Source organism: Saccostrea cucullata, unplaced genomic scaffold (assembly GCF_032062105.1).
Source record: "Saccostrea cucullata isolate Sc308-1 unplaced genomic scaffold, CSIRO_AGI_Scuc_v1 ctg1042, whole genome shotgun sequence".
NCBI lineage: Eukaryota > Metazoa > Mollusca > Bivalvia > Ostreida > Ostreidae > Saccostrea > Saccostrea cuccullata.
Genome location: NW_026938310.1, coordinates 15,917 through 88,005, shown reverse-complemented (window position 1 = coordinate 88,005; position 72,089 = coordinate 15,917). Strand labels below are relative to the sequence as shown.

General features: G+C 32.0%; 1 protein-coding gene and 1 long non-coding RNA gene across 2 annotated transcripts in view; one reads left to right on the top strand and one right to left on the bottom strand.

Moving 5' to 3' along the window:
• Positions 1 to 30,579: 30,579 nt before the first annotated feature.
• LOC134249956 (uncharacterized) lies at positions 30,580 to 43,697 on the top strand. The gene is made up of 8 exons (XM_062732306.1): positions 30,580 to 30,699; positions 33,049 to 33,132; positions 33,223 to 33,303; positions 33,397 to 33,477; positions 33,576 to 33,665; positions 38,008 to 38,135; positions 38,357 to 42,601; positions 42,905 to 43,697. Exons 1-8 carry the CDS (start codon positions 30,644 to 30,646, stop codon positions 43,594 to 43,596), a joined length of 5,457 nt encoding a protein of 1,818 aa, XP_062588290.1. The 5' UTR covers positions 30,580 to 30,643; the 3' UTR covers positions 43,597 to 43,697.
• A 27,816-nt stretch (positions 43,698 to 71,513) lies between these two features.
• The window catches only part of LOC134249953 (uncharacterized), a 1,981-nt gene continuing 1,405 nt past the window's right edge, over positions 71,514 to 72,089 (bottom strand). The window contains exon 2 of the long non-coding RNA XR_009988400.1: positions 71,514 to 72,089. This exon is cut by the window's right edge and continues 398 nt beyond it. This is a non-coding gene — a long non-coding RNA (uncharacterized LOC134249953).

Sequence of the window (72,089 nt, the reverse complement as noted above, 5' to 3'; positions counted from 1 at the left end):
TTATTCCAAAAACGAATGGAAAAAAGGAAGATTTATTATATGTTCGGCGACATCTGCGTTTTAACTAGATCGTTACAAATGCTCTCAGGTGAATTGTTCTATGAATCAATGATGACGAACTGTTATCATACAAATACATCTGTAACCCCTCGTAAAAAATTAAGGGTACGTTTATAGGGGTTCTGCCCATACCTAACGGCATATAACAGACATCAAGGAAAATTTCATATAATTCAAAGATAACTATTTCAACAAACAATTTGTAAATACTTTTAACTGGAAGAGAGATAGTTTTTAAAATAATGTATAAAATTTCCCACAATATCAAGAGTACATCACGACAGGGCGGGTACACTATTGAACGCAAAAATCTTGCTGAGCTGGGGATGTCGGAGAGGATAAAGACAACAATCAAGATGACAATATACATTTTGCTTCTTTCGGCGTAGTTAGGCTCGTCTGATGGATTCTCTGTTAAAAACAAAATCTTCAAAATGTTCAAAAATCTTTAGAAAAGTAATATTACCATTAATGATTTGAGTTTTCAGATTGCTTTTGAAAAATGCATGCATCAAAATTTACTTTCTCTCAAAACTAAGATTTATATCCCTTCAACTTCAATATATCCCTTCAACTTCAATATTTTACAAAAAGATTTTTTTGTTAAGAATATCGATACATGTAGTATTTAATTTTTACAAGGTTGTAACTGATTTATATCGTTGTGGTCCAACAGACAAACCGATCAAGGAAATTGTTACATGAAGGTCATTTATTTTATAGAATCATTGTAGTTCCCTTTCGTCCAGAGAATTTATTTGTCTATTACAATAAAATTTGTCGCTTACTACATGTATAACAAGACAATGGTATGGTGTATCATTCGAACAACACATAAAATACATTGTAAGTATAGTATATGTGCATGTTGCATGTACCAAAGAGGTTTAGCTATAGAAAATGACCCAAGTGTATAGAAATATGTATACGAGGGGCATTTCAAAAGTCCTGAGAACTGTTTAATACAAAATTAAATGTTTTACAGATATTATTTAGTTTGATATACGAAAGCCCAAAAGGCTCATTCGATATTCAAGTTTCGAAATACGAGATTCAAAATTCGAGATTCGAAATTCGAGTTTCGAGATTCAAGATCCAGATTAACCAATCAAAAGGCTCATTCGAGATTCGAGGTTCGAAATACGAGATTCGAAATTCGAGTTTCGAGATTCAAAATCCAGATTAGCCAATTAAATGCTGGTTCAACATTTGATTACTCCCCTTTATTATGTTTTATTTATCAAAAAATCGTTTAATATATTTATAACAAATGAGTCATTTGATTAAATTTCAATGCAAGAAAGAGTGTTTTATATATATTAGAAGGAAAGTTAAATATTCATTGGATTTTTGATCAGCAAGATATACTTTAATTTATATTATGACTTCTTTAATATTAAATAGAATACATATATCAGGAATATATATGTTTTTGCATTGTCTAATTTAAATAAAGGGTTGTTGACATAATAATAAAGCTATAAATAGTGAATAAAGTTTAACAAAATCCCCACCCCTACCCGCAACACCTGCCAATTTTTCCCGACACTGAAAATGTTACTTTTAAATTAGAAACTTGAAAGGCAATGTAGCTAGGTCAGAGACTAAAATATAAAACCATAACGCTATAGGTCTGCAGCTAATTTAGACTAATCTACTGTTGGATATCAGATAAAATGAAAACTGCATTTATTCTAATTCATATTTGCAATTTGTATTGTATAATTATATAATTGTTAATTAATTCAAGAAATCAAAGCCTTAGATGAAGATAAGTACTTTAAAACGCTATTTTTATGTATTCCCTCTATTAGGAAAACGAACGCGGTTTTTATTTATCAAGGCTACATTGTCTTTCAAGTTTTGGGAAAAATTGGCAGGTGTTGCGGGTAAGAATGGGGATTTTGTTAATCTTTAGACACTATTTAAACTTTATTATTCTGTCAACAATCCTTATAGAGTAGACAATGCAAAAATATATATTTTCCTGCTATATGTATTCTATTTAATATTTAAGAAGTCATAATATAAATTAAAATATATCTTGCTGATCAAAAATCCAATGATTATTTAACTTTTCTTCTAATCTATATAACACTCTTTCTTGCATTGTAATTTAATCAAATGACTCATTTGTTATCTCGAATTTCGAATCTCGTATTTCGAACCTAGAATCTCGAATGAGCCTTTTGATTGGTTAATCTGGATCTTGAATCTCGAAACTCGAATTTCGAATCTCGAATTTTGAATCTCGTATTTCGAAACTTGAATCTCAAATGAGCCTTTTGGGCTTTCGTATTGATATCATTTAAAATATCAGAAAAATATACACATATTGTGACGTCACTTTATAATTTTCATGACGTAATATCTCCTAAAATGACGTCACAATATAGAATGTTTAGCATACTGAAAATTCGCGTTTTTCTCCACATGGCACGATTTAAAAAGTGCTGCCAAAGGCTTATTTAAAAAAAAAATATTTCAAAGAAAATTTTTATTTGCAAAGAAATAGAGTAGGATTATGTTACTGCTTATCAACAATTCTATATTTCATTGTTTGGTTTGTTTACTAGCATGGATTATGTCCGGTTATGCTATCATGGACATTCATTCAAGATTTTAAGTTACATGATACGAAAGGATTTTCGGTCTTTTATATAGTTCTCCATTGTATGAAATAAAACATTTTCAGTATAAAACTGAACTATATTAATGCAGTTTTCAACAAATATATTTTGAGTAACAGTACTCTTACCGTTTACAAATAAAATGTACAAAAGTCTTGCCCCTGACTTGTTTCTGTGCGTATTTTTTCTTATAAGTTCAACTTCAGCGCCCCAAAACGCGCTAGACGTTGCGCACGGTGTTGGTACACATTGACGTTACGTCAAAATTACGTTAAAAAGTCATAACGTTGTTATTACGTTTTAAAATAAACATGCATATTTTAGATCTTTAAATGAATTTTATTTTTCAAAAGTATTAAAAAACTGAAATAAAAAGGCACATAATGTTCAATGTTTGAACCTTCTTTTTTAGAATATTTATATGTTTATTAATAAATCTTAATAATAAATTTTAATTACTGAAATGCCAAAGGCACTCAGTGAATATTCCTCTTTCTATTTTTCTCACTTTTCTGTCTTACAAGGAGAAAATATATAAGTAGTTTTCCCTTTCAACCTCCTTCAATATTTTTTTTCAGTTAGGTCATTACAAGTCTTTTATTTCTATATAGCGTCCGCATGCGGTTTGGGTGTATAGAGAAAAAAATGAGAGTTAATTTTTTTTATACTTCCTACGTTTCAATGGAACTGGTGTCATTTTGAATTAAAAAAGATTAGTTTCAATTTAGTATATTGAGGGGATGAAAAAAGGAGGAATGGAGACGTTTCACCATTATTGAAAATCTGGTTTATCACGAAAATTCTAAAATCTTTTTACCATTTTTGGTGAAAGAAAGGGGGGGGGGGGGGGTCCTTCGTTTAGTAGGGTATTTTTTGTGGAACGATATCATTTTGGGGTTTTCATAATTTTTTTTCCTTTGGTACATGTACACATGATGATTATTTGTAATAAATATAATTTGTGAAAAAAAAAACTCCAACAAGCTCCGGGGTTGAATATCGGGTTTGGGGTGGGGTGGGGGGGGGGGGGGTGGTGGTTCCTGCATGTTCAAAAGAACCTGTGAGCTGGTACTACGGATCTGCATGAAAAAGCCACGGCGATAATAATTTGACGCTCCCGACGTCATATGTATGCATTGCGTAAAATGACGTTTTTCGTACCTGTGACAAAATGGCTACACTTTTATTGATGCTTGCATTTATTTCATGTAGACCATTACTGTAAAGATTGTGTAATTAGTAAATGCAGCATTAAATGTTCTTTCAAGCTACATACATGATTGCTTTATATCTTACATTAATTTATATATTTTTGATATGTTACTGAGACATATTTAGTAACAATACAGTGACTCGTGCGTGCATAACAAAATGGCTACACTTAAGAAAGCCTCCCTAATATTTACGTTGGAAAAGTAATATAAAATGTATCAACTCAATTAATCTAAGAAATATATGTACTAAAAGACTATTCACCAAAATTAATATTTGTCTGGGATTTATGTCTGGCACACATCTCCATTTCGGCTAATGTCAGTGAAAGGAAACGATTTCTTACTGTTAGACATTTTACTTCCGCACTGTAGATCCAGTCTAAATTCATGAAATTGATAAAATGATGTTAAAAACTCAACAATATCTTAAAGAATGCATATATTTTATTGTACCCCCTAAATTTCATTTAATTCAGAGAATTGTAAGTGTATTTTTTCATACCTTTTAGTTCCTCTGACAATAATTGATGTAACGTCGGACATGGGAATTTCGCCGGAAATGACCAATACTGAGTAACGCCTCATCATAGAAAATTTTAAAAATTATTCATTACTTAAGATAACATAAATGATTTTATTTTTAATTTAAAGTAAATATGACATCGCGAAACCACCAATTTCTTTGCGACTTCAAGAGTTAGATATTATAGTATCAACACCGTGCGCAACGTCGCTACTGCTTTTAACTTTTGACTCACAAAACTTTTTATTAAGTTAATCAGACATGTAGAATCTTATTTAATTTCCATGAATTAATTTTTGCGAATATGTAGAGGTACGGTGGGGTTAGAACTGCGACCGTGCCATTTTGGATTTTACGAGAAAATATGGGGCACAGTTACCTTATGAAAAAAGTTGAAAATTGAAAGAGACTTTATATCAATGTAAGCTTTTAAAATTTAAAAGCAAATTCTTGTATTCATATAGCTGAATAGAAGCATCTTGTAGATTATTGAAAGTTATTTGTATGTGATCATCATGCTTTGAAAGAGATGAAAAAAACATTACATTACATACAGGTAAGTTATAATTACATGTACATAGGAAGTGGTGTATAAACTTACTTGTATTTAATTGTAGCTATGGAACCATCACACAGAGAGACCATCTATGAAACTGTTCAAGTTTACCCCTTTGCATTGAATATGCTTTAAAATATGGCTGGATTACTACACTATTGAAACATCATCTACATTATATATCAATGCATTCTCACCTGAATTCGATTAAGGTTAATAGCAGATGTATAGTTAGATTAGATAAAAAAATAAATGCGGGTATATTTCATTTAAATACACTATATTGATAATTACACTATAATAATTTATGCTAAACTAGAGTTTCAATAATATTCAGCAATGAGAAATCAAATTCTTAAGGCATATATCTCTGTTTTACATGAGGTGCAGGAAAAATTGGATTTAAAAATAAAGTAAAAAAAAAATAGCAAAAGTGTACAAAAAAATTAATCAGGAATTTAAAAACAATCAAATAAAACACAAGTCATGCATTTATTCTCTAAAAATAATCTATGTCTTTGAACGGAAATACATGTCATTGATCAATTTCCCTATTGCAGAGAGCAAATATATCTTTCTTGTACATGCGCATTGATTGTTTATAGATAGAAAAGACAGACATATAAAGTGAAAAGCAACGACACAAAAATCAGGTTATATCGGGGCCGACTACTGGTCTTCTTCTCCTGATATGTTTAGGCCTACTGACAAGGAAGTTGGTGATACAAGGAACAGCTCCTATTTTCTTTAAGGTAAACATGTTGTACACGATGTGATCTACTAAATTTCTTCTTTTTTTGCTTATATATGTTCTATTTCGCTAAAGAAGAAAGTCCAGACTATATCATTTAATGAAAAGATGAAAATAATACTAAATGTTCTTAAAAAAAATCGTAAAATTTGGGAAAAGAAATATTTTGTTTTGTTGAAACGTTTCTGAGAATTTTTCTTGTCTCCTTAAATTTTACACCATTAAAAAACTACCTACCAAGCTTGTCGTTGAAAAAATATATCAAAGAATAACAAATGAAACTATGGTACATGTATATCTTTTAACCTCTGTTTTCTAAAAAAAAAAAGCCCACGTGGTCTGACAATTTATATATATTTTTAATGTACAATTAGAAGTAAATTGATTTCAAGTGTGAGTGTGCTTTTTCCAGTGTTTCTTTCATTCGTTAAAAAAAATCCATTTTAAATGCCATGTACAAAATGGAAGTAGCAATTTTTTTCCATGTATATCACCTTATCAATAATTTACATTATTATATGATTGAATAATTTCCATCTCTCTGATTGGCTGAGATCCAACTATGATAGAAAAATATTACAATGTATTGACCTGCACGTGACGTTCCAGGTCAATACAAAGATTTATTTCCTCTACATTAATCTAAAAATAGATTGGGGAATTCCAAATTGATACAAATTGTTTTAGAAAGCTATTTAAATGACTATGATTTTTATTTTCATGTGAACAAAACATAAGCGAATATATATCTTAGCGTGAGGGTGGTAAGAGGGGATGCAGGGACCCCCATCCAACACTTTTACTGAACAATATTTTTTTTTCTACTTTTTGGCAGTCAGTTTTCCCTGATAATACTCCTTCCTTTCAGAATCTTTCCTAAAAAAAAGACTGACATTATATATTTCTTTCATGGCAACTAAAATTGATTAAAAAAATATTTCAAATTGATACGACCGGTAAGGTTTATTCACATTTTAATTCTGCTTCTCTCTTGTATTTCGCTAGGACTTAATAAAATGCAAACAAGTAATGAGCTGTATCATTTTATCAGTTAATCATATAATAAAACAATTATTGCTGTTTTTTCGGTCAATACAATGATTTAGCCATCTTCGAAGTACAATATTCACCTCGCCCTTCGGGCTCGGTGAATATTGTACTCCTCAGATGGCTAAATCATTGTATTGACCTCAAAAACTAGCAATAATTGTATACTATCATCATTACTAGCCATTTGGCGCGCGAGTATTACGAGGGAGAAAAAATCTAACATAGTGGATAATTGCCACGTGTTTGAAAAACAAAATGTTAGAAGTAAAGTCCATTCTAATGTTATGCATGCATCAATCTTGTATTATTTACGTACTTTAAGTAATTTTAACTTTAAATATATCAAACAAATACATGCATTCATGTACAACATAAAATAATTTTTCGATTTTACAGGATTTTTAGCAGTCGCATTCATTTCAAAAATACTTTGAAAACCTGTTTACAATTTATATGAATGAGGAATATTTTGATTACTGCGTCAAAACCGTGCATTTAATTACACATAAAAATTTTACAGTTGAAGTTTCTTTTTTAAGCACATACATGTAGTACGTAGTAATTTAAAGTGCATGCATGACGGAGGAAGTGATTGTTATATCACCCCGTAAAAACGTTTTTGTTCATATTAAATGGTGCTCTACTTGTACATGTAAGTATGTAAAAATAGCCATATTTGAAAGTTATTTTTTGCATTATTTCCAGCATTAATATAAAAGACGTATCTCGGACTTTATTTCAGGCATATATAGTAGTATATTAATATATATTATTATAAAAGTAACTTGATACGAAGGGTCATATCACGCCTCGTTGACAGGCGCACCGATATCATCAGATCAAACGAGACGCAAAGTTACTGTAATGATAAATTTATTATATATCCCCATTAAAACTAGCAAATTATAGTTTTAAAAATTTTTGAGATGAATTAATACTCATTATATCAGTTTTTCACTTTACAAAGCAATTTGTAAAGGAACTTTGGTGCGCCAGAAAAAAAAAACCCGTTATGTTTCTGTGTACTACATCATCAAATTCAGACACTACATCATCAATTTCAGAGAGACCGATCATTGTAGCTTTATGGTAGAGCAATCGGGAGGCCGTCTTTTTCCGACGCCAACTTCTTTCAGTATCATTTTTTCTTCATACAAATATTACATTACTCTTATATCATTTTACTTTAGCCAGAGGTTGGGGGACTAGCCTTTCCATGATTATTTTCAATAGTAAAAGTTATGTCTTAAAAAAAGGGGGGACGGAACCTATGTTGCTACGTGGTTGTAGTTTGGTTCGAGTGTCGACAAAACATATTTTGCCCGAAAAACAGTTAATAAATGTTTTGTTATACCTTTTATTTTAATAATTGTTTTGACACGCGCGTATCTTGAACAGTCTTCTGAAATATTAAATATGAGGTCCGTCCCTGTTAACACCTACCAATGCACATGAGATTTGAAAAGCTCCGTCCATTGTGTACCTGACGTAAGCGGTCTAAAATCTCATTTACAGGTCCAACATATCACTCAGCGGTCAAACATTAATTTTTATTCCCGCTCAGTAAAAATTAGAAATATTAGACTTTTTCTGTATAGATTTGTTTAGAAACACTTTTGAGGTATATTAACAATATCTAAGAATTATTTTAAAGAACATTGAATAAATTATGGATATGCAAAATTTTGTTAATATTGGTTGAACATTTACTTAGTGATGAACATTATCTACGTCTTTTTGGGACAATACTCCTATGACCTATGTGGATAAAAAATGTACTTCAGTTCAGTTAAATAAGTTTATATGTGATGTGGTGATATCCACAATAGAGTTATCTTTCTTTGTTTTCATACACTTTGTCATTGAGGGTAATTTCCACATCAGTCTATTTTTAGTAACAGAAATTCATTTTGTAAAGTTTTTAAAATTTTCATTCAAAATAAATTTTGTCAATGCCATTTTTCAAATAATGATGGGAAATACACATAAGTATTTATTTAAATGTATTGTTTAATATTTTGATAATTTTAACATCACTTCCTGTCATTACGTGACTTCATAGTTTATGATTTTGCACGAAATGTTTCGCGCTATGAAGGCTGTGTGTTGAACATTGTTGAGGCTGAATTATTTCTAGCTATGTGTACTGTTCACTGTGGTCGGTGGTGACTTGACCTTAAGCTTGTGCATTGTGGCCCTAGTTGGGCACACTGCCAATACTGCCATTATTATTACCATCATCATTATTTGTGATACCATTGATGGTAAACCTATAAAAAGAACAAATCTGGTTATCACATAGAAGTTCTAGTTCTATGATTTTACTTCAAGCGACAACCATCACACATTCAGTCACCCTCTATTGCTTCAACTCGAAGTTTAATTTTAGAAGCCATTGTGAAGCACATGTACATGCATCGGTACAAGAAGGATATGACTTATAGTCAGGCGGATGTGTATACTTACAACTTTTGAAAAATCCAGGAGTACTTTAAATAGCTACGAACTGTAGAAGAAGGGTTGTACAATTGATCTTTTTTTAAGATCAGATGATACAAACAAACTTTTGTCATAAAAAAATTAAAATAACTTGAGTCATGTTTCAATGAGTAAAATGAAGAAGTTTCACAGCGCAAATTTAAATTTTCATTCAAATTTACACAAAAGGGGAATTGAATAAAAAAAAAAAAAAAAAAAAAACATAGAATGTTGTCGCCAACTAATGGTATCTTTGTTAGTTAGATGTCATTATTTATGGCATATTATGTCAAATCTGAACTTCCATTCATATGCCATTCAGGAGTTATCAGTTTAAAATTGTTCTGATATTCCAAATTGTCTAAATTTAATCATGCTTATAAAGTAGATATTACTGTATTTTCAATGTCCACCAGCTGGTAAGTTATTGAGTCATCTGCTTTGAAACCTGTTTTTTAGACCGGGCTGGAACGTAAAGAATATCAATCATATACTGTAGTAGTGAAGATGTCGTAATATTTGTTCCTAATGATGTCCAGACAACAAATGTTACTGATATCTGTTAATAGTTATTGTCACAATCTGTAGAACTTCTATTCTCATAAACCGATATAATGTGGACCAAAATATCTTAAGAAGTATTCAGCATTTAGCTACATGTAAGTGAATATTTACACTGTAATACTTACATACATAATAATGTAACCCTGAAAATTGTTTATGCAATATTTAAAAAAAAAATCTAGGTGACATCCTGTCAGGATCTCATGACTTAAACACATATGTTAATGATTTGGAATCGAAATGATGATTCATTTTCTGTAATTCTAATTATCCCACTTCAGACAAATTTCTAGATAACTGATTGAATAAAAGCTAATCACATGACGCCCTGAAATTTTCCGAATTATGTCGCCGTCGAGGAGTAATATGAAAATCGGGCACGCGATTCTGTTCAAAGCGTTGTTATTGCAATTGCAACTTCTCGGGCCTTTCCGACTAGCGGAAAACGACCTCGAATGTATATGGTAGCCGCCATAACAACCCTCCTTTTTTAAATGCATGGAGACCTTTTATCTGTGGAATATGATGTTAAGCTTTATTCAATGTAATGACATTACCTAAAATATACCATAGAAGTGACTTCTAACTCCATCTATCCTATATTTGAATAAACAGGAAATGTATGAATTTTTAACATCCGGTGATATTAATACATTCGAGGTTGTTTTTCCGACCTCTGACGGAAAGACCCGAGATGATGCGATTGTTGTTATTGTAAATAAAAATGGCGGCTAAGAAACGTTTTGCGTAAGTAGTTTAGTTAAATTTCTTGTTACGATATTTTATGTTGATTGTTATTTGATTAAAACTTGATATTTTCATAATAATTATGCAAATCGATTTTTTTAATATTTAAAAAGGTCCTCAGCGGGATAAATTCGTAACACAGTCAGTTTGTGACCTAATACGCCCAATACAGATTTCCAATTCACACCCTATATGACTCCGTATTAGGTCACTAGCTGACTGTGTAACTAATAATATTTCCTTGTTGTGTAAAAGGGAACATGAACCCTAGTATGGTTTAAGAATGATAGCAAATAAGAAAATACTTCATTGAGGGTGTTAATCTTGTCCACAGAATAAAATAATATTTGACTATCCACCAAAAGAGGAGGTGTTGGTTTGTGGTTATTATTTATTTTGATAATTTTATTTTACAATTGTTCATGTTTTCCAAGTTGTTTTGTTTTATTAATTCGTGCTATCAATTAAGCGAATTTCTTTTTCTACCTAGAAATTCTCACTGCATTTTCTAGTATGACTTCATTACACAGAAATACTTTACATAATTTTAATCCTCATCTGTATTATAACATAAAAATCTTTATAAATACGAAGTCTTTTAGTCTTACTAGAACAAGCCTTTTAGCTCACCTGAAAGCTTAAGTGAGCTTTTCTGAACACATTTTGCCTGCTGTTTGTCTGTAAAATTCTCTACCTTTACTCAAGATCAACAGGGCCATTTTGACCATACTTGCAGCAAAGCATCCTTAGTTCAGTAGAATGCAAGCTTTTTTTTTTAAAGAAGGTCATGCCATCTTACAAGTGGAGATAATTTTAAAAAATAATAAGTGAAAATTTTGGTGTATTTTTTTTAAAGTCCTGTCAAGACCTATTGGGCTAGAAAATTTAAACCTTTGTCAAAACCATCATTGCATAGAGTTTTTCAATCAAATCTTGTCCCTATAAGTTGCCTGGAGCAACAACCATGGATCAATTTTTACATAAGGATATATTAGAAAAATCTTTAGAAATCTTGACATGTACAATAAAGCAACCAACAGGGAATAGAACAAACTTAAGCTTTCTATTTAAATTTAATACAATTATTTGTTTACTTCTTTATTGATTTATTTATATTTTTAACTGTTCAAAAAAACGTCACACACATTTTATCAACGGCCGGAATATTCGTGATAATTGTATTTGACTAGAGGACTGATAAAAACTCAAAATTATTGAAGTGTCCCAGATAACAAAAGTGCAATTACGCAGGTGAGTAATGGCTAGGTAATGTCATTTCTATAGAAATTACTTTGTTATCCGAGATAATGGAAGGACATATATTTACAAACAGGAAAAAAAAAGAACACTTGAAAAATCAATGCAGGAAATTTTTGTCAAGGAATAAAGAAGACTAGCATTTTAGTCTGAGCAATAACTCTGTAAATACTTTTCTGAATGATAATACATGTAAGTGTGTATCTTTTCAGCTACCTTTGTAAATACTAGTATTTTAAAGTGCGTATCTTTTCAGCTTTTAGAAAACGGAGCAGAACATTGAACATACAGGTATGAATAGTTGAATATTGTACATAAAATTATTTTTTAAGATTCAAGCAAAGAAATATGTATATAAATTATATAAATATGTAGATAAGTTTAGCTATTACCCCCCCCCCTCCTTCTCTCTCCCTCTTTTATTTGTTATTATAGCAATTTTTTTTAAACAATTAACTAATTTCTTTGGTTGTCAGTACGGGGATGAATGTCGCTGCTGTTGCAGTAAAAAATACATACTGTGGTCTCATCAATTTTTGATGGCATCAATTTTCGTGGATTTTGTAAAACAGACCTTTTCGAGGATACGTAATTTCGTGGATAAAGGCATTGCCTATACAAATGAATAAAATATTTCTTAATAGAATGAACATTGAATTTCGTGGATCTGCTCAACGACGAAATCCTCGAAAATTGATGCTCAACGAATATTGATAAAACCACAGTAACCCGTGTAAACAACCAAAGAAAGACATCTTATTGTTTATATTTATATCTGTTTAAATAATTACTTAAAATAGGATTAATAAGATTCATACGTACGTCTTAGTACGTTTCATTGATGGAACAGCCACTGCTCAATATAAATCCGTACAGGTGATATGCGTATTGTGTTCATAACAGGTTACGACAATAAGTTCTCTTAAGAAATAAAGGTGAAATATTCACACATCTACTAAAATGTTCGAAACCTTTTATTTTTCGGTGTTCTGCAAATTAAATAAACCGATGAGTTCTGAGTACCTCTGGTAGTGGTTCTGGCGAGAGTTTGCGTGACTACACCGAGGTAAGGTATACTAAATTATTCATGGAAATGTGGCTAGGAGGTGGGTAGCACGTGGACACATGGTAAACAAAAAAAGATATGTTGCGTTTCAGTTTTCACCACCCTATAAAACCAGTAGAGATGTACTTCAAGGGATCTCTCTTGAATTCATTCAAACTTAAATAAGTATTCTCAATGATAAAATGTCTGCAGTCATGAATTAAAATTTGTTTTGGGCAAAAACTTTTACATTGGAGTCGGAATTGTATCTTTTGGCGTCAGATTAGCAAACAGGGCACCAACTGACAAATCATCTGAATGAGAATTGCATATGGGTTACTACGAATATTACAGGAGTTTTACGCTTGGCAAAAAGGAAAGCTTATGGCGATCGGAAAGGCACAGAGACCATTTTCTCATCAATTTCTTAAATGAAAAGTATTTTTAAATTTCTATTATTTTTTTTTATCCTTTTGTCATTCCCATGTATCAGGCACGTAGCATCGTTTTTGAAAGGGGGGGGGGGGCAGAGATTTTTTTTGTACTTACTTGAAAAAGTTGACAAGCAAAAAAAAAAAAACAACAACAGAAGTTGCCCAAACTCGAAAATGTTATTTCGTGGGGGGGGGGGGGGGGGGGGGGGGGGAGTGGCCAACTTTTTCAAAGCCAACTTACTATCACTTCCTATTTTTTCTCAAAAATCCTTGATATCACTTTACTATGGATATAAAGTGGGGGGGGGGGGGGGCAACCATCCTATCATTGAACATTTACTATAGTAAAGATTATGTTGGGGAAAAAAGTGGGGGGCCAGCACCCCCCCCCCCCCCCCCCCCCGTTGTATGTCCCATGACACAGTTTAAATGCGCCACATATTGTCTCTGATACTTAGCGACAGACATGATCATTAAGCAGGATCACTGATAACACAAGCACAATATATATATATATATATATATATATATATATATATATATATATATATATATATATATATATATATATATATATATATATATATATATATATATAAACGGGTCGGATAATGGCCCGTTGTCTGAAAAACAAATGTTAGAAGTGAAGTTGATAATGTATGCTGTTTACTTAACTTGCTTACGCAGAAAACCTGCATACAAATATGATTTGATGAGGAAATATTTACTTAAGGAAGGCCCACTCTTTTACGGATCCGGTTCTAATTTTACACATCAATATAAAATTCTGATTTTCACTTGTCTATTGATATAAAATATTTTTGGTGATTGAAAATGATTAAGCAAGGATATATTTGTTTATTATAGTGTTATTGTGCATAAAAAAGCATTTAATATACATTATTTATGAAAATTAACACTATGCGCTCTGTCCATAAGATCTATTTGACATTTAGTACATACACAGACACAAAATTCTTAATTGCTTTTATGGACTTAAATCTTTTTTTATTTTCTTTTAAGCAATCTAACCTGAGATCTATTTTCATTGATCTTAAACCTATATCATCCATTTAATTTTGACTTTTTAAAAATTTTGCAATGAATAATTGAAAAAAATGATATTCCAAAAATGGGGGTATACGTCTTCAAAAGACTGTTTTGTTAAAATTCTCTGGTCAACCATAATAAAATATGCGTTTTTGTTAACAATAGATATAATTCTAAATAGTTTTAAAGAAAAAATGGCATGTAAACAGTTTGGATTTTAAAAATTATAAAAAAATAAAGATATTTTGAGATTTTTTTCTGAAATACATGGACAGATTCAACATCAATTTGTTAATGTTTTGCAGTAAAGATTTCAAATATTCTCTTGGCAAATGAATATTTTTGATCTTCATAAGTTTTAACATAAATTTGATGTGATTTGGTGCATAACTAAGAGAAATATTATATCACACTTTTTTTATGTTCAATTTTGGCTGTTGAGTTTTTAGAGGTATGTGCTCTGAGACATGTTGTATGAAAATTAACCTGCAAAGATATGTATTTTATGGGTGTTTTAGTTAGTTTAAGACTTATACAATGTATTCATATTGAAAAATTATCAGTTTGACAGAAAATTCTGAAAGTACGGACCTACCTTAAGTCATTGCATCAAGGACCCTGCGTTAAAATACATTTACGTAACAGTACAATTTAAGTCTTTTTTAAAAACACTTAGTAAGTACATGTAGTACATTAGAGTGCATGTAAGGCGAAGGAAGTGATTATTATTCACCCCCGGAAAACGTTTTTGTTTATGTTTAAATGTAAGTATATAAGTATGTAAACTGACCACATTTGTTACTTATTTTTTTTATATTTTTCAAGCATTAATATAGACTTTTCTCAGTCTTTATTAATGACATAAGTGTATAAAGGTGTTTAATGTTCCTTATGTTAAAGAATATTTCTAGGAAGTGTACAAAAATAACTGTTGATAAAAATGTTTCTGTTGTATGCTTATAAAACATAAAATAGAAATAAAGGGAAACCAAAGCATACATATTGAAATATCTGCTTTGCTTAAGTCCCAAATATTCTCATTATAATTATTTGTATGGAAAATATGAAATACCGGTAATGTATAAGCAAAAAACAAATGAAGTGTCCATATGATGGGGAAATTGCGTGAATCTTTTAATTTTTTGTGATATTAAATTTAAATATCAAGGTGCTTGTTGCATGTACTTTACACGTTAGGTTAATGAGCACCATTTCCATGGGATTGAAATCCCTTTTTCTATATCAAGACAAGATCCAGACTCTCATATTGCACCAAGTTTTTTGTCCAATTGGCTTCCACTTTTCGTGGGAGGAAACATATTTTTCAACTAAAGGAAATCGTTGAATATTATTATGCCCCCCTTCTAAGAGGAGACTGTATATTGCTTTGCTGTTGTCGGAAGGTCTATTGGTCAATAATTGGTTACCGCTCATTTTTTTGCAGAGATTGCACATATTGAAATGAAGGTTGGTATACAAATTTATCCTAAGAATATTGAGGACAAGGTCTGATTTGGGTAAAATCAAGCCATTTTTAAAAGTGTTATGCCCCTTGGACCAATTCAAATTGTTTTTGGGAAGGAACATAAACATTTAAAAAACATCTCTTGTTTCATTATCATTTTCATGATCATTATAATCACATAATAATCATTATGCATGATTTCCTTATGCACAAAACAAGTAAAAATGTTGTATAAAATGTCCTATACTCTAAGGTGTTATAAAATGTCCCATACTCTACTTGTGTTCTAGTATGTGCCTTTTTCTGTCTCCGAAGTGGATAAGCCACGTTTGAAACAATTTTATTTCATTCCAATGCCCAGTTACAATAGGTGTTTTACGATGCCATTTACATCAAACACTATTCCGAGAGCACTCTTACTAATTACGAGAATCAATCTTTTGTCTCTAAAGCAATTTAACTATTGACAATATCTTAATATTTTGCTTCTGGTTTGACTTGTACAAGTCTTTCAAAAGTTACAAACATTCTGCAAACCTCGGCTGATTCCGTCTTGTTAGATGATGCACGAATCGGCCGAGTGTGCCAAGTTTACTTACTGCCTAAGTATTAAGTAATACCGTATTTTTTGTTCGCTAACAGACCATATTGACTTTCTTACACCCAATATTATTATTACTCTAAAAAATACAGTACAAGAAGGACAAGTGCACTTTAGCAATGCTTAATGGGTCCTTTCAATGTGCAATTTTTCTTTAAAATATATCACCAAATCGTTCTCGTTTGATTAGAAACAATTGAATAGTTTTAAATGCCCATGGATATCCTAAATCCGGAAAAGTCGTACCGAAACTTCTTTGACTTTTGGTTATGTAAATGAAGGGGAATATAGATATTTAAATCGACGCTTGAACAATCTGATGGTGGATCATAGTCGGGCGCGTTTTGCGGAATGTTACTTTTTGCGCCATATCTGTTTTAAAAAATTGAATGAAGTTGTGTGATCCTGTAGTCATAATGATCAAACTAAGATATTGGGACTCTTGCATTTGAAAAAAAAAATACAAAAATAGTTTCATTGAATTTGAAATTACAAAGGAGTGTTTAGGTGGCTTTCAATAATACCTGTTTCATTGTCTTGCATGAATATTAAAAATGTTTCACACTTTTATGAATGGCACTAAACTCCCATAACCCTCCGGTATTCTTAAAAAAATACATACAATATTTCTAAGCCGCACGACTTTGACTTAATGATACAAAACCTGCCGATGTTTTACAGTGAGCACCTTTGAGGAGTGTTTACCTGGACTGGGAATAGAACCAGGGGTCCCTGCACTACTAATTAGGTGTTCTAACCACTGAGTTCTCCATGCCTGTGAAATCAATATATCCTAAAATCCTCCACTCAGTTACTACAACTTGAAGTCTAATTTTAGTAACCGTTGCGGTGTACATGAATTGGTATAAGAAGGCCATCACTTACAGTCAGACGGAACCCCTTTCCCTTGAGCCATGAATTTCCTTATTTTGGAAGAGGACTCAATTCTTATTACAATGACGCCAAGAGTTTAACTGCTTGGTGTCCAGGAGTTCAGAAGAAGAATGTTAAAGATTGCATTAATTTTATTGGTTCCCCCCCCCCCCAAACCCCACAGGCCCAAGGGGGCAGGGACCATGAAATTCATAATTGAAGTTTCCCTTTACCCATGGATTCTGTATGCCAAATTGGTTGATTTGTTACAGAGTAGAAGCTGAAAATTTTCAATTGTTGACAATCGACGACGAACGAGAACAAGATAAGAATGTCACCAGCCTTTTCCCAGTTTACCTATTATACAATCAAATTTTTTTTTAATAATTAGTGAGTTATACCGTATATAACAAGGGTTTGTGCGATTTCATCTTTCTTTAAAAAAGGCATTTATTTCTTGTAATTCAATTCTACACCAAGCAGTGTAACTCCCCTCCCCCTATACAAGAAGAAGTAAGAAATTGCGATTTTGTATTAATAATCACCTTTTACATACTTAAACTAATTAACATTTTACGGGCAATTGAAAATTTGACCTGGTGCCTGGTGTACATGTACGTGCTTTAAGGCAGTATTATAGTTTTGTATCTTTTTCATTTATTTAGAAAGATATATATTTTCTTTTAGTCTCCTGAACTTATGAAAGTCGCGTGTATTTCATACACCATTGGGTATTTGTAGGTTAAATAATAGCCATGATTCAAATAACATAACACTAAATCTTTGACTTGTGTTGAAACGGATTAGAGCACACTTGCGTTTACTCTTTAATTTAAGCATGCAAATATTACATAGTACATGTACAAACTTTATACAGTGGACCTTCAGATATCCGGACGCCAGATATCCGGATGCTTCAGTATCCGGACGATTTTTCATCGGAACGAAATTTTTAAATGTTATTATTTCTTGTTTAACTGGTGATTCAGATATCCGGATGCTTCACATATCCGGACAAATTGACTGGGAACCAAAGCGTCCGGATAAATGAGGGTCCACTGTACTTAATATCGGGCAACTATGTGCGAATGATAATCATTTGAAAATAAATATAAAGCTTCTCCTTATACCCACTTTTAGTCGTTAATTCATTGTAAATGAGTCAGATAATCCTGGGTCCACCGTCATAAAACACACTTAAGTCTGAGAATGCTCTCAAGTCTAAGAATTTTCTCAAATCCAAAATTCTCAGACTCAGCGGCTGTCATAAAAAGGTTGAGAAAAATATAAAACTCTTTAACTCTGTTTTATTCTTAAACTCTCAGCTGAGTAATTCTCAAGACTTGAGTTGAGAATTTTTCTTGAGAATTCTCAAAGTTTTATAACGGCGGACCCTGCACTGGTATGTTTAGAATCTTCAGGTGCTGTTTTGATACCTGACAAATAAAATTTGATACCAAGTCCTCCATTTTTTTTTTAACCCTGAGATGGCCTCATTTGGTATCAATGCTGGGACACGAAAATGTTATTTATGTATCATAAAGTTGTTGTTTTGATCCATATTATGTGTACATGTATCTCCAAACCTGTGTGGTAAGGCGATTGTACGTGCTTTTCTCTGATGGAAATATATCAAATACAGCCACGTTGAACGTAATTGAATTCGTGCAATTTTATAGTACATTTTATACTGTAAAAAGCAGTTAAACGAAGACATTTATTTAGTATTATATATATATATAGAAATTTTCTATATTGAAGGAATTATGCGCATCTTTACCCTACAATTTGTCAGACTCTTGTATCTGACCAAGATTTATTCTCTGTTCATATACATCAAAACATTTTTACATGCCTGTGATATCTAAATAAGTTTAAGAAACCCAAATTAAAATCCTTGGAATAAATTTTTAAAATTGCAAGGTAACGAGAAAGTTTGTCCGTAATTTCTTTTTATGTTGAGCTAAATCTGATGAGCGCTTTCAAGACTAAAGAAAAGCTGTGGAAGCGTCACCGATTTCTTTCGATGTTCTGGAAAATCAAGGGACGACAAAGCGTCAAGGATGTGTCAATATCTTTATGTAATACATTGAAACAAATAATGGGAAAAATCAGTTAATCGGTTTAATTAAGTTCTAAAAAAATAATTTGATTTATAAAACCGGACTACAGATAAGCCTACTCAATACTATTCCGTAGTCATAAACAGTTCTATTATGTAGTTTAAATGCTCATTTAACTGTAAGTTGATCGCGTCGGACAGGATTGTTTGCATCTGGTAATAAATGCAAAAATAACCAAAAATAACCACATAATATGCATTGATTTCTTACATAGGGAAAGGGTATCATGCAAAGCGAAATAAACGATCGATTTTTTAAACTTTCAACAAAACTCAATAACTTTGGTCTTAAAGCATTTATCAACAAAGGCAGAGACCCAAATCATTTAATATGTGGGGAGTCGAAAGACTGTCATAAATCTTTGAAGCACATTTATTGAACCACATTTATTGAACTTGTTATTTGCTGAGGACTTCAACAAAAGAAAACACAGGAATTGCTGTCTGATGTCAGTGTAGAGGATTAAAAATTTAAAATGTAATCTGTCCAATACAAGCAAGACACACTGAATATTGATGCAGATATAAATAAGAGACGTTTTATCAAACTATTTTAAAATACTTTTTGGAATTTTTTTTCTTGTGACGATTAAGATTCGGCTAGAAACTTGAATTTATTCATAAAAAAATACATAAATGGACAATTGTGTAGAGTTAAGAACATTCGATTATCAAGTGTTTCATCACTGAAGGGATTTTGTACCCTGATCTGTGATATTTATTTCTAATTGATCTTTGTTTTATCAGTTCGACATCATTCTCCATCAATGGAAAATACTTTCTTAATTACGACGGATTTAAAACAATGAATATTATTTCATGAGCATGAACAAATGAAAAAAAGGTATGTTACTGAATTATATCGTTTAGGAAAATAGTTATAAAATGGGAATGGGAATAAAATATATTTCTCTCTCAATACAAAGTTTTACTTGAAAATATCCCGAAAACAGTTGCAATGTGACAGATATAAGGAGGCAAAATATCATCTCGACGTGTGATTCGGTCGCGCTATGACCTCTAACCCCAAATAAATCAATACAGAATTAAACAAATTTCCCCTTTAATATAGGTTAATATAATAAAAATATTTGCAAATGTAAGTAAAAGTAATACATTTTCCATGTAGATTTTGTGTTAAATGATTTACGCCATCATCCGTACTGGTTAGTTGGCGTTAGTACTAAGAAGCATACAATAAACTGACATGGCGGATAATTTCCCCTTGTTTGAAACACAAAATGTTAGATGTATACTCCTTTTTAAATTTATGCATGCATCAAAGACAATCATGTATTATTTTAGTACTTTAATTTTATGAATAAATCAAGCAGGTACCATTTTTTGCGATTATACCGGGAATTTTTAGCAACAATTGCAAACTGTTTATATAGAAAATCTGAGTACACATATTATTGAATGATGAAAGTTTTATTTCTTTCGATAGAACTGTGCATTAAATTATTATACATGAGAAACAGTACAATCTATGTCTCTTTTTTAAAGCACTTAAATTTGAAAGTACTTTATTTTAAAGAATGTCTCTAAACAATGTCTCTGAACAAAATAACAATCGATAAAAAATATGTAATACAGATTCTGTGAAAGTTTCAATAAATTTTGTTGGTGTGAGAGGAGTTGCGGATAAGAGATTGGTACCCCAAAGCGTAACAGACGGACGGACCTACAGACGGACGGACAGACATACGGACATACCGATTACTATATACCCTCCCACTTTTCAAGCGGGGGTATAATAAGAGAAAAATACGCAAACATATTGAAATTTCTGCTTAGTACCAATATTTTCATTATAATTATTTTTATTGAAAATATGAAATAACCAAGAAACAACTGAAGTGTTCATACTATGGAGAAATTGTGTGAATCTTATAATTAATGATATTAAATTCAGATATCAAGGTGCTTGATGCATGTACTTCACACTTGAAATCAGTTTTAATCAAGTCAAGATTTAAACTCTCATATCACAACGAGACTTTTGTCCAATTGCCTTCATTTTCTTGTGGAAAGAAAACATATTTTCAACTGATAATAATAATTGATTATTATTTTATCCCCCTTCGAAGAGGGGCTTTGCTGCTGTCTGTCTGCCTTGTGGTCTGTCTGTCTTTCAATAATCAGTTTCTGTTCATTTTTCTTTGTAGTGTTTGCACATATTGAAATGGAATATGGTATACAGATTTATCATAATAGTATCTAGGTCAAGTTCTGTTTTGGGTAGAATACGATCGGACCATTTTGAACAGAGCTATGCCCCATAGACTCGGGGGAATTCCAATTTCTTGCAGTTTACGTTTACTTTCTTTACAGAGGTTGCACATATTGAAATGAAATTTAGTTTTTAAGATTTGTCCTAAGATATTGATAAGGTCTGTTATTGGTTCGATCAAGCAATTTTTGGGTTACATGTATGCCTTTTGGACTTAGAAAAATTCAAATTATTTTGGGGAAAGGGCATAAGTGTTTTACAATCATCTATTGTTTGTTAATCATTAACATAATCATTATTCATTATTCATATCAGTTCTGTGCCCTTTTATGTCACCAAAGCGGATAAGCCACGTTTGAAACAATTTTGCTTCATTCCCATTTGCCCCACTATGTAAGGCGTTTTACGATGTCATTTGCATCAAACACTATATTCCGACAACAATTTCGCAGCTAGAGTAAGGGCGCCCATAGGAAATATGCCATAAAATATTTCGGGAAAATCAATATGATTTTGAAATCTTTCTTTATTACATGCGTTTATGTTTAATGGGAATTATACTAATGCATATGTATGTATGGGGTCTCCACCGAGTCGGAAAATGCGACTTTATGTACATCAGCTGTTTGTCACGTGACATGGTTAAAATTAGAAAAAAATATGTACGGATATGAGGACCGTAAAGTTCAAAGATATACGGATAATTTTTTACCAATAAAATGATTGTGTTTTCTTTCAGTCAAATTTCTTAACCCGAAAAGTGCTGGGAGCAACTTTCCCATGCATGGGAATTAAAATTTAGCCGTCTGTTTAAAAACCTCGTGCATTTACACTGAAATAATGTAAAATTACAGCGAAAAATCAACAGCGCACAACTTGCTCCCAGCACTTTTCAAAATAGTAGAGACAATAGCTACATGTGTACAAAATATCATAATTTATAGTTCAGCGGATATTGTTGAACTTTTGAGATTTTCGAGGGGGTGTGCATGTGATTGTAGTACGTTCGTATAAAAGTGCATGACTGCGGCTCTGTAAGAGACCTAATCATTATCAATTGAATATGACTGTGAAATGTTAATTATTGCATTAAAAAATATGACTCAATTTTTGTCAGATCGTTTATTTAGTTTTGAATTTCATATTTACACGTTGCATTTATAGCTTGATGATCAGGCGCCTGTTTTACAAAAGAACTTACGACTAAAAAAAGACAAAAAAAAAAAAAAAGATTATTGTAAAATTCTGCAAAATTAATAGCTCTCTTTGAAATTATCTGGGTAAAAATATCTTACTACATCCTTTTAAAAAATTTTAAAATAATTTTCCATATAATGTTAATTAAAAAGTTGAACAATTAAACTTGGTCTTAAGTCGTAAGTCCTTTTGTAAAATGGGCCCCTGCGTCTCAAGTGCAGAGAAATTGCGTGTCAAACTAGTCATTGTATGTAAAAGTGTATGAAAAAGAAAATTATTATTTATTCGCGCGAGATTTATTTGTGTAGTTTCGATATGACGTCATAATCGATTTTCCGAAGCTCTGCATAGACTGATCTAACTTTTGGCAATCCTTAACCTAGCTGCTTTAGAAATTACGATAATAAATATTTTGTCTCTTAAGAAACTTTATGTAAAAATTTAACATAATTCCGAATTTTTGTTTCTGGTCTCACTTGTAAAATTCTTTCACAATTTACATATATCCTGCTAACCTCGGCTGATTCCGTCTTGTTGGATGAGGCATGAGGTGTTCCAAATGAAGTTACTAACTCGTAATTAGTAATTCCGGATTTTTTTTCGTTCGATAACAGAACATATCGATTTTCTTAATTCTAATATTATTATTACTCTAAAGGATATAAAAATTTACCATTTTAAAGAACAGTGGAAAAAAAATAGATATCCAAATGTTAGACGACTTGTCCATAATTTTACTGCATGGATTATCATTACACATTGAGTCATCCTCGGTTATTAGTATAGTATGGAAAGGAGAAATGAGTAAACATGTATATTGAAAATTCATAACATACATAATAAAACATATGGCTGGACTGAGAATCAAACCCGTAGCATCTGCAGTACTAGTTAGGTGCTCAAACCACTTAGCTATCCAGGCCTATCTATCTCCTCAGTCCAGCCAAAATTTATACAATAACTTCCACTTGAAGTCTAATTTTAGTGTATAACTATTTGTACAAGAAGGGCATGACTTATAGTCAGACGGAAGTGTATAAATGCAATTTTTACATAAGAGGCCCACTGTCTTCCTAGGTCACCTGAACATCATTTAACAACTTTCCTACAATTGAATTTAGTTCGTGTTTTAAACCAGAGGCCATAAAATTCACAATTTTTAAAAAGAGGCACCATCGCTTATCATAATTATGCATTTAGCAACCTTTTTTTTTAGCTACTTATAAATGTAATACCCAGAGGTAGATCAGAGTAACAATGAGTAAATCCATTTCCACTTTATAACCAGTTTTAAACCATGCCCCACAGGAACTTCTGACCCTGGGGCCACATACTTTAAATTTAGGCAATTTTATAATAAATTCTGTTTTATCATAAATGTTTGATTAACACCAAAACGCAGATTACAAAGCATTAATTTATTTTCAGACCAAGCAGGGGTAGAGGAAAAGATTTTAAAAAATAAATGCATTTTCACTAAATAATCAACAGAATCCCACCTTAACACAAGAACCCCGGCCCGGTGACCATTAAATTCATAAGTTTGGAAGAGGCATATTTCCTCATTATAACTATGTACATGTACTTATACCATTAGTTAGATTATTTTAATTAATACCCAGGAGCAGAGAAGAAGACTTTTAAGTATTAATGTATTTTCACTATAAAATCAATAGAGTTCCAACTTTAAACCTGAACCCCTAACCCAGGGGCCATGAAACTAACACGTTTGGAAGAGACAGTCTTATTTATCATGAATACATGTATGTACTTGGTTAGTTTGTTGAATACCCTAAAGCTAAGATGATATTCAAACAATTTATGTATTTTCATTGTATAATCTATTAAGGCCCTCCTTAGCACTAGAACCCCTGACCCCGGGGCCATGAAATTCATTATTCTGAAAGAAGCAGCCTTATTCAATATAACTATGTTCTTGGTTAGTTTATTTAATGTCAAGGAACTGAGAAAAAGATTTTCAAACAATTAATGCATTTTCACTGTACGAGGGTTTTCCCATAAAATCGTGGACAAAGCGTTTTTCTCGAAAAGTAATGGGCGCACTAAGCTGAAATTTTCAGTAAATGTTTATTCATCATATTTAAGTGAATCATAATGTTTTTGATAATATATATTCAAAAACAAAGATTTTATTCTGCTTGAATGTGCACAAGGTATGGTCCTACGGCGCACGGTAAAAATAGCATGTTTATATTAGAGAAGACATAAGAATTAATTCGTAATAAAAGTTTTCAATACATAAGATTAGGATGAAAATTATCCTAATTCCATTCCTTAATCAATTCTGTCGTATTTTTAAAAATTTCAAGGCATTTGGGTAATTTTTGGCAGTTTCCCGAGCAATTGAAATGGGAAAGTAATAAACACAATTCACGAAAAATGGCGACTTTTTATGACGTTACGGCGCACCGGAGAGCAGTTCAGATAGATTAGGATGTTGTAATGACGCCTTAAGAGACTTTAAAGGAATACGGAAGAAAGAAAATATGAAAAATATCACCAGATCTTTAGTATATAAATGAAATGAAAGTTTTCTTAGTGAAGTCTTCGTGGTCGAGTCCCCAGATAGTACAAAACATATGGACAGACTGCCATTTGTAATAGCAAAGGACGCTGTCACTGTCGACCGTCGATGTGAGATTCTCTTTTAGTTGAATGATGGTGAGAATACTGTCTGTAATATACAGAAGATCGCATGAGTGTGCCACATTGGTTTCTTAACTGGTTATAGATACTCACATATGTAAATCAATAAAATTTCTAAATTTAAGTTGGGCTTATCCAACTTTAAGTTTAGCAAAGATGAAATGTGACGCTGTTTTAGACACTTTGACGTTATCATCCGTGCGCCGTAGGGCGATACAGTACATAACATAAAATATCACGATTTGTTTACCTATGCATATATCTATTTGAAATTTGCTATGTATATTCATAATTTATCTGCTAAAAAGTGGTGAAAATTTCAGAACGCAGTGATGATTATTTTTCAAACTAGACAACTTGTCCACGATTTTACGGGACAACCCTCGTATAACCTATTTAGTCCTACCAGCACTATAATCCCTGACCCTGGGTCCATGAATTTCATAATTTTTGTAGAGGACTCGATGATTATTACAATCATACCACCAGTTTAATTGCTTAATGTCCAGGGGTAAAGAAGAAGGATTTCAAATATTGTGTTACTTTTAGTGGCTTTTGCTGCAAGACACAGAGCCCAGGGGCACAGGGACCATGAAATTGTAAATTTCAATTCCTCTTTACCGATAGTTGTTGTATGCCAACATTGGTTGAAAGTGGTTGATCAGTTGCAGAGTTGAAGCTGAAAATTGCAAAAGCTAACGTGTACGACGACGAACGAAAACAGATAGCAATATCATCTGGTTTACTCATGTGACCTAAAAACCAGTTCAGGAATTGTTTAAATAGTTAATTAGTTATACTGTATATAACAAAGGATTGTATAGTTTTATCATTCTTAAAGAATGGAATTTTTTCCTTACAATTCATTTTTACAACATGCAGTATACCTCTTTCCTCCCTCCCTCCTCCATATATCCTGAACAAGACAAAGCAAGAAACTGCAATTTTGTATTGTAACAGGGGTATGGAAATAATCGACAACTCCTGTCAGGGTTCTTTATAAATATTTATTCACAGTGGAGTGATTTATGGCATATACATCAATTTTAACACAGCCCTGTAAATATCATAAAACAACAATAAATAGAATGTAAATATCACACACATAATGTTCATTACTTTACATGAAGATAATACTTAGATTATCATCCTCTATAAGAACTACGAACTCTAACTCTTGATTCCCGCCTACATTTTGCACACATTAAATTCAATTTTATTGGCAGTTGGGTCATTAAATCTTTGTTTAATACAAAGAACAGTTCTATGGTAATTGATTAATCATTTTAATTCCAGCGCTAGGTAGTAAATTATCATTCATTCCAGCTCTTGAAAAAAGGGGGGTAGATGATATTTTCTAGTGAAATCGAACTTTCAAGAATCACCATATTTTACCATATTTTGAAATAGTCTTAAATATGATAAAATGTATCTCATATCTTTTCTTATGTTTTACGCAAATAAATAAAACATATTTGTATTAATAAAATATAATTATCGAAGATAAAAACATATTAATCTCGCTATTCTTTGGGAATAGGCTTTCCCAATAAATTGTATGAATCAAAAATGTTTATCAGTATTAATGGTGACCTGTAATTTAATACAATGATATCTAAAAATATAATTTCTTAAAAATATACCAATTGCTCACTTTGAACAATATAATTAAAAATATATTTGATCATCATAAAAACACGTAATTTGATTAACTTCAATTAAATTACTTCTAGCAAATAATTCATATTGATCATGTAATTAATAATAAATATGCATCATAAAATAACTTTCTCTCAAAATAATTCATTCACTTTAGTAAGTGCAAATTGAAATAGCTTTTGCATACTCTAGGACAAACATTTAGAATAAGAAAATATTAGTAACTTACCAGAGAAGGAAATCTTCAGTCTCAAGTCAAGGTCTAAATATATGTCTGGTCTGATCAACCCATAGAACAAAGAATGGTCATAACACAGCGGGAAAACTCTAGACCAGTCAAGAAAACCAATCGAATCCAACCTTTCAAATCAATGACCAATAAAACCCAAAATAACAATGACCACTTCCAAAATACCTGATTAATGCTCTGGGGTATATACAAATATGTACAGGTAATACAGGTAAGGGAGAACTAAGGAGTGAATCTTGGTTTTTAATAACAAGTTGAATAAAAGTTAAGATAAATATTCTGGCAAGTTCTATAACTTTATTGTACACAAATCTAACACTATTACAGTATTAACGACATTTTTTTTATATTCAAATGAATGATATGTTGTCCAGTGTTTCCTGAAATTGATAAGTAAGCGCTGTTTCGTTAACATATCATAGTATCGTCAGGCGTTTAAAGTGTTTTACACTTCACTGGGGCATTTATACATGGAAAAAATTCTAAATGACCTTGTATATAAAACTTATTTATTACATTTTCAAACTATATTCATTGTACCTGTGAACATATTGAGAGGACTTCACTATCAACAGAGGGAGCTTTCTGTTTGTAGGCACCTGATCTGATCTCACATATGGAAAATCCAGGGGTTCATATTTTAAAGACATACGCAACGTAGCTTATCTACTGATATTTTTGAAGATATATTTAATTTAAGATTATAATACTATCAGAAGCTCGTAAACAAAAAGATAGCATGCTTTACAAGAGGTTTTTAAAAGATATCAGTTGATGGAATCCTCGTATAATGCGAAGAAAAATACACGAAAATTAATTACTAAACACAAATTCTAGATACAATGTATATGTATATTATTTATCCAAACGTGTTTCAAAATAAATGTTTACCAGCATATACATGTATACATATGTTGGTATTTAAATGTAGCATTCAGTTCTTGTAAGTATTGGAACCCTTCAGCTCCAAAGAAAAACACAACAAAGTTCAAACTACGTCGCCTACTGCTATTTTAAAATTAAATTTGAGTACATCTATCATTTCCCGGAGTTTGTGTTTTAATGAATGATTAGATTAATTTGTTTTGTTTTTATTTTTTTTCAGAATGGAAAGATCAAATTATCTTTACATTACTTTTAAGAACTTATAAATAGAAAACGCGTTAAAAAAATATTGCCATTTGATAAACAAAAAAATCCCATAGCTTCCTCGAGCTCTTACAACACTTTTGGTAGTTGAGTTAATCATGAAAAAATGTTTTAAAATCCTTATATGCTGTTTCGAAACCTGACAAGCGTGACTTTAGATTAAATCTGATGCGACGTTTATCATTTTTCATACATGAGTTAACTTAATCTAATACGAAAATTTTACCTATGTTTTATTAATGCATTGTTTTGATCCATATCATATGTATCTTCAGTCCATTTAAGTAAGGCAATTCTCTCGTGCTATTCTGTGATGCAGGTATATCAAATTCTGTCAACGTAATTAAGTAGTACCATTTTAGGTCTTTTTTCAGTGTTAAAAGGCTGTAAAGAAGAAGTTCATATTTCTAAACCGATGAGATTATACCCATCTTTACCTTAAATTTCGTTGGATTTCTGTATCTGAGCATATATAATTTATACTCCGTACAATCACGTACATGGAAAACATTTTTAAATGCCCGCGCATTGTACATGTACATATAGAACGATTTATCAAAAGCATTTGGGATTGTGGAGTAATGAATACCTGTTAGGTAGGTAAATAATTTAAAATCATGACCTTTTTTCAAGAGCTGTTGTTCAATAAAAACTACAAATTAATCAGTACACAGCTTTATATTTTAAAAGTTTAAATATTTTTATGAGTGACTTTAGTTCTGTTTTTATTAGAAATAAAACCGATACTTAAAAGTAAAATTTCAGTATATTACCGGAATATTGAGACCAGGCTCACCCGACCAAAATTTTTTCAAGAATATGAGGTTATAATTATGGATTCTGTGTTTGTTGATTTATTTGAAAAATAAATGTCTTGGTGGAGACCCGTCTCAGAAATATTTGTCGATCATTCATCTAGAAGTTTAGAGACACGTTGGCTCTTTATGTTGTGTTTACTTTAAGACCCACACAAGTTAATCCATTCACAGACTTAATAGTATCTCATAATATCGAAATAAGGAAAAACATCATAGCTCGGTCTTGATCAGGGCCATTTGTAAGTTGAAATTTCCAATGCAATTGTTTAACTGTAAAATAAATATCCTTGCTATATTTACAGAAACAATGCGGGAGTTGCTCAAATACAAGTTTAATTCCAAGGTCAAGGTCAAAACGTCAAATCTGTTGTAACCGAAACGAAGGTCTTCTCACAAGGAGTACATCTGTGAAATATGAAACCCTAGTTCTATCAGTTTAAAAATAATGGTTAAGATTAAGGTTATAAGTAGGTGAAATCTAAAGTCAAGGTTAAAAGATCAAAATTGTTGATATTCAAAGGACGTTCTTGATACAGATACACTTATGAAATATGGAAGCCCTAGAACTAGCAGTTCAAAAGTTATTTTAAGAATATTTTCTTAAAAAACTTTTTTCTACCAATTATTGGTCTGGTTAATTACATTGAATACACTTGTGAAGCATGGCAGTCCTAGCACCACATTATCGAAAGATATGGGTACGATATTAGTTCAGAAATTTTTGGTAAAAGCAGGTTAAACTCCAAAGTCTAGATCACGAGGTCAAATTTGGCGGTACCAAAGAAAGGTCTTGTCAACAGGAATGCATCCGTCTGTAATATATGAAAGCCATAGCCCTACAATGTATGCACTCAAAAGCTATAGACAAGGTTTATGATTTTGCGGGCAAAGGGACAGATAGACGGACAGTAAGGACAAAAACTATATACCCCGGAATATTCAATTACAGGGGCATTAAAAATGTGAATTTAAGGATATTTTAGCAAACTTTTCTTTCAAACCCTGAATTGAAAGAAATAAGTGGTTTATTTTGTAAGAATTTAGAAGTATGTCTTAAGAGAGTAATGTTTATGCTATTATATTATTTTGACAAAAAGTTTGAAAAGCTAACATTGTATGTTGGCCTTCATCGTTAATTATGTTATGAAAGGGGTCAAATGTTATATACTAGAATATTTTTAGGTAACCGTTAAAGGAGGCAAGAAATCAAAACAAAACATCAATATTTTTGCGAGAGAAGTGGTTTTGACATGGACATACTTCGACCATTACAGAAGAACGTCACTGGTTTACATCCGCATATCAGGTGAATACATGTATCACGGTGTGATTTTTGAGAAAAACAATTTTAGTGACATTTTAGCTGACTTTGAAATATACTCTTAATTACTGTAATTATTTTAAACTTGAGAAACTTTAATTATGCTAATTACTATGTAAATCCGAATCTGGAAATTAATTATTTAATCTATTTACTCAACATATCATGAGTTATTCCATCTAGGCCATCTGTCACTCATGCTCAGAATTGTGCTAATTGTCATTGTTATATTTTATTATTTATATGTTACATGAATCATTGTTCATCAGTTAACTCCTAGGCTTCGGATTGTGCGGGTGCAATTTTTGGATTTCCAGAATTCACCCTACCGACCTATTTTATAATAAAGTGCTATTCCATCGTTAGCATTTTTACGTTTTATTGTTGCCGGAAAGTTTGACAATTATTTTCCCCGGTGATAATTTGGTGGAGAATCCTAAGGGTATAACACCCGGGACTGCTGCATATATTTTGTAGCAGTTTGATCCTACGTACAATCAACTAAGCGAGTTCCCCAAAGACGATCTATCTTCAACAACACCATGTCAACCTGGAGAAAAGGACTTTACCGCTCCTCCCCAACATCTATCCAGCGCCATTGTCCCTCGCGTCCTTGGATCGCACCAGGACCAGCACGAATTTTCTCGACACCAGGATCCATTCCACGGTGCTATAGGTGCGGGAAATCTTTCTTTCACGGCCACCTTTTCACGTGTCCAGCTACACGATCCGATTGTTTCGTGTGCGGAAAACATGGTCATTATGCGCAAGTATGTTTTTCTTCTGCAACCACACCTTACCGTTCCTCCCAAAGGAAATCATTTCCAGTGGCGTCCATCGATCACTCAACGATCAAAAGGGATCAAGCCAAGGGATCAGGACGGGCCTGCTTGAAGAAAAACCTGGGAAACCCGTCTGTAGGATCGTCTGACAACAAGTCAGCAACAACATGCGATTCTACTGCAGGTGTGTGTTTTTCTCGGACTGCTACCAAATCTAGTCCGATGAGTGTTGCTGTTGCGGAGACGCAAAGGAAGAGCATACTTTGTCAGCAGACTAAGTCCGTAAGCAAACGGCGCAGGGATTCAAGAAGAATAAAGGATTATTACGATAGGTTGCAGTTAGTGAAATCCTTACCATTTCAAGACCTAAGTTCTGAAGATATTTCCAATTTATTCAAATCAACAGGCCATACCACCCAACTAACTGCGTTACAGAATGAAAACAAGACTTTAAAGACAAAGATAAGTGAACTAATAACAAAATGTGAAAATCTTCAAACAGTGACATCCGCCCTCCATAATCGAATATCAACATTGCACAGCAACCAAAACCCATCGAACAACGGAAAGAGGACATTCAACTCAGCTAAGCGTGTTACCAAAAGACATACTTTTCTTCCGCTACCAACTCCAACCACGAGTTACTGGTACCAACAACACAGTGGTGTGCATTTCAGTTCCGGATATTCCTGAGACGAGGACGTCTCATTTTCCGAAGCGAGAGGGAATTATCACGGTGTGATTTTTGAGAAAAACAATTTTAGTGACATTTTAGCTGACTTTGAAATATACTCTTAATTACTGTAATTATTTTAAACTTGAGAAACTTTAATTATGCTAATTACTATGTAAATCCGAATCTGGAAATTAATTATTTAATCTATTTACTCAACATGTCATGAGTTATTCCATCTAGGCCATCTGTCACTCATGCTCAGAATTGTGCTAATTGTCATTGTTATATTTTATTATTTATATGTTACATGAATCATTGTTCATCAGTTAACTCCTAGGCTTCGGATTGTGCGGGTGCAATTTTTGGATTTCCAGAATTCACCCTACCGACCTAAGTTTATAATAAAGTGCTATTCCATCGTTAGCATTTTTACGTTTTATTGTTGCCGGAAAGTTTGACAATTATTTTCCCCGGTGATACATGTATATATTACGTGTATTCTGTAAAAGTTTGTAAATACGTTTCACTTGATATTAAATTCATTTATATTCATAAGATGTTTCTGCATGCTGAATCTTTCATTACACATATATATGTATGGATAACTCGAAAGTACTAATAAAATAAAAATAGAAAATATGTTATGTAACATATATTATTGACATTTTTTGTGTGTTCTTTCATGTTTCTTGACAATGTGTAGAACAGTCTAAAATTAAAATAAAAACAACGAAAATGAAAACCATTTGAAAATATCAAATTGATTTGCAGGATACACAGTATACCGTTAAATGAATTTAGAAGAAGAAGCGATAACTATGTAACATATAAAACAATGGTACAACCAGGTGTGATTTTCTTGTTTCATGTTTATAGGGAATCAAATGTACATGCAATATCTACTTTGCCGAGGTCTTTGAGTTCTAATTCCCAAAGAATTTCGGGAAGTAGTTTGAATGGGTGAGTAATGGACGAACACAAATTTCTATTTGATACCGAATTTAAGTCAAGGGATGAGTCATTTATATCGATAACAAAATTTAATAACAGAGAACCTGAAGGATCCTATTTCACTTTTCCATATCGATGCAAGTCTACAACGAGGATCCAGAGAATTAAGGAATCATACGGGTCAGTAATTGACTTTTTTTTTTACTTTTTTATCGTTTTTTTTTTAACATAAATTTTTGACGAAATTAATACTAATCTTATGAATATATACAGAGTACAAGAAGGATCACTATACGCGTCTCCAGATAGGAGTGCCTTCACTCAAAAGACCCTGTCAAGCAGGCAAACGTCTGAGTGAGTTTTTACGTGTAAATGACGCTTTTTTAAATAATACATATTTTCAAACGATTCTTTTTAATTTTGTAACTTTATAACATTATAACTTGATACAGAAAGCCAGAAGATGCTAGTTCTGACAATTTGCCAATTAGAAGGCCACCAGACAGAGGCAAAATCTTGATACATAGACAGCCAATATCTAGGTACGTTCCTGGTGTACAGATAAGATCGGTTTAGATAAGGGCAAGATGGTGTAATTTTGAAAAATACCCCCCCCCCTCCCAAGTTTTGTGCAAGTATCTTAATGTTAACTTTGTAGTCATACAGTTTTTTTTCTGTTTTTCCCTTGGAAATTTTTTTTTTCAAATAACATTCAATTATTTTTCTGTATCCTAGGATTGACCGGTAAAATCGTGGAGAAGTTGTCTAGATTAAAAATTTCACTACTCTTCAGTAGAGAAATCGTGGAGAAGTTGTCTAGATTAAAAATTTTCACTACTCTTCAGTACATTTTTCATCAATAAATATTTATATGCATATATAAACAATAAACAATTAATGAGACTTTCTGCCATGAGTTGTATCGCCTTAAGCGCACAGATGATAACGTCAAAGTGTCTAAAGCAGCATCACATTTGCTCTTTGCAAAAAAAAAAAAAAAAAAAAAAAAAAAAAAAAAAAAATGGGTAAGTTCCATTAAATTAGGAACTTCATCGATTTATTTACTTGGGTTTTCCTATATTTCTAAATAAACAGTTGAGGAACCAATCTCATACACATCGGGGACCTTTTGAAGATTTATACGTAAGTTATGGACAATATTCTCACTATCAGACAATTATTTGTCGACGATCTACAGTGACACCGTCTTTCGCTATTACCATAGGTGTTTGTCCGTATGTTTTGTTTTACCCGGAGATTTAGACTAGATCAAAAAAGATTTCGCGAAAATAAACTTCCAGTTCAGTTGTATGTTAAAGACCTAATGATATTTTTAAAAATGTTTTCCTTCTGTATTCATTAAAAGTATTTGATTGTAGTTTAATTTAGATGTAGTTATTATGCCCTAAACAACTTTAAATGAATATAGAAGAAAATAAGATAAAAATTTTCACTAGATTTTTTATACACAGTTGAAATGGAAGTTCTTAGCAAAATCGTTTTTGATAGTGTATCGGTACCTGATTGGAACAAAACATACGGACAAACAGCTAGGGTAATAGCGAAAGACGCTGTCACTGTTGACCGTCGATATAGGATTGCCTATTTCGTTGAATTGGAGTGCAAGATTAATTTCTCTACTGTTTAAGGAGAAATAAAGGAAAAGTCGAGATTATGACCACCGAAATTTCTAAATTTAAGTGAGACTTGTCCGACTTATTTAGGCAAAGAGCAAACATGACTCTGCTTGACACATGTCATCCGTCCGCCGTAAGGATATACAACAGTTACCATAAAATCTCAAAATTTGTTTACTAATGAACATTACTATTTAAAGCCGCTTGATCCGAAACAGACACATATTATCTTACACAATAAAAGTACGTCATTACATACTAGATAATATATAAAAATAAATTTCCAGATTGATTTAATAGTTTATTACAACAATCCTTACAAGGAAAACATAGATCAAAAACCTTATTGACACAAAGAAGTTCCTAACGGGAAGTTAAGATCTGTTGTGGAGTCACCATGGAAAAAAAATTAATTTATCGATTATATCTAATTATGAAGATAATTCAAGCCCGAGTATTTTTTTTTCATTAGTAGAAAGCCTAAGTCATAATATATCTTTTGAAAATTAAGAAATTAATTGAATATAATCCATATATTTTTATATTAATATGCATATTTAAATAATGAAGGAAAATCATTTATTTTTAAATTATTTATACAGAGAAAAATGACACAAAACTCAATATAGAATTTATATTTATTTATTGTGGCGAGTATTGGCCGTGGCACAGTACAAAATTGTGGGACGCCATTTCAATTGGGCGAACCCACCAAATTCAAACATCAACAATGTGTGTTTCTTTTTTCTAACCGTCCCGGGTTAACCGCGGAGGGTCAGCACACATACAAACTGTTCAAATCAATCAATCGATCATTCATTCAATCAATCAATAAGTCATATCTCAAATTCCAAATATCAAGCATATCAACTTATTTTATCAAATCTTGTATATCATATATCATTAATATCTCAAACTTCATAGATCAAACATCTCAAACTTCAAATATCAACATTTTTCATATTTCAAACCTGTACGATGTAGTACAGTTCTAAAGTATATATTACTGTCACCAAGAGTAAGCTTATTAGCTTAGTTTACACTAGCATTAGTATTTCAACAAGGTGACAGTTTATTACAAGTTTCACACAAACATTCAGTTATCAGTTGACTTGGTGTGCGCAGACGCCACATGGCTGCAAGTTGGCACAGCTTGCAGTCAACCCACACATTGGGGGGAAGCAAAGCAAGTCAACTGGACCACGACCAATACTGCCAAGACCCCCCTTCCCAGCTAGATCCTTGCACACATCTTGATTCCTAGATGTGCATATCCTTCAGGAGACTTAGACTAAAGTATTTTGAATTTCCCTTAATTTAGAAAAGGTTTTACAACACATAAGGCAATCAAATCTTACCAAATGTGATGGAATCTAATCAGACATTGCTTATAATTTGGTGTCAATCCACAGTGGAAAAGACAATTCAAGTATACATGTATACACACTCAACTAATTAATGCAATACAAAGGTGATTGATGTACCTGATATACTGGACTGTTAATCAGTGATTATACTTATTTCAATGTCTGGTTTTCCAAACGATTTGAAGATAATTTTCAATGCCTTCCTTTGACTTGTAGTCTTGTATTTGGGTCCATGTCCCCGAGAAGCTCCGACCGAGTTTCCTTATTGTTGTTCACATGCGTAGGGCCTATTCTAGTTTGCTTTCGCCGGGTTTCGAAGCAGTATGAAACAAAAAGAGAGTTATTAATGTTAATAACCAACATTACATCATTGTAAAACAATACAAAGGTATAAGTAAACGATTTTTTAGTATAACCGCGTGCGCGTCGTCTGCTTTGTAAAGTGTTTGAATCCAATCTCTTCCGTCATAATTAATGCACATCAATAGAAGTAACAGCGTTAAAATGGTTGAGAACAATGTATAAATGAAAAATCATACAAATTTTAAAGTTACAAAACAAAATTTCATGTATTTTATTGCAAGCAATTGTTATGCGTCTTTACCTTCGAAAGGTTCAGGAGAAAGGAATGTGAAGATCAAACCCGACCTTTTATATACTACACTTGATGTGTCAACCGAACCCGACCCCTAAAAGCCAACGTTCAAATAACAAATACTTGGGACCTATAAACTAGTTTATAGGTCCCTTCAAATATACTTTTCTCGTAAAATAAAGGCATCTATTTTATATACACAAATAGATGCTAATATTTTTAGGATGTTTAGTAACAAAGGCTAAAATATTGTCCGTGTACAAGTATAAGTACTTTGTTGTGGAAAAAATGCTCGGATTTATTCTTCATGATATATAAGCGATAAATTTAATTTTTCGAAGATGAATTCACGCGATATCAACATAGGATTCTTTTTTGTGTGACCTAACGAACATTATTTTTTTAAATTTTGAATTTTGATATCTTTTAAAAGAAAAAGACTTTGAGGATATAATTTGACAAAAGTTGAAACAATTTATGGACAATTATTTTTCAAGAAGAAAAACGAATACATTTTTTCGCGATTAGAATCGGATTAAGCGGCTTTAAATTTACTACGCATACTGACTTAAAACGGAGTAAAAATAGTGGTGACAAATTTTGGAATGCAGTGATCATTATTTTCCGATCTAAACAACTTGTCCACGATTTTGCCGGACGACCCTTGTACATAATACTCGTTCCAATTTTTACGGACACTTGTTAATTCTTTCTGGTTCATGTAACAGCGAGATAGTTTTTTGTCGTCTTCAATTGTTCGTAGTTATATGGCATATATATCAATTGAAACTCGATACATTCGGACGATTTCTGGCCAGCTTTTTTAAAATCTAAATACTTCAGTTGAAAAAAGTTATATATGAATTAACGTTGTTAAAGCATATTAGATAAATATCTCTAGAGATGTCCATAAGCTAACAATAAATTTTATGAGGTTATAATTCGTTGTATTGGCTACAAAATATTTCGATCCGGTAATTTTTCGGGTGATAAAGCCTTTTCGTTGATGTAATTATCCATTCAAGTACTTAAAATCGCTCATGGAAATAAAATAATTTTCGAAACAATATAATGATAGTGTATTTACTTTTCTGGACAAAATAAATGCATTAGACAATCGGTTATATACAAATATGTAATGGTCGTTATTTTATATAAGGTGGTCGAAGTTACACCAACCCTGCCCTATCTGAATATATTTTAAACAGACGAATATACTCAATCACCTGATTATCTAGTTCAACTTCATACACATTTACTTGTTTACATGTACATATTTTTCAAGGTCGGACCCAAAATTAAGTACCAGTATTTTTCAAACACCTAATAAGTCAACTGAGCAGCAAACAAAAAGGCCAGATAATGATCAACAGAGTCTCCAAATTCAGAATGAAGTACTTCGTCAGCGTATTGGTAAGATGTCTAAAGGCATTTTTTTTTACTTTGTGTTATTTTAAATATTTATTTTGAAAGTGTAATCATGTAAATTTCAATTTTACTTACGTTTTAGTATTATAACGTGTTCTCTTCTGATACTGGATCAATGATACTGACTCAATGAATTGTCGAGAGTGATTACTACAATCTCAAAAATTACACTAAAATGTTATTTCAAAGATCTTTATTCTTTTAAGCATCATCAAAAAATATATTGAAAAAACTGGAAACTCTACCGTTCCTGGAAACAAAGGCATACAAAGGTCTTTTGGATGTTCTGGAAAAAGAAAATGTGGCTATTGTCACAGGTGTTTCTGGAGATGGAAAAACGTTTATTGCCTATAAATGTCTCCAAAAATTAATGCAAATTAAGCAAATGAGACCATTGATATTGGAAAGCCACAGAGACTGGAAAAGATGCGTTTTCCAAGAGAAACGTCTTGCCATACTTGTTAAAAATTTTAATGGTCAAGACATATTTACGGCTGAATTCACACAAAACCTCTGGTGTCATCTGATGGAAATTTCTCAAAATTTAAAGACTAGCTATATTCATACAAATAAAATCATTTTGGTGCTTCGGAAAGAAATTTTGCAGTGTTTTTTATCTGATTTGGAGAATTTCATGGGAATTACACAGAACAATATCATTGATCTAACTGAATATGCTCTTTCTGACGACGAGAAGTCAGAAATGCTTAGTTTATACAGCATTGACCAGATTGCAAATGAAATAGCTTTATTTGATTCAGCTGTTCAATTTGGATTTCCGAGGTTTTGTCAAATTAGGAGTGTGCATCATGGAAAGCAGAAAACTAAAAAAGTTGATTCAAATGACATTGCAGCAGCTACCCTTGCAAATCTTGAGCCAGAGTTTTTCACAATTTTAGCATTTGTCTGCATCAATGGAAAAAAGATAAGAAGAAATATCTTCCAAGATCAGTGTTTGGAAAATTCATTTTTAAATACAATGATTTCTTTCATTAATAGGACAATGGCAAGGGGTGCTACTAGAAATTGTCTAAACCCAGTGGAAGTGGCAGACTGGCTTTCTGAAGTGTATCTCGCAAAATGTTCTCTAGAAGGAGAAGAGATTTATTATATTTTGCACGAGAGTATCTTTCAGGGCACTGTATCAATCATCCTTGAAAACTATCCTCAAACTGTGTTTCAGTTTGCACCATACAATATGTTTCAATTTCTTGAAAGCAAGGCTAAAGATCGAACATGCAGCGTGGACCAATTATGCAGAATTAAACATGCAATTGTGAACCGCATTGCATTTGATATACAATTTAGCAAAACACATGACATCTTAGGGTATATTGCAGATCTAGACCAATGGTCGAATGAAGAATTCCTGAATATATGCGTTGAAACTCACGAACTGGAAAACTCAATTGTCAATTTAACCGATGCAAACCTAGGGTTTTTCCTAGCAGCAATAATTCAAGGGAACAACATCAGCCTGATGAGATTAGTTGCAAGTTATATTAAGAAAAAAATCATGTGTTTTACTTCCAACAATGAATATATTATTTCCATAGCATCTGAGAAAGGATCGGTGGAAATGTTCACACTTTTTGAGGACCTCGGAGTATTTAAAAGGGATATCTTAGACGCAGTTTTGTTTAAAGCAACGAAAGCTAATAATTTGCCTCTACTCTCCCATTTAATTAAAGATCATAAATCATTGGCACGGGATTTAAAAGACGATAAAGGATATTCACTTCTACACTATGCAGCAATGAGTGGGTCGAAAGAAATAATAGAACTTCTTGTTCAAAATGGGTTCGATCCAAATGAACGATCTGCAGTGAATGAAACAATACTTCATATTTTTGCAAGGTTTGGTAACGTATCTGACGTTGACTGGCTACAACAGGAGTACACCAAGCAACTGTTAAAAAAGACGCGTCTAGGCATGTCAATTTTGCACTATGCAGCATTGAATAAAGAAACGGATGTTATTGAATTTTTGATATACAGCCTTGGAATGGACCCACGTGAAAAAACAACAAAAGAGGAGAATATTCTTCATCTTGCTTGTGACCACGGATATTATAACATGATAGAATATATAATAGATAATTTCCCGGACCTTGTTCAATCAGAAGATATTCATGGATTAAATGCATTACACAAGGCTTGTAGAAGAGGACATCTTGATGCAGTGAAAGTTTTAACGAAGTTTGAAGTTCTGTATGCAAAGTATTCAAGAAACGGAGAAAGTGTTTTGCATGCTGCATGTATGAGTAAGAATTTCGATACGTTCAAACATTTGTTCAACACTTTTCCAAAACTAAGGGATATACAATTGAAGGGAGATACCATAATTCAATATGCAGCTGCTTACGGGAGTAAAGATATGCTTATGTTTCTTTTAGAACAAGGTTATAAAGCAAGTGATTGTAACCCAAATCGAGAAAATGCATTGCACAGAGCATGCAAGGAAGGAAACATGGAAACTGTAAGATTTATATGTACAAAATATCCCGATCTTCTCAATGCAATCGACAATGATGGACTTGATCCAATGCTTTGTTCCGTTTGCAGCAAATCTCTTGATGTCGTCAAATATATTATTTCACAAGAATGTTACCACAAACAAACTTCAAATACTGGTCAAGGGATTCTTCACATTGCATGTATGAACAGCTCAGTTCATGTTATACAGTATATATGTGATAGCTTTCCAGCGGAGATGGAAAGACGTGATATCAACGGAAAATCGCCAGTGCTTCTTGGAGCAATGAATACAGACTTAAATGTAATTAAGTTTTTAGTAAACAATGGTTTCAATACTAATTGTATTTCATTGGACAGGAAAAATGTTCTTCACAATGCTTGTTACAACAGAAATTCTGAAATCTTAAAGTACCTTTTCAAAACTTTACCTTCTCTCAAATATCGAAAAGATATTCGTGGATATAACTTACTACATTGTGCTTGTGAAGCTAGAGCTGACAATGCAATTGACATTCTAATAGGAGAAGGGTTTGATATTCGCTCAACAACATTTGATAATTTAACCGCTCTTGATATTGCATTTATGAGTAAGGATCAGGACATTGAAATGAAATTAATAAGAGAATACAAAAAGAAACATTCTAAGTCCATTGAAAAAATAGTCTTGCATGACATATCTCAGTACCAGTCTAGGCTGCTAAGATCTTTGAACACTTATGAATATCTTGATTTGACAGTAAGTTCGCAAACAAAGATAGGGAAACTGGACAGAGAGTTACTGATTTCTACTACCGAAGATAACGCTAAAAAACTAGCAGGAAAACAAAATTTCGAGACAGCAAAAGATATTTCTTATCTTTATAACAATTTATTATATTTTGCAAAATATGAAACGAACACGTCTACCAGGTTTCTAGAGCGCTTGATCGAAATGGCTATAAGTAATCCAAAATTGTTATCTTGGTACATTAAAGTTGCATTTCGTTTTCCTCTGGAAATTTCCAGTAAATGGCTTGCCTCAATGCTTCCTGAAATTAAGGACTATTCATCCAAAGAGATTCAGAAAATAATTGGAGGTGGGATATGCAAGAAGTTAGAATTCGACATAAAATCTATTCAACCTAATGTAATAATACATTCCATCTGGGCAGGTTGCAAATGTCCTCACTTTATGGGTAATCAAAATTTATCTAACAGCTTCGACACACTAGTGGTTGTGTCGGAAGGACTTAATGCAGAAGAAATAAATATGGATAAATATCTTGGTATTGATGTATATTTTAGAGACGTCGATACTTTCTCAAAAGAAGCTTCTGAAATGATGCGTTATGAAGATGAGAATTTGTCATCTGTACAGATAAGTAAAACAGATATAAAAGTATTAATGAAACAACATAGTAATATAACGCTTATATCAGCTTCTGGTGTGAAATCTAAAGGATTTGATTTAGGAGAAGGAAGGCCACCAACAAAACTGAATACAGTGGTTATTTACTGCAGGATAAAGGGAATAATTCCTTTGGGCGAAAGTATGTTTCCAAAACATATAGGCGGTTTTCCTGTAGACGTTCGAGAAAGTGTTGTATCGTTTGCAGCTGGACATGAGGGTTTAAGAATGGGGGAAAGAATAGAACCGACCGGTGAAAACACCTTTGGAACGCTAGGTGGTTTCATTAATATTGACGACAATCGTCTGGGATTCATAACATGTGCACATGTAGTGTGTCCGACCATTAGGGATCCATCATCGATTTCAGATTATATAAATCACACAAATCCTTCTGTAAGCATTCTAAAAGAAAATGGCAGGCAAATGCATATCGGCAAAACACTTCACGGAATCTTTAATTTGCATCAAACATGTGACATGAGTATCGATGCAGCTTTAGTGGAATTGACGGACAAAGATAAATTTCCAGAAACGGGACATTTTTCAGACAGACGTCTTACTCAAGAAACTCTTCAGAAAGCAGGTTGGTAAATTTTGAACGAAAACAAAACTTCTTTAAACTTGCATTATCTTTAGTAAATACATATTTTGCTATATTCCCTTCATTTAAATGCTCTTCACTGTGTCCAAATATAAGAGTTTGTAGCGTTTTTTTTAATCAATGAAACCTTTTTTTCTTAATGATTTTTTCTCCTAACATAGTGCTTTCTTAAGCTTATGACAATCGAATGATTACATGCATGTTATCTTATTTGGTAAATACCAATCACTCTTTCTGTACATTGAATGTTTTAAAATACTTTATTTCTGTGTTTATCTTTTAAAGGCTTTGAAGACCACGAATCACTTTTCTTTTGTGATGGTAAAATAGCGGTTGTTTCCGAAATCACAAGAAGCAAGGTGGTAAAAGTCGGTGCTGCTTCCGGAATAACACTCGGAGAAATTCATTATATGCATCCTGAAGCCTCAATAGACCAAAAAGAGGTTTTGATATGCGACAGAAAAGTTAGGCTAAGCGGACAAATAGAAATTCGCAAAACAACTGGATTTGAATATTTCATGAGAGAAGGGGATTCTGGTTCGTTTATTTTTATTTTAGAAGATGGAAACCCGCCTACACTGAAATGCATCGGAATGGCCGTGGCTTGTACCAAGCATGGAACGTGTTTTATGACCCCTATTATAGATGTTCTTTCAAGTTTGAACCTAACTACCGCTCAACTTACACCATTTAAGTATCAATATAAAAAGGATAAAAATTTAGAAAAAATAATGGTGTTCATGTTTGAGGACTTAGAAAAAAGATTGACAGAGTCGATGAAAACAACAATAAACAACAACTTTGCATCCGTAAAGAATGACATATCCAGTAATCTATCATCGTTAGCAAGTACTGTGAACGACGCAAAAGACGAACATAAAAATGACATATCCACCCTTTCAAAACAGTTGGCTGAAGTGAAGGAGGACGTTTCAGATCTAAAGAACAGGATGTCAAGTATTGAAAAAAAGAAATAATTAAATGACATCAAATTTGTTTTAATTAAGTGATTTATGATGTTTCTTGATATGTTTACTTGTAATTCATAGAGACATTGATGCATGTTTAACGATTTGAAAAAAAATATATAACGGTTGTCCAATTATTGTGAGATAAAAAAATTCCGTAGGGTTTAAATTTCGCTGTATTCGAGGTATTAAGAGACCCATAAATTCATGTTCAACACGAAATGAAAAATGTTACATACATAATTACTTAACAATTCTTTATCCACGAAATCAAATCTCCACCAACCAATAGCTTTTCCCCAAACTGCGAAAATTTGACCCAACGGAAATATGAGTTTACAGTAAATAGACTTGTACCCGACCCATAATTATTGCCTCAGATTCAATAAATGATTAACTGGTATCCAATGATTATATGTTGTTTCACTCATGCATGTAGTCACCATATACCAATGAAGGGCTTCAAATGTTTGACTCGGCACTTAGAGCCATTGAACAGATAGGTCTTTACCTTGCCAACGATTGCCGTGACATGGGGTCTTGGTTTCTAAGATATCATCAGAAGGACCCACAACATTCATTTTAAAGTGCAAGCACATGACGACGAAAAAGTTGCTATCTATTTGTTTTTAATCGATTTACGTCAGTTGTGATTTAGATTCGAATTCACAACCTTTCGAACACAGGCTGAGTGCACTAACGACTGAACTACAGTGAAGATCCAGATTCAATGAAATTCAAATACATATAAATATATATGGGCTGAATGCTTTGCATATTTTTGATATATATATGTCATTTTTTATTATCAAAATGTAAGAGTACAACATTCCGAATTTACGACATTGAGCTGTCCTTGAAAAGGTTTCCATCAATGTGAAAAAATCGATTTTGTTTGCTTTATTTTTATTTACTACTACTATTGAGTGATTAGATCTCTTCACCATGATTGCATTCATTTAAGAAATAAATAACGTTTATAAACTTCAATGGGAATTGAAGTGGGTCAGTCACGTGATCAAATCCTGTGAAGGCCGAAGGCCTTCTCAGAAGATTTGATCACGTACCGACCCACTTCAATTCCCATTAAAGTTTATAAACTTGTTATTTATTATTTATATATACATTTGAGGCAGGCGATTGAATACTTTCGAATATAAATTATTGCACTAACCGTCCGTCGTAGATTTTTAAAAATGACGCAAGGTGTAAATCGGCTTGAATGACGGTTACATGTACGCTTCGAATTCAGCAGGCTAAGGATTTTATTTCTTAGGGAATATTTTGTTAAAGGCTACCTGTGATCAGTAATAGTGAACAAACTGTTGTCTGGGAATATTTCTATTCGTGAAAATTGATAATTGATGCTAGAAAGACACAAGAAACACGTCCAAAAATCGATGATAAAAAATTGGAGGAATTTCGGTCGCTAGAAAATGATGGATGATCCGATGGATGGAAACACTTGACAGTGCCAGTTAATTTGCAGTCAAGTATCTAAGATAAAAAACAATTAACCTACGATATCAATAACTAAAGGCATATTCATGATGTAAACAAAACACGGGGACACTAGCGAAAACTTACATTGAACTACGACAGCGCCAAGGTGTTTGTCAGCTGTTCGTGGCGTGATTGCAATGCTTTGATATTTTCCAATAGATATACACATCAATAGATTTATCATGAGTAGAATTTGATGAAAAAATTATAGTTTATCATGAAGATTTAACCAAAAGTTTACCAAAAAATAAGGATAAACGTTAGAGACTGAACAGCTGAAAAAAGTAACATAAAGCTCGTAAACAAAGGCTAGTTTCTATCGGTATATTCTCCATGTATACATAGATTAAATCGTTAGCTAAAAATTATATAAAATATTTGTTAACGTTGCAAATAAAATAATTATTATTTTACTTGCATATTTTGTTTATTTTTATACATGAAATACAAGTAGACAAGTCATTTTATATATTTATGCACCGGTAGATATTATTGCGCCATTTGATTAGGTCACGTATTGACCTCTGACCTCAGACAAACTTCATACAAAATTGAAGATATTTGTTCTCCGTATGTTTATATAACAGAGAGATACCACAAATGTATATATTCATGTTTGTTTGTTTTTTTATTAATAGTTAAAACATCTGCTAATCTCCATAAATACATGCTTTTTTCATTGATTAGCTACTGCTTTTTGATCATCTCCTGGTAAATAGTTTTCTACTCAAAATGCTTTGAATTAATATCAGAGAATTTTACACGTAAGGAATATTTAGGTTTTTAAGCATCCGTTCTTATATGGGTCGGATATCTTAATTATATATTCTGTCAATTAAATTTTGAAATTAAAGTTCTATATATTGTTTTTAAGCCATTTGCATTGAAATATGACTTTTGGGTTTATTTAGTCTGTTCTTTTCTGAGGTTGTCTCATCCAAATTTTGATAGTCAACAAGATCGAAATCTCATTTTAGAAATTAAAATATACACATAATAAATTTAACGTACAAATCACAATTGCATGGATGTTTTTTTTTATACCCCCGTAAACGAAGTTTCGGGGGGGGGGTATATACATGTAGTTTTTGTCGTGTCCGTTTGTCTCTCTGTCTGTTTGTCCGCAAAAACTAATACCTTGTCAATAACTTTTGATTTAGTGGAGCTATGACTTTCTTATTTCATATGTGTATTCCTTGTGACAAGACTTTTCTTTGGACACAACCAAATTTGACCTTTTGACCTTGACCTTGGAGTTTGACCCACTTCAACACAAAAACTTTTAATTTTTACTTTGGGCATAACTTTTGAACGGTAGATACTAGGACTTTTATACTTCACAGATACATTTTTTGTGGCAAGACCTGTAATGGCATACCACCAACCTTGACCTTTTATCCTTGACCTTGGAGATTTACGTAGAACTGAAAAAACTTTAATCTTAGCAATAACTTTTGAACGGTAAGGGATAATGCTCTCATACTTTACATATGTAATCCTTGTAAGAAGACGCTTCATTGGATACTAAAGGCTTTGAACCTTTGATCTTGACCTTGGAGTTTGACCTACTTTTAAAAAGCAAACTTTGGCCATATCTTTTAAAGGGTTAGAGCTAATGTTTTCATACTTTACATAATTAATTCTTGTGACAAGACCTTTCATTTAATATCAAGACCTTTGACTTTAGAGTTTAGACTACTTTTAAATTCTTTAAATCTTGGCCATAATTTTTGAACGGTTAGGGCTAGAGCTTTCATACTTCACATATGTATTCTTTGTGGAAAGATCTTTTATTGGATGCCAATAAACTTGTCCTTCTAACTTTAATCTTGGATATTTTTAGACTTATGAAAAACATTAATCTTGGCAATAATTTTTTAACGGTTAGGGCTAGGGCTTCCATACTTCACAAATGTATTCTTTGTGGCAGGTCCTTTAATTGGATGCAATAACCTTGACCTTTTGACCTTGACCTTACAGATTTTCGGACTTGTGAAAAAATATTAACCTTGGATATAACTTTTCAAGTATAAGGGCTAGGGCTTTCATACTTCACACATGTAACTCTTGTAAAAAGGCCTTTTATTCAATACCAATTACCTTGACCTTCTGATCTTGATCTTGGAGTTTAATCTACTTTCAAAATCTTTTAACATTGGCCATAACTTTTGAATGGTTAAGGCTAGGGCTTCCATACTTCACACATGTGTATTTTGTGGAAATACCTTTCATTGGATACCAATAATATTGACTTTCTGACCGTGATCTTGAAGATTTCTGTACTTATGAAAAAAAACTTTTGCCTGGTCATAATTGGGAACAGATGGTTAAAGGGCTTTCATGTTTCACAATTGTATTTCAAGTTAGGAGAGACCCTACTTTAGGTACCAATATATTAAATTTGCATTTAAGAAAAGTTTAATCTTCACTATGTTTCCATAGGGGGCATCAGTGTTTCAGAAACACATCTTGTTTAACTCTATTTATCACAAATTCTATCTTGTGAATATAGAACTAGAAAAATGTGGAAATTCCCGGAAAAAAATAAGGGAATTGGAATAACCCGGTTATATGCACATCTACACACTGTGTTTTTAATATCGGCAAAGTTTGACGAAATTCTGTGCAGCGGTTAAGAAGGAGTTGCGCTGAAAAACTGTTCATCTCTATACATGTGTATTCAAGGTATGTCCAAAAATCTAAGTTAAAAAGTGCGTAAATTCCAAGAAAAATAAAGGAATCGGAATTTCCTGGTGATATGCAAATCTGCACAGTATGTCCTAAATATCTGCAAAGTTTGATGAAATTCTGTGCAGCGGTTTAAGAGGAGCTGCGCATACAAACTGTGCATCTCTATATACAAGGTATGGCCAAAAGTCTAACTTGAAAATGTAAATTTACTTTGGCAAATCTATTGGAATTTTGGGAAAAATTTAAATTTATTTGTATAGAAAACAACGTTCATTCGCTTTAAATAATGTACCGTGTTTTAAGTAATATAATATTTCAAATAAATTTTATTTTCTGCCAGTCATATGAACCATTCTTGGTTGCTGATTAAAATACAACAATTGTTTGTTTTAACTTGAATGATTGTCTTAGGAGAAAATCGCATTTTATAGCAGAAATCGATATTTACGTTACTGTCGCTGATCATGGTGTAGTTTTTTTATTTTAAACAAAAAGCAGTTTTAAATCATTAACATATCTTTTTTGTTAGTAAGATTTTCCTACATTTGAGTTATATTTTCTCAATATCACACCCTTCACACATATGTGCGTCACAAATTTTTAAAAATTTTAATTTAAACAATCAAATGCTTCCTTTGTTATTTATTACTGGAATTAACAGAAAAAATACATAACCCACGTAAGTTATGTAATTTTTTTCTGCAATAGCTGCGACCGTTAATTCCAGTAATAACAAACAAAGACATTTTATTGTTTATATTTATATCTGTTTAAATCATAATTTAAAGTAGGATTAAACCGATTAATTATTGTATTAATGATGCTAACGTCTTTATACGTTTCATTGATGGAACAGCCACTGATCAAGACATCTGAACAGGTGACATGCCTAATGTAGTTCATGCAGTGATTAACGAAATGGGTTTTTTTAAGATATAAAGGAGAAAATATTTAGTGTATGTAAATACCGGTATATATGTATCAAATTTTGATGTCACCACAAAATCATTACTTTTCTATTTGGAAATTCAAAAGGACTTGAAGGATTGCTGAACTGACTCAATAGGATGAAGCTGTAACTTTTTAACATCATGAACACCTCTTCTATTGCATGGAATGGTAAAAAAAGACACTGTTTGTATGTATTTATTAAAAATAGCACCCCTTTTCTTATGAGTCCAATGGTTAAAAAATCATCGATATTTACGTGTTAGTATTTATTCACAAATTACACGAAAGTAAGGCAGTTGCACTGTGGGTCAATTTTTCTTTACACTCAAGCACTAGAATATGCCTTTAATTAACAGTGGAATAATTAAACAACAGCATTAAAAGTTACGATAAATCTCAGAAAGATATTTACGTTACCGATATTTAATACGTTACCCATATTTACGTTACTATGTTTCAAAGTAAATTAGAATTAAATTCTAAAGCTGTTTAAACAGATTTGCGAGTGAATCTTTATAATTTAAAAACTAAGAACATGTAGAAATACAGTGTTTCTGAAAAGGGCATTTTTTCTGTAAAAAGAGTGCAGAAATGCAAATGGAAGTGCACATGCAAAGGTAAACATTTTTTACTCAAAATCTTGTGCATCCGTGTGATTTGAAAATTGAATTGACATAATATTATTCACAAGTAGAAATGTGGTTTAATGATCGAATGTTTCCATTTTGAGCAATTGGTTAATATTGCATAGTTTTAAGTGTAACGCATGTTATCATTTGGAAAGTAAATCTCAAACAAAACTTTCTTCAAGTTTGTATTTTTGCTGTTTGTTTGAACTGAAAACTTGAAAAAAAAATGGTTATGTAAACCTAAATTGTTCATCAAGCTAAACATTTTGAAGAAGAAAATATCATTTTTCATAGGAAATGTAATTCCAGAGAATAGGCGCTGCGCTGCATGTAGTGGAGGGTGGGGTGGGGTGGGGGAAGGGGGCTACCACATCGGGTAATAAAAAGACGGCTGTGGGTTTTGGGTGTCAAGAAACTGGTCAAAATTGAATCCATTTCCATTTTTGTTGCTTTGCAAGAAATACATGTATTAAATTGTTACCTAATTTTTCCCTTTTAAATTGTTGCTTAGAAATAGAACTTAGAAGGTATGCGTCTATGCTTTAATGGTACTGAAAATTCAATTTACGTTATATGAACGTACATGTAGAATGTATATTGCTCTATAGAGCAGATGTGATATGCAATTGCAATTACAGTAAAACACGGTTATAGCGAAGTCCTGGGGACCAGTGAATTTAATTCGCTATATCCGTAATTCGTTATATCAGTATAACGAATTCGTAAAATCATATATAGCGAATTCGCAATATGCATGTTTCCCCTCAAGTATTACTACCAAACATGTTTTCTGAAGCAAATATTACAAAACATACCTTAGATAACTAAGGTTTTGTTATGAATAAAATTTTAAATACAAAAGCTAAAAGAAAATAAAGTCAGTTCAACCTATCAAATTTTGAGATCTTTGAAAGATCGTTATAAAAGATGTAAATTTCATTATATTTAACCTCAATGGGACTCAAAATCAGTTCGCTATATCCGTAAATTCGTTATATCAGAGTTCGTTATAACCGTAAAATTTTACAAAGATTTGTTAAGAATTTTGCCGGGGACCTAGAACGACTTCGCTATATCCGTGAATTCGCTATATCCGTGTTCGTACTAAACGTGTTTTACTGTATTGGCAAACTTTTTTAAGGTTGGTGGGGGTAACTTTGTTTTGTTTTTGAGATTTGACGATACAATTTTCACAAGCAATTAAAATATTTGAAATAATCAACGTATTAAATGGCGGAAGGGGGGTCACCAATTAAATGATTCCTCTATAGATAAATCATAACTTGAATTTTCAATTCAACCCTTTGTGAAGAACACAGATAAGAAAATTCATAAAACACTTCATAATCAGGTAATGGCTAAATATTTTACCTTCGAACATTTTAAATAATGTGCGTTTCTCTGAGCAGATTAATGAAGAATCAAATCATGTAGTATATTAAGGAATATTGTCATTATTTAGCTTATCATCAGATTTGATAAAAACTTGTTACAATAACAAGAAAATACATGTAATTTCATTTAAAAGAAAATTATGTCTGTTTTGTTTTTACTAATAATTGAATCAAAGATTCCATACCCCTTTTACAAATGTGCTTAAACGGTTTCATAAATGTTTATAGTTAACAAAATTTGATGTTAATTATCTTTATTTTGTATTTAAAAAAAAATCTTTCGTTTCCAAATATGGCTTTTCAACATCACGTAAATATCTTAGTGTAAAATTAACCTCTAACCGCTTTCATTTCGAAGGAGTTCAACAAAACACAGCATGAAGTATGTAATTCAATTTGTGATTTTTAATAACGATACACTTTTATGTTTCAAATGACATATAACAGTGTTAATTTCAGTTTATAATTTTTTTTTTACTTTTCCCAAGGTCGATTTGGCACTATAAATTGAGAACGCGTTTAACATATCATCTTATTTCGGCTTAAAACGTAACACATGGATATAACGAACAAAATTTAAGATCAAAAGCCCATAAAACAATACATAAACAGGAGCAGAGCAAACACGAACCTCCAAAACATCGGAGGTGGGATCAAGTGCAATGGAGGAGAAAGCATCCCCTGCTGACCGGTCACACCCGCGTGCTCTCTTTCTCATGAACTAGAAAGAATCCGACGTCAATTCTGTGTATGAATAATGAACTAACAATAAGTATGAAAAAAGTCAGTCAACATTTGACTCATTGATAAATTTGTTTGCTGACAAGGTCATTGCATCGACCAAAGAATCTACGAAATGATGACTTTAAACGAGACTGCTGAATGTTTTGTTTCAATAACTTGTTTGTCAATAATTAACCTCGTTTAAGAAATTGTTCATATGTACAACACGATTTTGCGTAACGAATTAACTGAGATATAATAACACCGTACCCAGGCGATGAAGGTAATATTGCTGCATAAGTAGAGAAATTGACGATAGAAAAGTTAAAGTCATCACGTTTATCATACCATCATATCATTAATGTCTTTTTCAAGTTAAATATCCAAATACGAAACAGATGTTTCAGACTCTGTCGTGTCTTTTATCTCAAGCTCACTGTAAATATCGTATCTACATAAGAATAGAAATTATCATTGTACATTGACAATACGTCTTCGATGTATCTACACTGTAACACAAATTCTGCTTCATATGAGTACACAAATAGGCCTGCTATTGACTAGACGTAATTAGAACCCATGGAAATTCCAAAAGATTGTTGGAAGACCTGGTATCCAAAAACAACATAGATATTGTCAATCGGAAACTCAAGTATCTTTTTGATGTCAACTTCAGATTACTTGTGTGTACAATCAAAAAGTTTTTAAACAAAATAATTTTGCACGTCAGGCCCAAACACCATACACTGAGAATATATCGCCCTCTGGTTATCTCTACCGTCGTGACGGATTTGCTACAGTTTAATTGAGTATGCCTAATGTCAATACAAAATCACAATCATGATCAATGTCAAAAAATACAAAATCAAATCTGTAAATCTGTCACATTTTTAGAACTGCGCAGCTACATGTAAGGTATTAAGGAGGCAAAAGTACAATGATGTTAGTTCGGTTCATATTTAAGAAAACAGAGACAAACAAACATTGCAACTGCATATTTGACTCATTTATAGATTGTTTAGTTTGCATGTAAACCACGTGGTATTCCAAACAGCTGATTTTCATTTTTACTACGAACAGCTGATTGTAGTTGGTTGTACTGGTATTTGAGCGCTCACATTCACAATCACATTGTTTATTGTTTTGTTTTCAATTATTCCAGGCCTGTGCGTGTTTATTTAATACTTCATCTATCATGTCTATTTCATAGATTTTTTTTTACAATCATATAAATTAGAATAGTTGGTGAAAGTGAAAGTAGAGTGGTTTAAGAGTTTGGAAAGAAGAGTAGCAGATTAATACCTATCTTCTCCATTAACCTTGACCTTTACATTACAGAACAGGCAGTTGTACAGTTGTTGGTAAGCATTCCATTGGTTTAGCATTACTGTTCTTTTTCAAGTTCAGTTCTCTTTTTTTGTTTATCATTTAGGTTTATTGAAGTCTAGATAAGACTTGGTTAGTTTAGCAATTTAGTTTAGATAGTTGACTGCTAACATGGCTAACCTCTGCACTTAATTCAAATTGAAAACAAATTAAAAAGGTCTGAAATAAACAGATAAACAAAATAAACAATTAATATAAAGAAATAAACAGTAATAAGACTGGTTTAAAAGAGTAAATCACTAAAATAAAATAAAATTTAATTGATTTAAAATAAAATAAATTTAAAAGCAGATTATTAGAATTTCATATTCAGAATAAATTGTAAATCTGTAAAAACAGGGATATATTAAATACAAGTTATACAATCAATAACAACAAATTTAAAAAAAATAAAAGAGAATTAAAAGGGTATAGTATGTCTGTCAGTAGCATTTGGTTGTGTGTCTCTCTGTGTTAAACTTGAAATTGTGGTTTAGAATTTAGACAATTAAGGTTCCTTTCCGGGAAAACGAATTGTAATAACAGTTTGTTTTCATCACTAGTACTGTTCTACGGAACATTTATCGCGTTTGTTTTCATTAAGTCGTGCGGTGTCTTTAAATTTGACGCGCAATTTTTTTTTAATGTGCATATTTTCATTTTTTTTTCATCTTCATGAAATCTTGTGAATGAATGCATTCATTTTCCAGAATTTACTTGCACTACTGACTGTCATAAATATTTTCAACCTGTTTATTGCAAACAAAGAAATAACAACCATGTTTAAAGAAAAGAAAGTTGATTCCATGTCAAAAGCATTCACAGAACTTGGTCTACAAAAGTGAAAACTGAAGTACCAACACATGGTGCAACCAGTGCAGAAGCAACACCTCATCATTTCGCCTTAGAAAAATTTCCAAGATTACCTTCATTCAATGGACAAAAAGGAGAAACAAACTTCGATATATGGAAATATGAATTCCAGTGCTTACTGAAAGAACATTATTCAGAATCTGTTATTAACCAAGCCATAAGGAGATCGGTCAAGGGTGAAGCTGCCCGTATTTTTATGGTTTTAGGACCCGGTGCCAATATTTCGGATATTTTGACGAAACTCGAAAGTGTTTATGGAACTTTTCATAGCAAAGCTACAGTACTTTCCAAATTCTACAATGCTAGACAGCAGGAGGATGAAAGTGTAGCTGCATGGGGCTGTAGATTAGAGGACCTTCTGAATCAAGCTATAATGCAAGGACTCGTACAAGCTTCAGCAAGGAATGAAATGTTGAAAACATGTTCTATGAAGGACTCAAAGCAGAATTAAAGGATGCTACCGGATTTAAGTTTGACAAAATCCCAAACTTTGATGAATTAACCCCCTTCCCCGCAGTCACGCATTTTAACGCATATACCATTTCCTATTTCTAACGCAAAATCACGCATATACCGTTTCCCCGCAATCACGCATTTTCACGCACTTTAAAAAGTTCATTTAATCTTAAATCTAATGCCAATTTCCTTCTATTTTATACTTGCTAAAATCTCATGAAATAAGAAAACTTAAGTTATTTTTGTATTAAAATATAACGTCAGAATATTATTTACGCCAAACTTTAGAGAAACGTGTACCACGCTAAAGGGTGCTTGCGGGGAAATGGTAAATTTCTACTTCTATGACGTGGACATTAAGCGTATGTTACATAACAATTCAGTAAGTTGTAAAGAGTTAAGACATGAAATTAGGATTCAGGAAGAAGAGCTGAATCTGAAGAAAGAGATCAAGGAAAACCGAGAGAACACAGGCTATTGCTAAAAGTGCTGAATTTCAAGAGATTAAAGCGATGATCCAAAATCTGAACAAAGATGTCACAGAAATGAAAAGAAAAGTTTACTCAGCTGATAATGACCAAGAATACCAACAACAGAGGTCAAGTCAATATGCATCACAACGTTTTAACAGAGGAGCTAGAAACAGTGGTCAACCAGCAACTTACAACACAATGAGGTCACTGCAAGACAGTGCTCAAAGAGGCGCTGTAATTTGCTATCGTTGTGGGCAAGAAGGACATGTCAAGTATGGATGTCGTGTACGCTTGGACCATAATAGGAAAACTTTAAACAGAGGAGGCCTATGGCGCGACGCGGCACATAGGTCTTATCAATCAACAGCGTCACAATTTAGTAGGAGAGCCAGTGGAAGTTATGATTAATATTGAAGATGTGGAAAGGCATGCAATTTTGGACACTGGTTCAACAGTTTCTTCAATGGCACAAAGTTTTTTAAGAAGAACATTTTGCAGATAAACCTATTCAGAACATTGAGGAATTGTTTGAATTGAAATGTGCAGATGGCAGTATTTTACCATACGAAGGATGCATCGAGGTAGAATTACATGCAGGAGGCTAAGAAGATAGGAAACAACATAAGGGACTTTTCCTGATTGTTGTTGACACCGATTATCATTCATCAGTCCCAATTCTTCTTGGAACAATCATTCTTAAAGCCTTAACAGAAGATGCAAAAGCAGAAATTGGTGAAAGATTTCTACAGCCAGCAAAACTCCAGACAAATTGGTATCTCACATTTAGATGCATAAGTTTGAGGGAGAGATTCTTAAGGAAACAGGATCAAAGACTTGCTGTTATAAGATCTGCTCATAGGGAACCTTTCATCATTCCACCCAACACAACTTGGTATTTATTGATAAAATTACTTATTTTGAGAATTGTAAATATTTTTGGTAAATTATATAAATTTACTTGAGTTTATATGCATATGCAGAAATATGGTAAATAAGAGTTATTTCCCGTTAACTGTAAATTATAAAGCGATAATAGAAATATCGGTGTAATACAGATTTTTATGCTACATGTAATGGAATAATTTGTGATAAAATATATACCTATGTTAATGTTATGAAATATCTATTATGTTTACATGTTTTGTAGGGTTGTATTCCATTTATATATCTTGTCATCAATATTAAAAGAACCCACATCCAGAACTGAGTTTTCATTTAATATTTTGGGAAACCCGGTTACAAATTTGAATTTACACTTTAACACGCATTCTCTGTAAGCATCAACGAATTTATTATAGGGCTTTGAAACGACATGTTTCGGATTTTGATGAAATTTTTACCATAGGTGTGCCTTGGTACAAAACTAGTAAATATGGTGTCGGAAGTTCCACACGTGCACTTGGTTGCCATGGAGACGGATCCATTGAATTCGGCCATTTTTGGCCGATCTTGACTAAATGAAAATATGAAAATTGAGGAAATGTAAATGAATATTTATCGGTATCTAATACACTCTAACAAAAATCATTGGATCATTTGATAACATGACCTTTTAAGGTACACAGAGCATATAATCGTTTATTCTAGAAATATTCTTCCTGTAAGAAAAAGGTCATGCAAAATGACATGGTTTCTAAAAATTTGAAAAATGAGGAAATGTGAATTTTTTGAGATCTTTGAGGCTAAATAAGAAAAATTGTCCGCGGAAATTTCCCAAATCTTATGTATGTAAATATACTTAAGAATAAGTAGTGTCATTTCAAGAAAAAATATAAGTGGGCTTTTGCTCCTATTTTTAGTAACATGTATCTATATATAGATTTATTTTAGAAAAATGTGAAAATTCAAATTTTGGCAAAGTTTTAATTGTCATTACTGCATAATTAGAACATATGTTATAAAATTTGAAATTTTAATGACAAAAGCTGGACACCACTAGCTGGTATGGACAACGGTTGAGGGGAATTCCCATTTCTACTTTTAGTATCAGGTTGCTTAATATAGATATGTGTCTGAATATTAGGAAAAATTGCATTTTTGTTCTAATTGGAAACTTCATATAAGAAGTCCTAAGAAATATAAAGCTTTCTACAATATGCTTTCAGAATGTACATGTGTTTGCTCAAAAATTGCTACAATTTTGAGGATGGACTCTTGTCTCATTTTATGGCAACAATGGTCTAAAAATAGATTACTCGAATAATTGATAAAATGTAGATTATTGCACTTTTTAAGCACTTTTAAGATTTGATTGCTGATCACTTAGGAAGTATATTGTAAAATTTGAAATGTTAATGACAAGATCTGGATACCACTTGCTGGTATGGATAATTGTTGAGGGGAATTTCTCTTTCTATTTTTATTATCAGGTGGCTAAATATAGATATGTCTCTGAATATTAGGAAAAATGGCATTTTTGTTCTAACTTGAAGCTTTATATAAAAAGTCCTAACAAATATTAAGCTTTCTACTATATACTATATGCTTTCAGAATGTACATAAGTTTGTTAAAAAATTGCTACAATATTGAGGATATACTCTTGTTTCATTTTATGGCAACAATGGTCTAAAAATAGATTACTCCAATAATTGAGAAAATATAGATTATTGACCTTTTCAGGCACTTTTAGATGTAGTTGCTGCATAATTAGGAAATATTTTGTAAGATTTTAGATGTTAATGACAAGATCTGGATACCACTAGGCGGTATGGATAATTGTTGATGGGAATTCCCATTTCTATTTTTAGTATCAGGAGGCTAAATATAGATATGTCTCTGAATATTAGGAAAAATGGCATTTTTGTTCTAATTGGAAGCTTCAAATAAGAAGTCCTAACAAATATAAAGCTTTCTACAATATGCTTTCAGAATGTACATGTGTTTGTACAATAATTGTCACAATATTGAGGATGAACTCTTGTTTCATTTCATATCAACAATGATCTAAAAAAAAGATTATTTGAATAATTGAGAAAATGTAGATTACTGCACCTTTTTAAGCACTTTAAAGATGTGATTGCTGATTACTTAGGAAGTATATTGTAAATTTTGAGATGTTAATGACAATAGCTTGACACCTTCAGCAGTTGTGGACAATGTTTGAGGGGGTTTCCCATATCTATTTTTAGTATCACATGGCGTAATATTGATATGAAGTACTCTAAATATTAGGGAAAATTGAAGTTTTATGCTAATTTGAATCTTCGTACAAAATGTCTTTATAAATATAATGCTTTCTACAATATGCCTACAGAATGAACACTTGTTTGTACAATAATTGCTATAATATTGAGGATAAACTCTTGTTTCTTTTTAAAGCAACAATGGTCGAAAATTGATTCCTGGAATAATCGAGAAAATGTAGATTATTGAACTTTTTCTGGCAATTTTTAGATGTCATAGCTGCATAATTAGGAAGTATATTGTTAAATTTGAGATGTTAATGACAGCAGCTGGCCAAACTAGCTAGTGTGGACAAAAGTTGAGGGGGGGGGGATCCTATTACTATTTTTAGTATCACGTGGAGAAATATATTTAGGCCATTTATAGGAAAACTTTAAAAATCTTTTCAATTGTTCTGTAAAATAACTCCTGATTGTCCTAATTCTAGTCTTTGACAATTTTCATCTACAAGTTTTTTTTGTCCAAAGACTTTTAATATTTTTAGACGAAGACTCAAACAGCGTATTCTATATGGCAGTTTCTGTGGTCTGCATTTTTTTTTAGCTCTACTGGTCAGAGACCAGAAGAGCTTATGCGATAGTAATGCGTCCGGCGTCCGTCCGTCTGTCTGTCTGTGAACAATTTTTTTCAAAATGCTACACCTCCTACAGTTTTGGTCTGATTTCAATATAACTTGGCACACAAGTAGACTGTATTAAGATACATAAATCTGTGTATCGGTTTTTGATTACGATGAACGGTGTTGCGGTGGTTACTAAAAATAGAAATTTCTGTGAAATTCTTTCAAAATGCTTCTCCTCCTACAGTTTTGGTCTGATTTCAATATAACTTTGCAGACAACTAGACTACACTAAGATACATAATTCTGTGTATCGGTTTTTAATTTCATTGTACGATGTTCCCATGGTTACTAAAAATGGAAATTCCTGTGAAATTCTTTCAAAATGCTACTCATCCCACAGTTTTGGTCTGATTTTAATAAAACTTGGCACACACGTAGACTACACTATGATACATAATTCTGGATATCGATTTTTGATTTCGATAAACAGTGTTGCCGTGGTTACTAAAAATAGAAATTTCTGTGAAATTCTTTCAAAATGCTACTCCTCCTACAGTTTTGGTCTGATTTCAATATAATTTGGCATACAAGTAGACTACACTAAGATATATTATTTTGTGTATCGGTTTTTAATTTCATTGAACGGTGTTGTCGTGGTTATTTAAAATAGAAATTTCTGTGAAATTCTTTCAAAATGCTACTCCTCCTACAGTTTTGTTCTGATTTCAGTGTCACTTTGCAGACAAATAGACTACACTAAAATACAAAATTCTGTATATCGGTTTTAGATTTCGATAAATGGTGTTGCCATGGTTACTAAACGTATAATTTCATTGAAATTTCTTTCAAAGTGCTTCTCCTCCTACAGTTTTTGTCTGATTTCAGTATAACTTGGCACACAAGTAGACTACACATAGAACATAGAGAGACTTTATCAAGGATCATTATTTTATTTATTGCTGTTGTGAAGTTTGAATTCTTAACTGCTTAAGTACTTTTCTCTTTCTTTGCTATAAGTGCAAACCAGTAGAGCTTCAGAATTAGCAAAATTAATCAAATTAGCAAAAAACTGCCATTTTTTCCTAATGTTTAGAGACAAATCTATATTTTGCCATTTGATACTAAAAATAGAATTGGGAAACCCCCTCAACCATTGTCTACACCGATTAATGGTGTCAAGCTATTGTCATTAAAATCTCAAATTTTACAATGTACTTCCTAATTAAGCAGCAATGGCATCTTCAAAGTGCCTAAAAAAGGCGCAATTATCTACATTTTCTCAATTATTCGAGTAATCTATGTTTAAATCATTGTTGCTATTAAATGAAGCAAGTGTCCATCCTCAATATTGTAGAATTTATTGTACAAACACGTGCATTCTGAAAGCATGTTGTAGAAAGCTTTATATTTGTTAGGACTTTTTATGTGAAGCTTCTAATTAGAAGAAAAATGTCATTTTTCCTAGTATTCAGACATATCTATATTTATCCACCTGATACTAAAAATTGAAATAGGAATTCCCCTCAACCATTATCCTTACCTGGCCAGCTAGTGGTGTCCCGATCTTGTCATTAACATCTAAAATTTACAAAATATTTCCTCATTATGCAGCAATTACATCTGAAATGTGCTTGAAAAGGTGCAATAATCTACATTTTCTCAATTATTCAAATAATCTTTTTTTTAGATCATTGTTGATATGAAATGAAACAAAAGTTCATCCTCAATATTGTGGCAATTATTGTACAAATAATTGTACATTCTAAAAGCATATTGTGGAAAGCTTTATATTTGTTAGGACTTTTATATGAAGCTTCCTATTAGAACAAAAATGCCATTTTTCCTAAGATTCAGAGATATATCTATATTTAGCCACCAGTTACTAAAAAAGAAATGGGAATTCCCTCATCAATTATCCATACCACCTAGTGGTATCCGGATCTTGTCATTAACATCTAAAATTTTACAAAATATTTCCTCATTATGCAGCAACTACATCTAAAAAGTGCCTGAAAAGGTGCAATAGTCTACATTTTCTTAATTATTCGAGTAATCTATTTTTAGACCATTGTTGCCATTAAATGAAACAAGAGTTCATCCTCAATATTGTGGCAATTATTGTACGAACACATGTACATTCTGTAAAAATATTAAAGAAAGCATTATATTTGCTAGCACTTTTTATATGAAGCTTCCAATTAGAACAAAAATGCCATTTTTCCTAATATTCAGAGACATATCTATATTTAGCCACCTGATACTAAAACTAGAAAGGGAAATTCCCCTTAACCATTATCCATACCAGCAAGTGGTATCCAGATCTTGTCATTAACATTTCAAATTTTACAATATACTTCCTAAGTAATCAGCAATCACATCTTTAGAGTGCTAAAAAAGTGCAATAATCTACATTTTCTCAATTATTCGAGTAATCTATTTTTAGACCATTGTTGCCATAAAATGAAACAAGAGTCCATCCTCAAAATTGTTGCAATTTTTGAGCAAACACATGTACATTCTGAAAGCATATTGTAGAAAGCTTTATATTTGTTAGGACTTCTTAATATATGAAGCTTCCAATTAGAACAAAAATGCCATTTTTCCTAATATTCAGACACATATCTATATTTAGCAACCTGATACTAAAAGTAGAAATGGGAATTCCCCTCAACCGTTGTCCATACCAGCTAGTGGTGTCCAGCTTTTGTCATTAAAATTTCAAATTTTATAACATACGTTCTAATTATGCAATAATGACAATTAAAACTTTGCCAAAATTTGAATTTTCACATTTTTCTAAAATATATCTATATATAGATACATGTTACTAAAAATAGGAGCAAAAGCCAACTTATGTTTTTTTATGAAATGACACTACTTATTCCCAAGTATAATTACACACATAAGATTTGGGAAATTTCCGCGGACAATTTTTCTTATTTAGCCTCAAAGATCTCAAAAAATTCCAATTTCCTCATTTTTCAAATTTTTAGAAACCATGTCATTTTGCATGACCTTTTTCTTACAGGAAGAATATTTCTAGAATAAAAGATTATATGCCCTGCTTACCTTAAAAGGTCATGTTATCATATGATCCAATAATTTTTGTTAGAGCGTATTAGATACTGAAAAATATTCATTTACATTTCTTCAATTTTCATATTTTCATTTAGTCAAAAAGGGCCAAAAATGGCTAATTTCAATGGATCCGTCTAGATGGCAACCGAGTGCACGTGTGGGACTTTCGACACCATATTTACTAGTTTTGTACGAAGACACCTATGGTGAAAATTTCATCAAAATCCGAGACGTGTCGTTTCCAAGATTGTTTGGTGCTATAGAGAATGCATGTTAAAATGTTCAAGAATATCTACTGCACTTAGTAAAATAGGCATACACGAGTTCTCATTTCTTGAATTTCTTCATCTTCTCTTCTAATGCTTTAAATTTTGAGAGCACGATTAATATACAAAGCATGATAAATATTCCAGTTGTAAGTATTCAAATATGTCCATATCAAATTACATATCATTTATAGAGACGTTAACTAGCAACCCTACATTATGATTATTAGTTCAGTATAATCAATATTTACATACATTTGGTGCTAATTTTCATCTGAAAATAACTATCGTGTTAATTCAATAGGTTGTCCACATGCTTTAAATTTAGACAACAAAATCTACATAGGCAGCAAAATAAATATTAACCCTGCTTGTTTTTCAATATCATTTCATTTTTTTTATAAACATTCTTAAACCCGTTTTATAGCAATCCCTTAGTTCGCTTTTTCGTTTTGACAAATAATAAACGTGCTGTTTTAACCCCTTCCTCGCAGTCACGCACTTTAACGCATATACCGTTCCCCCGCAATCACACATTTTAACGCACATTTCGTTTTTAGCTCTACTGGTCAGAGACCAGAAGAGCTTATGCGATAGTAATGCGTCCGGCGTCCGTCCGTCTGTCCGTCTGTCTGTAAACAATTTTTCAAAATGCTACTCCTCCTACAGTTTTGGTCTAATTTCAATATAACTTGGCACACAAGTAGAATACACTAAGATACATAATTCTGTGTATCGGTTTTTGATTTCGATGAACGGTGTTGCCGTGGTTACTAAAAATAGAAATTTCTGTGGAATTCTTTCAAAATGCTACTCCTCCTACAGTTTTGGTCTGATTTCAGTATAACTTGGCACACAAGTAGACTACACTAAGATACATAATTCTGTATATCGGTTTTTGATTTCGATGAACGGTGTTGCCGTGGTTACTAAAAACAGAAATTTCTGTGAAATTCTTTCAAATTGCTACTCCTCCTACAGTTTTGGTCTGATTTCAGTATTACTTGGCACACAAGTAGACTACACTAAGATACATAAATCTGTGTATCGGTTTTTGATTTCGATGAACGGTGTTGCCGTGGTTACTAAAAACAGAAATATCTGTAAAATTATTTCAAAATGCTACTCCTCCTACAGCTTTGGTCTGATTTCAGTATAACTTGGCACACAAGTAGAATACACTAAGATACATAATTCTGTGTATTGGTTTTTGATTTCGATGAACGGTGCTGCCGTGGTTACTAAAAATAGAAATTTCTGTGAAATTCTTTCAAAATGCTACTCCTCCTACAGTTTTTGTCTGATTTCAGTATAACTTGGCACACAAGTAGACTACACTAAGATACATAATTCTGTATATCGGTTTTTGATTTCGATGAACGGTGTTGCCGTGGTTACTAAAAATAGAAATTTCTGTGAAATTCTTTCAAAATGCTACTCCTCCTACAGTTTTGGTCTGATTTCAGTATAACTTGGCACACAAGTAGAATACACTAAGATACATAATTCTGTGTATCGAATTTTAATTTTAATTTTGATGAACGGTGTTGCTATGGTTACTAAAAATAGAAATGACTGTAAAATTGTTTCAAAATGCTACTCCTCCTACAGTTTTGGTCTGATTTCAATATAACTTGGCACACAAGTAGACTACACTAAGAACATAAAGAGACTTTATCAACGATCATTATTCTATTTATTGCTGTTGTAAAATTTCAAATCCCAGCTGCTTAAGTACTTTTCTTTTCCTTTGCTATAAGTTCAAACCAGTAGAGCTTCAGTCTCGACAGAGACTTCTGGTTTTTAATACTTTTTCTGCTCCGATAACGCGTCAAGTTTTAATGGTATGATAATGAATGATGAGATAATAAATTCTGTAATTCCATTCTTCTGATATCTTTCGCAAATAAGATATTTTTCCTCGTTTTAAGATTTCTGAGTCGTTCGATTTATTTGACGAAACTTCGGATGCGAGACAAATTAAGGTCTTTCTTTTGACACTTAATAAGCTACCACTTGATAAAATGGTTTGGTATTGTGGAGGTCCCTCCATCCTGTGCGAGATGGGACCCTTGATCCAGAATTTATCAAATTCGGCAAATGATATTTTACGTAAATGTTTGATAAAAGCCTGTGAAGAAATCCACGGAAGGAAAGATAATATTACAAAAGAATAATTTAATGTTTATACATACTTATACAACTGAAGAGAAAAGATGTTTTGTTAATAGAATAAAGCTTTGTTCTGGTTCACATGTAATCTTATTTCTTGTTCGATTTAAAAATACAACCTGATTTTTCCGCCCCTTACACAGCAATAAAAAAAATACACATACACAAATAGTAAGGAAAAAAAAAGGAACGACAATGTCATGTTGAAAAAGATGTAGGTTGATTTAAATATTTAGAATGCTTTCATTGGACTTTTACGAGGAGTGCTGACTTTTACAGTTGACACTTACTTTTACACTAGGGCTATGTACGGTAGCTCCTTTACGATATAAATATTTAGCTCAACATTTAATTAAACGGAAATAACGGGTATTTCAATGCACATATAAGTTGTCTTTGAAGAAAACGACAACGACCTTACCCTCAGCTCCCGGTCTTCACAAGTTAGTGCCCCTAACACCATTCCTATGACCACAAGAAAAGTTTTCTTATGCATTATCAATTATGTACTTCCGTACATGATACAAGTTTAAATGTCCAAGTAAACGTCAACTGTAGAAGTAAGTGCTTCTCGTTAAAGTCCACTATAAAGTCAATGTTTCCAATATTGGTAAAATAAAAACTGTTGCACTCACTCTTATGTCCTGATTTTTATTTAAAATATAAGTATATACATAAAAAGGTATTCTGTAAAATTTTATGCAATTAAAGTGCATACTTGTTTGATTCTTTTTTTAAAAAGGCTGAACAAACAAGAAGCCCTAACCTAAAAAACTATAGTTAACTATAGTTTACTATAGTTAACTATAGTAAATCAAGGTATCAAAGTTTCTGCCAAATTTTTCAAAGTTTCAAAATTTTCGCCAAAGTTTTTCAAAGTGTCAAAGTTTTCGCCAAAGATTTTCAAATTGTGAAACTTTTCGTCAAAGTTTTTCAAAGTGTCAAAGTTTTCGCCAAAGTTTTTCAAAGTGTCAAAGTTTTCACCAAAGTTTTTCAAAGTGTCAAAGTTTTCGCCAAAGTTTTTCAAAGTGTCAAAGTTTTCGCCAAAGTTTTTCAAAGTGTCAAAGTTTTTGATAAAGTTTTTCAAAGTGTCAAAGTTTTTGATAAAGTTTTAAAGTTGCAAAGTCTTCACCAAATATTATGAAAGTTTCAAAGTTTTCGCCAAAGTTTTTCAAAGTGTCAAGGTTTTCGCCAAAGCTTTTCAAAGTGTCAAAGTTTTTGATAAAGTTTTTCAAAGTTGCAAAGTCTTCACCAAATATTATCAAAGTTTCAAAGTTTTCGCCAAAGTTTTTCAAAGTTTCAAAGTTTTTGATAAAGTTTTTCAAAGTGTCAAAGTTTTTGATGAACTTATTGAAAGTGTCAAAGTTTTCGCCAAAGTTTTTCAAAGTGTCAAAGTTTTCGATAAACTTTTTGAAAGTGTCAAAGTTTTTGATAAAGCTTTTCAAAGTATCAAAGTTTTCGATAAAGCTTTTCAAAGTGTCGAAGTTTTCGATAAACTTATTGAAAGTGTCAAAGTTTTCGCCAAAGTTTTTCAAAGTGTCAAAGTTTTCACCAAAGATTTTCAAAGTGTCAAACTTTCCGTCAAAGTTTTTCAAAGTGTCAAAGTTTTCGCCAAAGTTTTTTAAAGTGTCAAAGTTTTCACAAAGTGTCAAAGTTTTTGATAAAGTTTTTAAAGTTGCAAAGTTTTCACCAAATATTATCAAAGTTTCAAAGTTTTCGCCAAAGATTTTCAAAGTGTCGAAGTTTTTTCCAAAGTTTTTCAAAGTCAAAATTTCCGCCAAAGTTTTTCAAAGTGTCAAAGTTTTAGATAAAGTATTTCATAGTGTCAAAGATTTCGATAAAGTTTTTCAAAGTGTCAAAGTTATCACTATAGTAAATCAAAGTTTTCAAAGTGTCAAAGTTATAACTATAGTTAACTATAGTAAAGTATAGTTAACTATAGTATTTTTTTGTTAGGGAGTCTGTGAAATACCCCGCTCTGATGCGAATACACACAATTCTATTATGTTTACACAAGTTCAGTACAGGCAGATGCACGGTAGAATATGAAGATGACACCAGATTCATACAGGAATGGATCCTATTATATGACATATGCCTCGGAAAAGTTTGTGCTTAAATTTTTAAAAATCTGCAATTAGTTGTTGATTAGAAAAATGCGATAAAAATTTGTTATGTATGGTACGGACAGTTTTTCAAAGTGTCAAAGTTTTTGATAAAGTTTTTAAAGTTGCAAAGTCTTCACCAAATATTATCAAAGTTTCGAAGTTTTTCAAAGTGTCAAAGTTTTTGATAAAGTTTTTCAAAGTGTCCAAGTTTTCGATAAAGTTATTGAAAGTGTCAAAGTTTTCCAAAGTGTAAAAGTTTTCGCCAAAGATTTTCAAAGTGTCAACGTTTTCGCCAAAATATTTTAAAGTGTCAAAGTTTTCACCAAAGTTTTTCAAAGTGTCAAAGTTTTCGCCAAAGTTTTTCAAAGTGTCAAAGTTTTCGCCAAAGATTTTCAAATTGTCAAACTTTTCGTCAAAGTTTTTCAAAGTGTCAAAGTTTTCGCCAAAGTTTTTCAAAGTGTTAAAGTTTTCACAAAAGTTTTTCAAAGTGTCAAAGTTTTCATCAAAGTTTTTCAAAGTGTCCAAGTTTTCGCCAAAGTTTTTCAAAGTGTCAAAGTTTTTGATAAAGTTTTTCAAAGTGTCAAAGTTTTTGATAAGGTTTTTAAAGTTGCAAAGTCTTCACCAAATATTATCAAAGTTTCAAAGTTTTCGCCAAAGTTTTTCAAAGTGTCAAAGTTTTTGATAAACTTTTTCAAAGTGTCAAAGCTTTCGATAAACTTGTTGAAAGTGTCAAAGTTTTCGATAAACTTATTGAAAGTGTCAAAGTTTTCAATAAACTTTTTGAAAGTGTCAAAGTTTTCGATAAAGTTATTCAAAGTATCAAAGTTTTCGATAAAGTTTTTCAAAGTGTCAAAGTTTTTGATAAAATTTTTAAAGTTGCAAAGTCTTCACCAAATATTATCAAAGTTTCAAAATTTTCGATAATTTTTTTGAAAGTGTCAAAGCTTTTGATAAAGTTTTTGAAAGTGTCAAAGTTTTCGATAAAGTTTTTCAAAGTGTCAAAGTTTTCGATAAACTTATTGAAGGTGTCAAAGTTTTCAATAAACTTTTTCAAAGTTGAAAGTTTTTGATAAAGTTTTTCAAGGTGTCAAATTTTTCGCGTTTGTCAAAGTGTCCAAGTTTTCGCCAAAGTTTTTCAAACTGTCCAAGTTTTCGCCAAAGTTTTTCAAAATGTCAAAGTTTTCGCCGAAGATTTTCAAAGTGTCAAATTTTTCGCCAAAGTTTTTCAAAGTGTCAAAATTTTCGCCAAAGTTTTAAGTGTCAAAGTTTTCGATAAAGTATTTCATAGTGTCAAAGTTTTCGATAAAGTTTTTCAAAGTGTCAAAGTTTTCGCTTAAGTTTTCCAAAGTGTCAAAGTTTTCACCAAAGATTTTCAAAGTGTCGAAGTTTTCACCAAAGTTTTTCAAAGTGTCAAAATTTTCGCCAAAGTTTTTCAAAGTGTCAAAGTTTTTGATAAAGTATTTCATAGCGTCAAAGTTTTCGATAAAGTTTTTCAAAGTGTCAAAGTTATCACTATAGTAAATCAAAGTTTTCAAAGTGTCAAAGTTATAACTATAGTTAACTATAGTAAAGTATAGTTAACTATAGTATTTTTTTGTTAGGGAGTCTGTGAAATACCCCGCTCTGATGCGAATACACACAATTCTATTATGTTTACACAAGTTCAGTACAGGCAGATGCACGGTAGAATATGAAGATGACACCAGATTCATACAGGAATGGATCCCATTATATGACATATGCCTCGGAAAAGTTTGTGCTTAAATTTTTAAAAATCTGCAATTAGTTGTTGATTAGAAAAATGCGATAAAAATTTGTTATGTATGGTACGGACAGACGCACGATTTAATTAAGTTGCACTGCAATTGAGAATTTGAGAATTTTTTTTTGCATCACTAATTTTGATGTCTGGTTTTTTATGTTTAACAAAATAATGTAATATATTAATAGTTCTCCAATTTTTCCTTCGGTAAAATTCGTATAACATATGTCTGTGACACTGATGTCCCCGTATGTCAGCTTATGGCGAGGATTGATTTCTCTCAAATGCATGTTAAAGTCCAAAGGTCAAGATCAAACGTGTTGGTATCAAACGGAACTGTTTTAAAAGGAACACACCTATTAAATATGAAAGCCCTAGTACTGACTGTTCAAAAGTTATGACTAAGGTTAAAGATTTTAAAAAGTGGGTCGAGCTCTTAGGTCAAGGTAAAAATATATTTATACCAGCTGAAAGGTCTTGTCACAATAAATACACATAAGAAGAATGAAGCTCAAGATCCAACTGTACAAAAGTTGTAAGTTTCGGAAATATGTGGAGCTGCTTCTCATTTAGAAATGATGGAATTGTTTTCGTAGATTCGTAGATTATGTTCTTGATCTCTGAATTGCATGTACATCTCACTTTCAAATACCCGGTTGTCTGTTTCCTCCGGGCAAGATTTTCAATAATGTCCAGTTTAAAGCAACAATTACTCAGCCTTCATTGATTTACATTATTTTTTTTCGAGAAATAAATCCAATTTTTGAGATTCTCACATGGATCAACTGCATGTATATGTTTCCGGCACATCTTGGGCGCTTTTCAAGTATATTTTTAGATCGTGTTTTGATCTCCATCCATATGCCTATACTTTTCTTCATCAACAATATCGTTTGAATCCTTATCTTCATTGCATCATTGTTTTTTTCAAATTATGGAATATTGATTTCTTTAGAATTCATTCTCTCAAAGCGACACTTAATTTGTCCGTTCCCTTGCAATAATCCATCTATTATACACATATATCATCGTCGTTGTACTTCCTGTTTGTAATTATCCTACAAAGAACTATCCTAGAATGCTGTTGTCTTGCTTGCATCTTTTTAGTTGACAATTTATATTAGACTAGGCAGAGTAACTCAGCAAATTAAATTAAACAAATTACACGTTTCTGATGTAAGCCTGATAAAGCCCAAGACTGAAACTTATAGCCATTGTTACAAGAAAGGTTGCAAATGACATCGCCATAGTAAAACACACCAAATTAAATACATAACGTGGTAAGTTCAACAAAAAACGGCGAACTTTATTGTAAATGGGCCAAAAAATATAACGAAGAAATACATCAATAAATAAATATAAAATCACGGCAAGGACTGGAAGCAAATGATATTGATCCTGTAGGGATACCATCCTCAATACATCAACTGTTTGTCTGTATCTGAAAAAAAAGCCCGTCAAAATCAGGGTCAATTGGCTGGAAAACATATATGTTTCAAAATTAATGTAGTTTACACAAATAATGTTATATGCATATACATTTGCACTGAACGTCCAAGTTTTAAATTCAAGCAAATGGATTCCCCGTGCAATTTTACTTGATTGTTTGGTAGGTTGCTAGCTACATGCTAGGTTGAACAGATCGTGCAGATTTCATCCTTTTATGTTGTTTTAATTGTTTTTGGAAATGGTTTTAACATGCCTCTAGTTTTCTTTGTACATGTATTTAAATAAGACATGTCCGTGAATAAAGCGAGGGTACATGTAACATAAATGGTTTTTATTTATAGATCCTCCTTTACTTTTCTTCTGAAACCCTACACCGTTTAACTCTTCACAATGGAAAAAATTCTTAATGCACTCTCTGAAACCTGTTTTAAATAGCATTGCCTTACATTAATTAATGCATCAAGTAACACAGTTTTTATCCGTTGTGTAACCACATAAAAAACATATAGCAAAGAAGGAGGGTCAACCCATTCATTTTGTCAGCTTAAGAGGATGGATCACTAAACTGGTATCTTGTGTTTTAACCTTTATTATTGAAAGTTATATAAAGGTAACTGAAAAAAAATTGTCTTATGTTTGAAATCTGAACACAATCTTCAACAATACAAATAAGAAAAAAAAAATCAAGTCATACATCGAAGTTTATTTGTGTACTCGTTATACAAATGTACATGCGCATTGTAAGTTAATCGTCATGATAACCTTAAATGTAATATTTATTATTATTTTTTTAATATTTTCTCATTGTTCAGCTGGAAGATGAAATTTGGATTAATAAATGATAATTCTTTTTTGTCTAAACAAATGCTTACCTGAAAATCCAAGCGATGCACTGGATTCATAAATTCGAATGACTTAGAATTAAGGTAAGGTTTGCATCTCCCTCCAACTTTTATTTTTTTTAATATGCACACATGCCATATATCAATTTATTCAGGGAGATTAGCTTCATCATTTAATATGATTTTCAAAGATATTGCCCGTCCCATTTTTTTAGTAAAAGACGCCAAATTTAACGTATTTCATATTTCACCTCGAATATTATTTTCATTGAAAAAATTGATTTATTTTATTAATTATCAAACTTTTATAATTAAAATGACCTGAATTAGTATAATTCATGCTTCTATTATTTAAACTATTAATTTTCCGTTATCAAAAATGTGAAAATTTGGGTAAAAAAGAAGATTTTTCAATTTTCCTTGATAAAGTGAAACCGTTGCCATGGCAACAAAAATATAAAAATCAACGTTTTACATATCTACCGATTCCATCAAATTCCATGAAGTTATTAATTCGATCATTTTAAATAATTTGAACCAAAAAAATATGTATGTCCCCAATATTATTTCCATGGAAACAGGGGCTATATTATGGGTTCGGAACACAAAAATCAGGCTTTTTCTACACTGATAAAGACAACATTGATATCACCTTGTCATGGTGAATGTTAAAGACTAAATGTATTTTTGATATTGTTTTTAAGCAAAACTTGGCCAAAAATATTCAAAATAAAACTCCTCCTGTGCTACAAGATGGTCTAAAAATTTATTCCATGGAAGAAATCTAGTATTTATGGCAATCTTTACATCTGAATATTCTGATGAAATTGTCCATGAATTATACTGCAACACCTTTAGAAGTACATGTATATGTTTATAAACATACTTCAGAACATGTTGCAACTAACCCAATTAAAAGCCTCTGAATTTGACCTCATGCTGATTTAGTTATTCCAACATGTAGTAATTTCTAGACATCTTCGTAGCAAAATATCTCTATTCAGTTATGTCTCGTGACTATCATTATACATGTATGCCATCTTTTGAGTGAAATGTTGTAAGCATTGCATCCACGAAGCTGCTGTTTTTATAATTAAATGATTTCTTTACTTCGAAGAGTAGAAATGCTATCTTGAAAGTAGCCTAATGTTTGTTTGCCCTCTCTTGACTCTGGGTAAAATTATTGGGTTGGTAGGTGAGAAAATCTTCAACAACATTTCTTTACGGGGAATAAGAGGAATAAAAAGAAAAAATACGGCCCTGCATTGAAAAAAAAATTTCAGTCTGGTCATTTTAGTCAGTCGGTCTGGAGAGGCCGACAACCAAACATATCTTAAAGATGGCCTATTTCTACACTTCATGGACAGTAGCTCAATCATTGGATTAGGTAGTCTGAGAATCTAAATTGAAATATCAGACAGAACAAAATAAAGATGAATTCTAAGTGACATCAATTCATACTTTAATGAGTTTACAGAGTACTTCTGATTTCAGAGAAAAGGCAAATTCTGCAAAATGGCATAACACTGTCATAAATATTTGTCAAGAACAGGGAAAAAGAAACAATGTTACAGTGATAGATATATCTCCTTGATATCCATGAAATAATAATTTAAATATAACAATTTTTTCTCCTTTTTAAAATCAAAATACAGAAAAAAAAATTAAAAGATTATAAATGTAAACAATTTTAAAATAAACTACATGTATTTGTGAAAGATTTTAATTTTAGTTGATTACTAAACTGGTCTTATCATTCCTACTAAATTAACAACCTTTCAATTTCCAAGTGTCATATTTTAAACTGTTAAATGTTCACTGCAGCTTTATTTACAAAACTCATCAGTTTTCAGAAATACTTATTTGAGCATATTAGGTCCTGGTAAGAACAAAATTTAATGAATAAAAATATTAAATTTAATTGTTCCTGTATTAATTTCCTTGCAATTTTACAAAATAACCCTTTTAAGAAACTTGTTACTTGTAAGTGTAGACAAAAGCAACCTTCAATTAATACCTTA

Bases quoted from the DNA above. Each gene is read 5' to 3' on its own strand.
- LOC134249956 (XM_062732306.1), top strand. From the start codon at position 30,644: ATGGACATACTTCGACCATTACAGAAGAACGTCACTGGTTTACATCCG. The intron at 33,666-38,007 runs GTACGTTCCTGG...ATATTTTTCAAG, and splicing joins CATAGACAGCCAATATCTAG to GTCGGACCCAAAATTAAGTA. The intron at 38,136-38,356 runs GTAAGATGTCTA...TATTCTTTTAAG, and splicing joins AGTACTTCGTCAGCGTATTG to CATCATCAAAAAATATATTG.